Raw genomic sequence first — 72,089 nt, forward strand, 5'->3', positions numbered from 1 at the left:
GCTGAGATTTCCAGTCGTTGAACACTTGAACCATGTTGACTGCCCATGAAGTGTTACGGCGTGTGGTTTTCCTTTCTTGATTATTTCACTGGCCGACACATGTTTTCGGAATCTAGTATTTTCAGTCCATTCCGTAAACTTTTCCCGTTTCAATATTCCGGAAATGATTCCAAACACCAACTCGGTAAATCGAAATTCATCAAGTCCTGGCCATATGAGCCATTTAAATCCGATCGCCTGAGCTCATACATCTTAACTGCTTGACTCGATTGAAAATATCCTCGTCGTAGGCTTTCTGAAAAACGGCGATTCTTTACGCCAGACTCCTTTAGCCATTTTCGTCAAATCATAGAACAAATGAATTGATTATCTCAAGAAAATGATCACGTGGTACAGTACTAAGAAAATTACCAAATTTGTAAATACGTTACTTGGATACCAAAAACCCTTTGCGTTAAGACTATCACGTGGTTCTGTTTCAGAGTCTTTATTAATTAACACCTCCTCGCGTGCAATAACTCAACGATATTTTGTATGCATCATCTCGTGTCATCATGTAACTATTACAAAGCACACACACAAAAGTTGTCTTGCTTCTCGACTTTGTTCAGAGCCACTGAAAAATTTCGAATGGGTCCTCAATGTGGGAATTCTTGCTTAATTAATACCCATCTTGTCTCTTAGCTTAATGCAAGTGAAAAGGAAAAAAAATATTGTCAATTTGGGTTGAACTAAAACTAAAGGTTATGTGACCGACGATTAACATGATACAAGTTCTTTATTGAAGGATATTGAGATAATAAACAATATTCAAAATCAAAGTCAATAAAACAATACAAAATAGGAGCAGAGCAAAACATAGACCTCCAAAAAATCAGAGGTGGGATCAGGTGCCAAGGAGGAGTGAGCATCCCCTGGCAAACGGTCACACCCGCAGTGTGCTCCTGGTCATAATCGGAAAAATATATCCTTCGTCAATTCAGTGTATAAAAAATGGACTATCATTTAGTATGAAAAACGTCAGCCCTCAATTGACTCAATGATAACATGTATTTGCTGACGAGGTCGACCATAGAACTAACGAAATGATGACTTGAAACGAGACTGCTGATAGTCTTGTTTCATCATTCGACCATAGAACTTACGATATGATGACTTTAAACGAGACTGCTGAAAGTCTTGTTTCACCAACTTGTTTGTAAATAATTTACCTCGTTTTAGAAATTGTTCATACGTAGAGCATGCTCTAGCGTATCGAATCAACTGAGATATATAAATTCCGTATGCAGGTGATGAATGTATATTTCGGCATAGGTAAGGGAAGTTGACGATAGAAAAGTTAAAGTATATCATAGAGCTTGTTTGTTAGATTACCATTAGTGTCCCTTTCAAGTAAAATATCCAAGTATGGAACAGACGTGTTGGACTCTGTGGTATCATTTATCTCAAGCTCACCAGGATATATCGTTTCGACATAGAAATGGAAATCACCATTGCTAATTGACAATGCGTCGTCAATATATCTAAATGTCGAGCTGAAGGCCACAGCAAGTCTTTTCTTCTTTTCACGCATAAGATTTTGAACAAATTCTGCTTCATATGAAAACAAAAATAAATCTGCTAATAGCTCAAACTCGTCACCGCCCATCATAATATCTCGTGGTGCCCCAAGTAATTTTTCAGTAACTGTAACATATTCCATCATTTAGTATCGGATTGGCTGAACAGTGAAATACCGTTACCTGATTTATTTGTTCAATCGAGAGAGCATTTAAAAACACAAACGTCATTTAGGGGTCGTGATACAAGTCATTTAGAGTACTCTTTTTCTACTTTATCGGAGATATAGGACGGGGCCAGGCTCGAGCTGTCGCTCTCACTTTAAGCCCCGCGCTGTATATCTGAATCAGCAGAATTTGAGTACTCTAAATATAACTAGTATGCTTACGCTATATAAATCCTTAGAACACTTTGCAGAAATTGTTGGGTATTGATTATATAGAGAAAAACTGACGGAAGCATAATAAATACATTGTATATATACCAAGGAGACGAGAAAGATCACCCCACCCTTCCCCCCACATCCGCCACGAAATAGGATTTTCGAGTTTTTACAGCTCGTCTACTCTTTTGATCCGATTTTTAGAAACTGTTGCTATGGGTCTGCATGTATAACAATTTATACGTGAAAAAAGCAAACCTAATAGAATATTTTTATAAAATTTTCCATTTCTGAATGCAATATAAGTATAAATGACTTACATATGCATTGTGGTATTTCACCTCTCCACTTAGACCCATCACAATACAAAGTACTATTTCCAATTAACGTTAAGTCAGGCTTGCAGGAATACATCAAAAGTCCGTTATTTAGCTTTGAGGTTATCATCATATCTTTAGTTTTCTTTAAATTTGGGCATTTTTCACCTTCCGCTACAATAGATCAAGATGAAATAAAATTGTGCAATTATAGTGAAAAACGTAATTGAAGAGGTAAAAATTCATTCATTATCGAAAACATACCAACGCAGACAGGCGCGGGGTAAGTCCATTCTTCATTTTTACAGAGAGCAAATTTCGCCCCGTAAAGCATGAATCTTTTGTTACAGCGAAATCTAAGAAGACGACCCCTACTTCGTAATCTAGCTTCTCCATTTTCAAGATCTAGTTTTTTGCAATTATAACGTCCTGCTGTAAAACAAATACTTGTGCATGAGAGCTGGTCAGATATTTTTTAAACTTGTATGTAAGTAGTCCTTGATATTTTTTACGTTTTTCTAAAATAAGATAATGGAAAGCATACATATATCATGTTGTAAATTTTGAATTTACCTGCGACCGGGTAAACTCAAAATTTAGAACATGACACATTTATTTTATTTGTCCCAGCTTCTCAGAAAATTTACTCCACTCACTTGAATGTTAGAAATAAAAAAAAATAAAGAAAAAAGAAAAAAACAGAGATAATTAAGGTCGACCTGGAATAAAAAAACAAGTATATACTGACAAAACGTCAGAAATACTCAAGCTGTAGAAAGTAAATTCAGATGTTTCAATAATATCCTAAAATGCTTTAAGATGAAGGATATGGAGTTCAATCTTTTGTTGAATAATCTACATGTACACGAAACAAAATTCATACATTGAATTTAATTAGAAGAAATATAATGAATCGTACTACTTTTTAAGATGAAATTACGTCAGTGACACACTTGCAGGAACATTTTTATAGACCATAGTAACGTTGCCGTTTCTAATCTTAATTTCATGAAATATTTTTTTATGTAGACATTTAGTATACTTAAAACTATATACTTTTTTGTATTTTTTGCTTAATGACGTACATTACATTCAATATCAATCTAAATAGCTTGCTACGAGCAAGTTTTTCAAAATGGAAGAGGAGGGGGGGGGGGGTGCCGGGCTCCAAAATCCACGTGACTACAGATTTATCCATCGTTGCAATCCACGGCCGAAATGTACGATCCTCTCCTACTCCGGACTGTGGCTTGAGACGATGGGGTTTACCTAGCTGAGCGGCATGTCCAATACCTATTCCGTACGAATTCTAAAGAAGTTTTCATAATATAGGTTCCGTTACAAAAGCTTAAGATAATACGAGAATTTAACTATGATTTTGTGCTATTATTTTACTGTCACTCAAAGAACACAATATTTGCATTCCGTGGGGGAGGGGGTACAGCCATACATTTTCTGGCCATGCATTGTAGAATTTGTTGCGATGGGGGTAACCTGCGTCACCTTTCAGAGTCTGAAGTGGACTCGTCCAAGGATGCTATGTCGGCGACTGTAAAAAGTTACCTGAGATTCCTACGCAGAGGAAAGCGCGAACTCTCTGTAAAGAAACTGTTGCGGCTGAGGAGCGTCACTCATTGATCATTCGCCATAGAAAAGAATCCGATATTTAACACTTAATATCTTTGAATATACTGACGTTTTCAAGATAAGCTTCATTTTTGTTTCTAGAAATATTTTTATCTACGAAAATAATATATTTTTGTGTTTTTAAACCGAGTAATTCGATGACCTAGCATCGTTTTAGATAACTCAAAGCCCCTCTAGGGCTTGAGTAAATATAAGAAATACCCTGGTACCTATTTCAAGAAAAGTAAGCTGAAAGTCTAGAATAAAATTCCCAACTCAGTGAATTTTAAATTTTTGAAAAGTAAAAATGTCTTGACAAAAATAATATGACACCACTTTTCTGTAACCACCAGGGATTCTTTAGAAAAAAAAATCAATTCAGAACAATGTTTTTTTTTAAACTATCAAATTAAAGAAGGGTTAATATAAAACTTACCTCCGACGAAAATTTCGGTTACAAGAAATAAAGTTAGTATAATTCCAATATAAGGGATTTTCATATTTATACCGTAGTTTGCAACTTCAGTAAAAAAGATATCAAAGTACAGTAATATGTAAGTTCACAACCGGAAGTAGCAAATTAAAGAACGATGAGTTTTTAGATGGGGATTCAGCCTTTAAGTAGCAATTAAGCATTTTGACATCTCGCTTCTTTAGGACACAGTCTCGACAGGAAAGAGACCATAAAAAACAACAATTATAGGAATAATTCAGCTGCTTTCTGCTTTACCTTTTGACTAAGCAAGAGATAAACATAAGTGACATCCAATCATTCATTCATTCATCTTATATTTCCTCTATAAAGAGATGCAGAATTAAATTAATATGTACAATTCATATAATATTTTCAAATAAATCATAAGCATACAGTGAACGATTGTATACAAATGTCACATTTACTCTACGGAAGCTATATACATGAGAGCGCTGCACATAGCCGTTGGTATTGTGCGCATGCACAAACTAACAGTTTCGACTTCAGAATCCCGATGTTACTTACCTGAGATAATGATGAAAGCGTTTGAGGTTTGCGCCACAGAACAACTAGAAAAGGTCCGTCTCACAGAGACCACACAGTACTGCTCCAAGGCCAATATCAAATGAATTATCAATTTTTCAATTGAGTTAGTCATGTAAGAAGTCCAAATGTATCATATAAAACTTAGATGTATTGATTAAAACTATTTTAAAAATGTCTTGATTATATCAGGTAAATGCTTTCATTTAAAATAATAAAATTCCTCTGCAATATAATGTTTTCCAATTTTAATTATGGTGACAGTTTAATGTTTGTGAGGCGCTTATAGACTGCATTAGTGTGTGGTCACTTACATCAGGAGCTGTGTCTGCAACAGCCAGTGTATCTGTATCATCTAGCGATGGTGTTGGAAAATAGTCTGGTGTTTAAGTTGAGTGATGGAGATTGTCTAAGCAGAGTTACAAGAAGATGGCCCACTGGTATGAGCGAAAGGCTCGTCTGTGTATAGTACTGCTGAAAGAAAAGCCTCAACCAGGATCATGTTAGGATCTATTTTTATAAATCGGATCGGAAATATTTCCGTCGCTTTAAATTAAGACACTACGTACATTGGATTTCTTTTTAGATGCAGACCAAGCCTTTTCAAATACCTTTAGAAACTGGAAGTGTCCTTCAGCAACTCTGTTGTGCTGATAAATGAATTTACTTCTTTGCCCCATCCAGTTTTCAAAGTATTAAAGAAGGAACGGTCTAGCGGCTGTGTGCAGTTGCTGGTGTGGCTTGTTAGCTCTGTCAATGTTTGGCAAATACGTCTGCTGAAACCATAGACGGGCAATGCCATCCTTCGTTCAACCACTCTCAGATACTAGCAATTTTGCATCTTTTAGTACAGACTCCTTTGGAATATTTTCTATTCCATATCCTTGTAGAGTCCGATGTGTTTTCCATGGCATTACGAAATGAGTTGGAATTGTGGTTCCGCTGACGGATGGTTACACATAATTGCATCAAATTTTAACCCTACATTTTTTAAGTCAGAATTTTTAGCTATAGGTTTTCTCCCATATATTTATATGTCAAGCAGAATAGTGTTTGCTGCCACTTTCGCCCACTTCAATTCTTGAATATATTAATATGTAAACTTGTTTGAAAAATCACATATCTCAAAATCTTTGTGGGCGACGGTGGCAGAATATTTTTCTGAAAGAAAATATCAATGAAATTAGTGACTTCTGCAACTTTTTAAGAATATACGGGAAAATGCACAAGTAAATGACGTCACAATAAGAATTTAGGAGGTCATTCTCGAGAGGGACGTTAAACAATATACAATCAATCAATCAATCATTGTAAAACAAATGCCTGAAAATATATTTGTATTTAGTATAAGTTAATGTATACTTCATTCTGTAGTGATACACCTCTTCAGCACGAATAGGTGATATCACCTATTCATTTCCAACAGGCGATATCACCAATTCGAATAAAGTGATATCACCTTTTGGAAATGAATAGGTGATATCACCTATTTGAATAGGTGATATCGCTTTTTGCCAGTAAATATCAAAACGGTGTCTCATAATTTTTGATTTTCTTTCAGGCAAACTTTATTTTAGGTATATTAAATATGCAAGTTTCGAAATTGTCTCCCTTGGTGCGCTCTTGGGTGGGGCAGATATTCATACATTGAAGAGGGAAGAGATCCAAGAGATAATTATGGACCATCTGATCATTGCACATCGGCAATCTTAATAACACACTGATTTTTTCCCTTATTAACTAAAATTTAAGAAAAGGTTTGTACAATCAAGATTTTTTTTTTACTTTTCATAATTAAGACTACGACGGTTCTTTCGTTTTCAAGTATACTAACTGAAAGTAGATTTGTAAATATGCATAGTTGAGCTTGATAAAATTATCAAATGCATAATTGCTGAACATTATTATCTCTCTATAAGATGACATGATTTTTAAAGCAATAAGCTATAAGCTAATACTACCTATTCAAGTGTTATGACAAGGGTTAAAGTTTTTAAAAAGCAGGTCAAATTCTAAAGTCAAGAAAGAAAGGTCAAATTTGTTGATATCCGAAGAAAGCTTTTGTCACATGTAATACACCTATGAAATATGAAAGCTCTAGTTATGACCAAAATAAAAGTTTTTAAAACTATCATGTCAGTGTCAAAAACATTAAAACCATCATAAAAGTCTTGTCACAATGAATACATATATGAAACATGAAAGTTCAAGCACCAATAGATCAGAAGTTATGTCTAAGGTTAATTTTGGTAATTTTTCGTAAATGTGTGTCCAGGGTACTCGAAGAAATGGTATTGTCCAAAGAAATACATTATAAATATAAAAGACATAGCCCCATCTACTCAAAAGTTATGGGAAAATCAAGGTTAAAGTTTTAAATTAGACAGACCGCCGGACAGAGTAAAAAAGCATAAATACCCCGAATCCCATATTACTGGGGCTTAACCCACCTCGAGCTCCTTTTTTACATGCATAGTTCAAGTGCCAAACGTTAACTATACTTTATTCCTAAACGTTAGTAAAATCTTTAAATCGATGTAATATATGAGATGAATTAAAGAAAGAAAAAGCAATGACTAGTTTTCATTTAAAACATTTTTAATTACATATTAATTTTTTAATACCCAAAACACACACAAAACATGAACAGCTCTGCACTGTTCCATAATTCATTTATATGTCATAAACTTTATCCTATAACAGCACCGTGAAGAGCAGTTGGCGATAGGAGGTACCCAGAAAAGGTACAGTAAATATTATTATCACTGCCTCCATAAAGGTACGAGCCATGGTTTTGCATAGTTAGATACACGGTATCGCCGACATCCAGTTCAAGAACGGCGGAGTTACTCCCTGGTCCATAGCCTCCTGCAGCATGAGCATAAAGAGAATTGACGTACATTTTGTTATGATAGAGCTCCACCCACTCAGATAGTGCTCGTTGAGCCAGGGCGTGGTAGTGAAAGGCATAAATTCCAGCTACTGGGGCTGTAAATATCCCGGTGTTGGTGCTATAGCTGTTTTGTTGATTAAGGAAAACCACATTAAATACTATCTTGGAGGATGAATGCTCGTTATGGCTTAGGCCAACGGAGAAAGCTACTTCCGATTGTAAGTCATAACCTAGAGAATGGAATGATATTGCTTTATCGTTCTTTAATAATAGAAAAAGTATCAAAGTTAGAGTATATCATCAAGAGAGTGAGCAAAAGTCTCAGTTCATAAGTGCAAAAATGGTCCTGATCCTGAACTAAAACACATTATATTTATAAAAAAAAGGATGAGTACGATTTAATGTCAATGTTAAAACGAATACATTCTCTGTGATTAACAACAAAAATTAAAGATTAGGGAAAAAGAAATTACCACTTCCGTAAATTACTGGTGACAAAAGTGCTCCACAGAAGGTGGTATAGTATTCATCATCATCTCCATACAGTCTAGCATCCCTACCAGGTCTAGCTTTTATTTTGACGGTTTCTCCCTTTCTGAGGTGCAGAACAGCTGTGTTACCTGCGTCAGCATAATATCCACCCGTATACCCATACGATCCCAAAATATAATGGCTGTCGTGAAACAGCTCAAGCCAAAATTCCTGTTAAAAGGAGACAACAGAAAGGTCACATGATGGTGAAAATTTGAATTATTGAACAAAAATGTTAAGCTTTGCATTTCATACGCTTTTAGCAAAAAAGATCAATAAAATGCTAACACTGCTTTCATAAGACAAGGCATGGAAATGAAACAGGTAAGTTCCCTCGATGGGGGAGGTAAAAGTTCCCGTATTACTATTGTATCCACTACCAATATTTGTAATGACTTTGTTGTAATTTAAAACAGATCCACCACTTAGAGTAACATTCATGGTTAGAACTGCTGAAAATCCTACAGGTCCGCCGTCCAGTTCTATTAAAAAAAGGATATGTCTGAGAATTTTCCTATAATGCACATAAACACTTTTGATTGATTGATTAAAAAATTGTCACTGTCATTTCATTAAACAAATTAAACTTCGGAATTGATACATTTTGAAAAAAATTAGACAATGTTATATATGCAAAGGACATGCATTGATTTTCATTTTAAGTGTACACGGGGGTCACAACAGGGAAACAAAGTGAAACATATCACAGAATTTCCTCAAGACCGAAATAATTTATGAAATTTGAAATATTTTGTGTCGCCAAAACATAGAGTACAGACTTGCCAATCTTAGAATTTCATACACAAGATATATGTCATAACCACTGCATAATATATCTATTCATTTATAGATAGGCAATCCTTGTGTTCTGTATTTTCTAAAACAAAATGTGCGTTACAGGTAATGAAAATTAGAATAAATATGAAAAAAAAGTTATTTGACCAATTTTGTGACCTTACCGTGACCTTCGTGTAAGCTATTACTTACAATCAAACAACAGGTTTTTTCCCTGATCTATAATTGTACCGATTTGAGAGATATCCCAAATCTAGGTTCAGAAAAGGTCATAGCCTATCTTTTCCTTAAATGACGAAGCACCTAACATGTATTCTCAGTATGCACCAAATATGTAGTTCTTGGAAACAGGACAACTTAATTAAATTTGCACCATAGGTGCACCTTGGTACAAAATAACAAATATAGTATTAGAAGACTCACACTGGCACGCTGTTGCTATTGAGACAGATCCATGAAATTTGGCCACTTTGCCATTTTGGCCAGAGAAATTACATGAATATTAATATTATTTTATTAGAGATGTTACATACAATCATAACGATAAAAATAAAAGTTCATACATACCTAGGTTGTCGGCAAACAGAAGTTCCCCGGTAAACGTGTTGTAAATCTGATTGGTACGTCCATACAGTGTATGCACGGAATTATTGTGGGCTTTCACGTATACTTTGTCACCGATGTTCAAATGTACTATGACGGCGTTTCCAGCGTCTGCATAATCGGCAACGTTGTAGGCAAAAACTTAGAAAAAGAAACAGGAATATCAAACTCAAATCAATTCTTATACTTATTATATAAAATTTTGATTTGCCTAAAACGGATAGAACTTACTCGATGCAATTAGATGATCATTTTTCATCATTTCGAGCCAAAGTTTAGAATTTTGTTCAGTGAGTCCATAAAATGAAAACGCATAAATCCCAGGTGTCTTGCATATAAAAGACCCTTCAGAATCAAAGCTGGCTCCAATATCAGTTATTCTTTTATTGAAGGAAATTTTTTCGCCACCAATTGTCGAATGGAGGTTTAATGTTAGCCCTTTTGTGAAAGCTGTTGGATCTTGGTTGTTTCCATGTTGGCTTTGTACCATTACAGCTAAAAATAGAGTTTTGATATTTTTTTTTCTAAAAAATAAACACATCGATGTTTGCATTGATAAATGGTTTCTGCATGCAAGCCATATTTAATCGATTAGATATTAAACCTGTTGTTACAAGAGTTGATATCCAAATCCACATTGCATACATCTATCTTGATACCTAGAAAAAAAAAACCCACACGTTTATAATTCTTAAGAATTTTTAAGAAATTGTACTGTTAAAAAACCAATAAATGATTGAAATAATGATGAGCGTATAAAACACAATTAAACCTGAATATATAGCATTCAAATGCGTTAAATACTTTTTATTTACAAAGAAAGCATTTAGCATATTGAGGTTAATATAAAACGAATATGGAAATAGCATGTCTTAGTGTGACTGACATGTTTTATTTACTGCTGTAACAAATAAATATTTTATTCCGATGGTTTTAAGATTGAACAAATCAATTTTTGATCTTACTTTAGTAAATAACCCTATATTAAATTTTCATAGTTTTGAAATATAAAACCCTTGAATATTGAAAGTGTGTATATATAGAAACTACACATTAAAAATTTTAATGACTTATGAAGACTGAAATAGAAGTTTTCAAAATCAAAAATTGAGAGTGTTTACACTTACAAATCTTTAAATTCTGTCGTCAAAGAAGTGTGCCTCGTGATAGTTGATAAGAGCTAAGGACAGGAACTAGGGTTATTCACGTAATTAAAACAACTGCTTCCTATATTTACCAGAGATATGAAAAAAATTTGTAAAGGAGTAGAATTTGGTTTGTTTTGACCTTAATTAATGCAATGCAATCACGGTAAGCAATACAGAGTGCTAATAATTTATGCAGTTCTCACAACGAATAATTTTTCTTCCGATATGAACATAATTTTATTTTTCTTATAATCACAATTCCCTTTCTAAGGAAGGTATTCTTCAGAAACATTTGTTAGTTTTGAATATTTTTAACATCCCAAAACGCGATAATGAATTATCATATCTACATTTGATTCCGAATCTTCATAAAAATCCTTACAAACAAGGATACATTGCGGGTTCCAGTAAATATTCAACCAGGTCTCTTTCTTTACTTCTCACTAAGATATTAACAGTAGTGAAGTAGAAACTTCAAAGTACTATAATGCAACAATATATTAAAAAGCTGTAAATCAGATTTGGATACTTAAAAATTGCAAGGAAGGCTTGGAAAATTTGAGTCAACACGTTGCCGTTAGACCCTGGCATATTCCATTCAATATCCGTTGGCTGACTGTAGTGACGTCTTTACGGAAATTTGAAAAACCTTATGTTTAAAAATCTCTCAACCAATCACATTCAGTCATTTTATGATAAACAATTTGTAATACGTGCATTTGAGGTGGCAACTCCATCCGGATCCGTATCTGATAGTTTTTAAAAGTTTTAATTTGATTAGTGCTTCTCAATGAGAGAAGCAATCTCACAGACATTGTTTGAAATTAAGAAATGTTTTATTTACAAAGACAATTTCACAAAACAAAAGTATTTCTTTGTTTAAAATGCTGTTAAAGGCAAGGGTGATTTTTTAATTATGTACTTTTCGTACAATTTAACAATTTTTCAACATTTTCGATCGTAAAATGAGAAAATTAATATTTTTAATTGGCAGTCGTTGATTCTAAATAGCAAGTTTTTTTTAAACTGCAACAACATCAACAATTTATATATTTTCATTGTAATAACATTGATCTTTATAGCATACAAGCTTTACAGGTTGTCTATCTATTTTTTCCCTTTATTGTTTTAAGAAGGTAACGAAATCAACCGAGGTTTGTCGCATGATTTCGGCGGCAGAATTGAAGTTTATGGGACAGTCGAGTGTCAGGTTAATTAACCCTTCAGTTTGTAGGATGTATTCTAGTAAAGAACTAATGCATTAATACAAAGTTAAGAAATTCTCAAGAAAAATTGAGAGCCACTCTCTGTAATGACTTGAAATTTTATATGGGAGCTGTGTCACTCATAGTCTCAGAATTTCTCCAAACTCTCTATGGGAAAAGTATTTGATACCCTAAACTAATTTCGGGCAAAATTTAGTTGCTATGTGTTATAGTTACCATGACAAAATGTCTAACTTTAAAAAATGGCAATTTTTAAACATGTTTAGAGTCCCATAGTTAAAATTTGCGGCAAATCAAACAACTGGAAATGACTGTTTCCAACCGCTCGAGTCCCTATGCCTTAAATGCATGATAAACATGTTTGGTAGATCAATTATTACACACGTTACTATGGTAACAAAGTATTCAAAAGTTAAAAACAATTATTCATTGAATTTGATAAAGTCATACACGTAAAGATAAAAAGCAATAATAGGATGAAATGTGTCCAAATAAAAGAGAAAAGAGCCTTAAAGCATATATCAAGAACAAAATTATGATATTTCATTTTGATTGGCAATGGTAACCAAGGTTTTTATACCATAGAAACCCTTAAAAGTTACACTCTATGTTTAAATCTGACCCTTTCTTTTATAAAAGCACATTTCCTTATAACTGATGATCATTTTTAAAGGTGTTGATGTGGTCCTAATAAACCCATTGTAAAAAATTCAATTCAGAATCTTTAAATAGGTCGTTAATATTGAAATAAGAAGAAAAAAATATGCTTAAAAATCTAAAAAAATATTTTGTTTCTTTAGATACGTACCAATATATGTAGATTCCCAAAACTTTTATATTTGATATTTATTAACGGCAAACCGGACTTTTAATTTTGATTATCATTCAATCTAACAGGATGCAAGAAGCTGGCAAGCGCGATTTTAATTTGATTAAAAATTTACAGAATCAAACATTTTCCCTTCCTGGTTACCATAGCAACAATGTTGTTTTCTTCACCAAATTTTAATTTATCATATGATATTCAACTTTAGCTCTACTAGATAGGTACTATTCAAGGTGGGTCATATAATATGTTTCTTGATTTAAGTGCAAGTGCATTCTTAATGCAGCCAAAAAATTCACTTTTAACAACCTGGTATGTTGTTTCCTTGGTAACACAGCAAAGTAGCAATTAATCCCAATTTTTTTATGGTGTTGTGATTGCAAGGACCTAAGGATGCATATTTGCCAGTCTTCTATTTTCATGTTTTTCTTCAAGACAGTAGCATTAACCCAGTCTTAGTTACTGAGTATGCTTGGTTACACTGTGTTACCGTGACAACCATAACGTTACATACACAATTATATTGCTTATACCTATATACTTAAGGTAAAATATTTTTATTGTTTTTCTTAAGTTGTTGATTGAGTTTAAGCATGTTACATCTACCATTAGTAAATACTGAGCGTTTTACAGCATAATTCACCAAATGTACCCTTGGTACATGTAACCACTTATTTAGAGATATGTTCCAAACAGTTCCTTTACAGTATAAGTGGCAACAAGGTGTCAAAATCTTAGTGAAAATGGGTCGTTTGCTTTTCCTTGCCTTTATCAAGACTCAGTAAAGTTTTAAAGAAGCTGAAAATCTTAATTTTTAAATCTTTTACGGCCGTTACCATGGCAACAAAGTCAAAATTGTATATTTGATGTATGTTTCAGGTGTCAAGTACTAATAATGGGCGAAGTTTCATCAAAATCGGTGACCATGCGTGGCATCGAAGTTTTAAGTGTTCCAGAGAATGGCTCTCATACGTTCTGATAGGCGTAGGTCAGTTTACTGTTTTAATTTGTTGCTTAAGACGGTAAGCGTTTTTAAAAGCTATACTTTTATCCTCATGAAACTAAAAGTCGGCAAGTGATTTTTTACTGTGTATTTAATCGTATTAAATTTATTAAACGCAGTGATCAGGGAAAAGCACGTGTCCAACAAACCCATGACTGTCATTTATTATATATCCATACATCACAAGCCCAAACGGCAGCCTTTCTACAGAATTTGTGGCCAGCACTCCAGGTTTGAAATCCATCACACCAACAACTGTACACGTTCCTTTGCAGACCAACAGTTCAATCCAAAACTTTGTAAAGTTTGTTAATTTTCGTACAATTGATTTCAAGATTCTTAGATGAATAACTTGGAATAATTATTATGCAATCTTTTGTCGAAACCTTCGGGAACAACAACTGGATAACTGCCCAGATACTGATGTTTTCCAGATACAGTGACCATACATTTTTGTAAGTATACTCTTTATTGTAACAATTCGGTATAGCAAAACTAGTCACAAGCTAAGAAGTTGATTCTGAAACTCAATTACATCAATTTCGTTACCTTTAACAAGAAAGCCATGACAGCTTTCTCTGATGTAGTCGTTGACGTATTTCCTATAATACTCGGTGCATTATTTAACCAGGAAAAGAAAAACCATGCGGATGTGTGCCCCTTATTTTCCAACATTTGGAAGTACAATGTCGTAATTGTCAAATCCTTTTACAGAAGGAATCTGCTTTATTAGCTTGCTACAAGTTTCTAAATATCCCAATCGATTGCAAAAAATTGCCCTGAGATTTAACGTGGCTGATAAGGCATACAACAACAAAAAATTATTTCTAACAAAAATTCTCCAGAGCCTTTATTTATGGATTATAAAGGTTTTAACATGTTACAAAATATATTCCTTTGATTGCTTAATGTCCCTATAGAACTTCTTTCACTCATATTGAGACATGGCCACTTGGCGGTGAACAGCTGCAATTATTCAGCTAGTGATGAGTGAAAGATTTTGTTTTGCGCCAACACTTCGATTTAATTGCTGAAAATTAAATCGCGTTATTAGAGAGACCCATATTCGGGGTTATCGGGTCATTAGCATTTCCCCGTTTTTTTCAACTTTTGGTATTAGTCAAATCCTCAGGACTTCCTTTTCCGTTAGAGAATGAAGAGGAGCAGACATATCCTGCATCTCAAAATAAAAAATTGTTTATTTATTTTATATTGTGTTAAAAAATTCATGTTATGCATGAAATTTAAGGAGAATGTTTCTAGCAAATTTTATTTTCGTGTGTATTTGCATCATTGTGTACATGACGTTTCGGATGTTTTTATGATTTTGAAAAAACCACATGTATGCGAAATATAAAACAGAAAAGTCGTAACGCTTAGTCAATATTTAAGCAAAATATAATAATAATGATTTTATTAACAAAATTGTCTAACTCGTAACGATGAGTCAATATTAAAAAAAATAATAATAATAAAAATAAATAATAACTTTATTATTAGGCCTATTTCTATATTGCATTTCTTATTCCAAAGTTGGTAGTTTCAGAAAATGCCTAGAGTTAAACCCGCTGCCAAGCCGGCGAAGCGGAAATCAGCACCTACGAGTGGGTCTAAACCAAAAAGTGGGATCAGTCGAATTTACAGAAGTTTAGTCAGAGGAAAACATCCCTATACAGACATTATTGTTACCATGGTTACTACAAGTGTGGTTACTTTTTCCACTAGTCCCAGCAAGGAATCTGATGCCAATCATGTTGATACAACAGGTAATGAGATCGATGATATGCGATCTATATAGTTTGTGGGCAAATGCTACAGAATAAATCAAACAAAAATGTTAAGGGCGAATACATTGATTTACATGTAGGACAAGCTTCTATTCAATCCGGTCCCGATGGTTGATAAGCAAACACTAACAGTCTCTAATGGTCAAGTAGTAATTGAACCGAAATGGGTTACAGTTAAAATTACAAATGTACAGCAGTGGACTGATGCATTTTTGATTTCTCTTCAGTATAATTATGCCACAGTACACCCTACAGAGTTTCTTTTTTGGTTTGTTTAAATACATCCACACTGTTTGTCTAGGGGCTAGCAGGTAGGCTGTCAGATATAAGGTGGAAGTTATATAATGAGCAATTTCAAATGAGAATTGCAAAAATCTTCAGGGGGGGGGGGGTTAAATGCTATGACTATTATCGGGTTTGTGTAAAACAGCAGTGCCATTATTTACATAAATGTTTGAACTGTAGCGGGCCTGATCCATGTAAAAAAGCCAGTCTGCTTAATATCAATATGCTTCTAGAGATTTTTCAGGTCAAAGATACCCATTATAATACAGGAACCAGGGACATTCATCAAGACCACCCCAGCCTTGATCATGATTCCCAAGTGCACCACAATTTGCAGGACCTAGGTTATTCCCCAGTTAAAGTAGAAGTTCTGGTAGCTTATTTACAAAACTCTGATTATAATAGTAAGAGTTCAGGAATTTTGCCAAAGGGGTTTTATGAAGGTGTCTAAATTACAATGGTCCAAAGGGTAGCTACTATTGTTTTAATTTAAAGTCAGCTAGAGAGAATGAGCTTGGAATTCTAAAAATAAGTTTTAAGAGGCCGTGTCAGTAACCATTGAGTATTGTATATAAAGTGAGTGGAATGTGAAAAAAAATATTTTGCTTTAACATTTGGGTGCATGGAAGTATAGATGAATGTCCTTTCAAACATGAGTTATTTGGGTCACATCTTCCTTGTTACCATAGCAACGGTGATTTTAATGCTTGAAAAGTGTGAAATTTGATTATTGATAACCCTGTCAAAATTAATTACAGAATCAAACTACGTTTTTCTTAATTTCAATATACATGGGAGATTTAATTTTTCCCATGTTTATTTTAAAGCATTTGGGGCCTACTTTGCTTTGTTTCTACCAAATGCTGTAAAATCAAAATGATTTTTATAAATATTTTACACGAAAACGCAACCAAACTCTATCATAACCATACATGCAATAGAAACTACGAGCTTTGAAGTTATAAATCCAATAATAAAAAATGGTAGTTGGGTACTCTATAGCAAATAATTTGATTTAGAATGTACTACAAATATGAAAACGCGTGAACGATTACCTCCCTTTTGTGGAACTCTCCTGCTGATAAAGAACCGAAAGTTGCTGTTGCAGCAGAAGTCGGAGAAGGAAAACACCATGTAAAGATGTATAAAGCAGGTCTTGTGCGGTTACAGAGGACATGACAGCATCAAGAGTTTGTAGGTGACTGAAAAGTACTATTTATAGTCCGAAATATCTGACGTTTTCCTGGCTTTTTAACTATTTCTATATTTTACGTGCGAGGAAAACGCCAGAACCGGCGCCTTTACGAAAACTGGGAATTCCAAGCAGCGGCATTCTCGGGTGTATTTTCGATACTTGCAATTACTTGTCAAACTCACAATTTATCAACAGTACAATGCCTCTAGTACTTACCAATATAGTTTTTATGGTTTGTTTGTAAATATATGATCCGATGGAAACATTTTCTCTGACTGTCGAGATTTGTTTTCATTTCGTGCGTTTACAAATTTAAAAAAAATATACAAGTCCTGTATCGAAATCAAATGATGAGTGATTATTTTCTTTTCATTAATATTGTCAAGTACTAAAAGCATTGTGCCATTGATAAATTGTGACAACGGCATTTAATGCGGTTCCCAAGTATGGGAAATCAACTCTGACTGGAAATGGCGAAATTTCCAGTTTTCGTAATGGCACTGGTTCTGACGTTTTCCTGGCACAGAAAATATAAAAAAAAAAAAACTGGATAATGCCAGATATTTCAGACTTTATTATTTAGAGCATATTCATCAATCACTGATAAGGTCAAATTGGTAGATTTCCACTCATGTATGTCTGCGTATTAGTGTTCTTTTGATAAGTAATATTTCAAACAATATTTCTTAAAATTCATAGCCATACCCGCTATACCTCATTATCTCAGGTCTATCAATATATATTTTTTCGGAGAGCTACAGTTCTGCAGCTACACTAAAACAAGATGATAAAACTTGAGGTTGCTAATATTGATTTGAAAAGGGGAAGGGAAACTAGGATAACAGACTCAACTCTGGTTTCAAAATTTGCTCCTGACCCTTAAAGTGGAGGGGAGGGGAACCAGGATTTATAAATTTTAACTACAGGAAATTTTGACTTCCCAAATAAGTAAGGAGTGGGTGGGGTGCTATTCCTCCTAAGCCCTTGATCAGGTTGGGCACAATTTCCGAATACGATAATTCTGAAAATGTGAGACTAAATATGTAATATCGCGATTACCTCGCAGTTATCTAACTTACTACCACTCTTTTGGGGGGGAGTCGAGAAAGCTCGAATCTCACGAGATTACAGGGGCACAATGGCATTGTTTACAGTAGTGACAATCGAATGATTTGAACAATTTTATGCCGAAAGTACAATGTATTGCCAAGAATTGAATTCCAAATAGTAAATTGTCAAATAAGGAAAGTTTAGATTATTTTATCAGCTTTAAAATGCCATGATTTTCAATGAAAATTTAATGAGAAGAGCCCCCTTAGTTAAAAATATCGTAAAAAATGTAACATTGAAGGATTAGCTCCTCTCAAAAATTAATTAGGCTGGTTCAGCGATTGTTAAGGACGGTATTCCACCAGGATTTTTTTACTTATCTGTCCTCAAAAATTCTACAATGATCGATCGCATTGTATTCAATAGCACATTTGTCCCAAGCCAACAGACGTTCCCTACCTCCATCGCGAATTAGTTCCACTAAGTTAAGTAATCGCGATATCAAGTATTGGAGTATCCCCTTTGTCCAGTTTAATGTCTTAATATATCATATCCCAGTCACTATATATGCTATAGGCTCAAGTAAGTTTGTAAACAGGTCTAAAATATTTTCAGGAGAATCATGATGATGATCAGTTGCAATGTGAACTACCAAATAACCATGAAGTACAAGCAGATCCAATTAATGTGGAACAAATAAAGGTTTGTATTGAAATTTTTACATGTACTGAATTATTATGCCCAAAAAGCATGAACATATTTTTGTTTGTCCTTTCTGTCTATCTGTTGTCAGCTTTAACCTTTACCATGACTTTTGAACTGTGAGATCATATTTGGTATACATAATCCACTAATTAAGTTCTTTTAGATTACACCAACATCAGTAACCTTTAGACCTTGATCTTTTTGCTAAAACTAGCTTTTCTATATTTGTTGACGCTGGGGGCATACTGTTTCACAAACTTATCTTGCTTTAAATTACTTTAAGCATCAGCTTGTTTATTATAAAGAATCAGCAACTATATGCAGTAGGGTCATGTAAATTTGTAAACAGATATGAAATACTTTCAGGAGAATCATGATGATGATGAGCTGCTATGTGAACTACCAAATAACCATGAAGTACAACCAGATTCAAAGCATATGGAACAAATAGAGGTTTGTACTGAATTTTTTACATGTACTGAATTGTTTGGAACTACTTTGAGCATCAGCTTGTTCTTAAGAGCCCAGCCTCAAAGAGTACCGGTAATCACTTTGTTCATCCATTTCTTTGTTGAGAGATAACTCAAATGCTATATGTCCTGGAAACTTCAAACTTGAAAGGATTGTGACTCAATAACTTAAATCCATTTGACCTATGAACTTCATATTTTAAACCCAGACAAGAAGCCTAAAATGGGCCCATATTGCTCACCTGGTCTTCTGTCAAAGGTTGTTAAAGACTGATATCACGAGGCACATTTGTGTCATGTAAACTGTGCTTTTGAGGCAGGTATGAAATGCATTTCAGATAAGACAATTTCATTGAAGTCTACTGTGACCTTAGCATTGAAGTTTGACATTGAGTTAGGGTCATGGCACACCACCTTATCATTAGGAGCATTGTATGCCAAGTATGAAGCTGTTCCATGAGGCATATAGAAATACAGACCTGAAAACTCCATCAAATTTTACCTTGACCTTGACATTGAAGGTGTGACTTTGGCTCAGGGCTGTGAAACACTGTCTCAGCATGAGTATTATTTGTGTCAAAATGAACTTGTTAGGTCTTTCCACCTTTCTGTGGAAAGACCTATTGAAATGCTTATGTTTTTTATTCTTTTTCTGCCGGACTTTTGAAACCGCAAGACTTATCCGAAAACCTTATAGTTCATGATATTGGATATTTAAAGTTATTCCGAAAAATGACCCAAGAAGTTTGAACTTTGACCCCTTTCAAAGATATCGCCCTTTACGCAAGAAATGCTTGTTATCGCTACTCCTCCGAAACCGTAAACCTTATAGGTATGAAACCTTCAACAATGTCTTTGACTACTTGAGAGGATCTTTCAATCTATTCATTGCGAAAGGATCCATAGACCCCTTATATGAGTTATTGCCCCTGAAACTTTTTGAATTTTACAAATAATTGAAAATTTTAAAAACAAGAAGTCGTTAAGACATGGGACCAACTGCATATGACTCATTGACCTTTGACCTTAAAATTTATGTAAAGGTCAAAGGTCAAGGTCATTCCAAAAATGAGAAATTAAGCTATTTAATCTCTTTCAAATTATATTATCTGTCTGTGCATCATTAAAATGCACTCTTAAAACTATTTCAAAGATTTCATTCTTGTCCCCTAAGAATAACCCTTTTAAAAGTTATATCCTTTTGTGTGAAAAGCCTTGTTATCGCTACTCCTCCGAAACTGTAAACCGTAGAGACATCAAACCTTCACTAATGTCTTAAGGGACTTTAGGCCTAACTTCACTGTATAAGTGCAAAAGGATCTGATGACCCTTATGTGAGTTACTGCCCTTTAACTTCTTTGTACTTACTATTAGACCTTATAACTTGAAAACTATAAGTCATAGAAGCATTGGGTCAATTGCATTATTACCCTTGACCTTTGACCTTGAATATTTTTCAAGGTCATATGTCAAGGTCATTTCAATTTTTTTTAATTTTAATTTTTTTATGCTTAAAGACAATTCTGGTTTCTTAGTCATGGAAATTAATTTTAAGGAGTCAAATATAAAAATTTGAAATTCAAAGAAGGTGGAAAGACCTCTTATTGTTCTGTGAACAATAAGTCTCCTAGTTTTAAATGAAGTTGTTAGTTGGATTGATTTTGTATCTTTCTTTTGTAGGTGGAATCAACTTCAGACGACAAATTTTCCAAACACCTTGTGAAAGTCATCTGAATGCCAGGATTCTCAAGAGCATGAAGATAGTCCATTACATAGGAGGAAGACCTTGATTATGTATCTTGATGCCATTGGTGAAAAGGCAGAAGTCTAACACTGACTGTGAAGAAAATGACTTGACAGCTGAAGGGAACATGAACAATTTAAATCAGATTTCTGATATGGCTCTTAAAGCAGTGAACTAAAAAACATTTTCTTACTAAGTTTAAGATTTTGATATCAAAGTTTTTGGAAGGGGGATATAGGAATCACCCTGTTTGTTTGTCCATCTGTCTGTGGACAACACTTGGATTATACTGCTCTAGCTCTAGTTGGTTAAAATAGATAATATCTAAAATCAAATGTGTCATACTTCTTGTTTATTGTGCATAAATGTACTCTGAAGAACATACTGTATAAGTAGAATTTTTAGCGAGGATTTAATTTTGGCATTATTAGAGATGGTGCTGACATCGCTAAAATTGAATATTGCTAAAAATCAATGTCTTATTATTAGGTCTTTCCACCTTTCTGTGGAAAGACCTATTGATTTGCTTATGTTTATTATTATTCCTATTATTTTTCTTCCGCTGATTTTTTGTTTCGACATTTATCGAAAAGACTTTTTGTTCATCGTAAAGGTCATTAAAAGTTAGGAACAAATTTGACCCAACGCGTATGAACTATGACCACTTTCGAAGTTATTGCCCCTTTCGCAAGAAATGCTTGTTATCGCTACTCCTCCAAAACCGTAAACCGTAAAGGTATGAAACCTTCACTAAAGTCTTCGACTAATTGAGAGGACTCTGGAATCTATTCATTGCGAAAGTATTCGGTGACCCCTTCAATGAGTTATTGCCCCTGATACTTTTTGAATTTTAAAAATAATTAAAAATTTTCAAAACGAGAAGTGATAGAGACATGGACCAACTGCATAAGATTCATTGAGCTTTGAGCTTAAAATTCATGTAAAGGTCAAAGGTCAAGGTCATTCCAAAATTGAGAAATTAAGCTCTTTTTATATCATTTTTGTCTCTTAACGTATACAAACTGTCTTAGCATCATTAGTATGTACTCTTAAAACTATTTAAAAGATTCAATTCGTATTCCGTAAGATTGACCCTATTAAAAGTTATTGCCCTTTGTGCGGAAAACCTTGTTATCGCTACTACTGCGAAACCATAAACCGTACAAATATGAAACCTTCACTAAAGTCTTCGACTAATTGAGAGGATTCTGGAATCTATTCATCGCGAAAGTCTTTGGTGACTTCTTCAATGAGTTATTGCCCCTGAAAGTCTTTGAATTTTAGAAATAATTAAAAATTTTCAATACAAGAAGTGATAGAGACATGGGACCAACTGCATAAGATTCATTTACCTATGAGGTTAAAATGCATGTAAAGGTCAAAGGTCAAGGTCATTCCAAAATTGAGAAATTAAGCTCTTTTTATATCCATTTTGTCTCTAAACATATACAAACTGTCTAAGCATCATTAATATGTACTCTTAAAACTATTTAAAAGATTCAAATAGTATTCCGTAAGATTGACTCTATTAAAAGTTATCGCCCTTTGTGCGGTAAACCTTGTTATCGCTACTACTTCGGTACCGTAAACCCTACAAATATGAAACCTTCACTAAAGTCTTCGACTAATTGAGAAGGTTCTGGAATTTATTCTTTGTGAAAGTATTTGGTGACTCCTTCAATGAGTTATTGCCCTTGCAAGTCTCTTAATTTTAGAAATAATTAAAAATTTTCAAAACGAGAAGGTATAGAGACATGAGCCCAACTGCATAAGATTCATTGACCTTTCAGCTTAAAATTCATGTGAAGGTCAAAGGTCAAGGTCATTTAGCTCTTTTTATATCTCTTTTGTCTTTCAACATATGCTTAATGTCTATGCATCATTAATATGTACTTTTAAAACTGTGTCTTAGATTTCATTCTCGTCACTTAAGATTGACTCTATTAAAAATTATTGCCCCTTGTACGAAAAGCATTTTAATTGCTATTGCTCCAAAACCGTAAACCGCAAAGACACGAAACCTTCTCTAATGTCTTATGGGACTTTAGGCAAAACTTTTATGTTCAAGTGCAAAAGGATCTGGTGACTCCTTGAATGAGTTACTGCCCTTAAATGCTTTTGTGCTTAATATTAAACCATATAACTTTTAAACTATAAGTCATAGAGACATGGGGTTAATTACAATGTGAACCTTGACCTTTGACCTTGAATATGACTTGAAGGTCAAAGGTCAAGGTCACCAAAAAAAAAAATTCATTTTCATTTTTTTTCTTCTTTTAAGCCATTCCTGGTTTCTTTTTTATGAAATTTAATTTTAAATAGATAAATATTAAATGAAATTGAAATTCAAAAGGTGGAAAGACCTCTTATTGTTCTGTGAACAATAAGTCTCCTAGTTATTATTATTTTTCTTCCCGGACTTTTGAAACCGCAAGACTTATCAAAAAACTTTATAGTTCATGACATTGGATATTAAAAGTTATTCTGAAAAACGACCCCCCATGTTTGATCTTTGACCCCTTTCAAAGTTATTGCCCCTTTCACAAGAAATGCTTGTTATCGCTACTCCTTCGAAACCGTAAACCGTAGAAATATGAAACCTTCACTAAAGTCTTCGACTAATTGAGAGGACTCTGGAATCTATTCATTGCGAAAGTATTCGGTGACTCCTTCAATGAGTTATTGCCCCTGAAACTTTTTGAATTTTAGAAATTATTAAAAATTTTCAAAACGAGAAGTGATAGAGACATAGGACCAACTGCATAAGATTCATTGAGCTTTGAGCTTAAAATTCATGTAAAGGTCAAAGGTCAAGGTCATTCCAAAATTGAGAAATTAAGCTCTTTTTATATCTTTTTTGTCTCTTAACATATACAAACTGTCTTAGCATCATTAATATGTACTCTTAAAACTATTTTAAAGATTCAATTCGTATTCCGTAAGATTGACTCTATTAAAAGTTATCGCCCTTTGTGCGGAAAACCTTGTTATCGCTACTACTGCGAAACCATAAACCGTACAAATATGAAACCTTCACTAAAGTCTTTGACTAATTGAGAGGATTCTGGAATCTATTCATTGCGAAAGTCTTCGTTGACTTCTTCAATGAGTTATTGCCCCTGAAACTTTTTGAATTTTAGAAATAATTAAAAATTTTCAAAACGAGAAGTGATAGAGACATGGGACAAACTGCATAAGAATTATTAACCTTTGAGGTTAAAATTCATGTAAAGGTCAAAGGTCAAGGTCATTCCAAAATTGAGAAATTAAGCTCTTTTTATATCTTTTTTGTCTCTTAACATATACAAACTGTCTTAGCATCATTAATATGTACTCTTAAAACTATTTAAAAGATTCAATTCGTATTCCGTAAGATTGACCCTATTAAAAGTTATCGCCCTTTGTGCGGAAAACCTTGTTATCGCTACTACTTCGAAACCATAAACAGTAAAAATATGAAACCTTCACTAAAGTCTTTGACTAATTGAGAGGATTCTGGAATCTATTCATTGTGAAAGTATTCATTGACTTCTTCAATGAGTTATTGCCCCTGAAAGTCTTTTAATTTTACAAATGATTTAAAATTTTATAAATGAGAAAGTGTAGAGACATGAGACCAACTGCATAAGATTCATTGAGCTTTGAGCTTAAAATTCATGTAAAGGTCAAAGGTCAAGGTCATTCCAAAATTGAGAAATTAAGCTCTTTTTATATCTTTTTTGTCTCTTAACATATACAAACTGTCTGAGCATCATTAATATGTACTCTTACAACTATTTAAAAGATTCAATTCGTATTCCGTAAGATTGACCCTATTAAAAGTTATCGCCCTTTGTGCGGAAAACCTTGTTATCGCTACTACTTTGAAACCATAAACGGTACAAATATGAAACCTTCACTAAAGTCTTCGACTAATTGAGAGGGTTCTGGAATCTATTCATTGTGAATGTATTTGGTGACTCCTTCAATGAGCTATTGCCCTTGAAAGTCTCTGAATTTTAAAAATAATTAAAAATTTTCAAAACGAGAAGGTATAGAGACATGAGCCCAACTGCATAAGATTCATTGGCCTTTGAGCTTAAAATTCATGTAAAGGTCAAAGGTCAAGGTCATTCCAAAACTGAGAAATTAAGCTCTTTTTATATCTCTTTTGTCTTTCAACATATGCTTAATGTCTATGCATCATTAATATGTACTTTTAAAACTGTGTCTTAGATTTCATTCTCGTCCCTTAAGATTGACCCTATAAAAAATTATTGCCCTTTGTACGAAAAGCATTTTTATTGCTATTGCTCCAAAACTGTAAACCGCAAAGACATGAAACCTTCGCTAATGTCTTATATGACTTTAGGCAAAACTTTTATGTTCAAGTGCAAAAGGATCTGGTGACTTCTTGAATGAGTTACCGCCCTTAAATGCTTTTGTGCTTACTATTAAACCTTATAACTTTAAAACTATAAGTCATAGAGACATGGGGTTAATTACAATGTGACCCTTGACCTTTGACCTTGAATATGACTTGAAGGTCAAAGGTCAAGGTCACCTAAAAGAATTTTCATTTTCATTTTTTTTTCTTCTTTCAAACCATTCCTTGTTTCTCTTTTATGAAATTTAATTTTAAATAGATAAATCTTAAATGAAATTGAAATTCAAAAGGTGGAAAGACCTCTTATTGTTCTGTGAACAATAAGTATCCTAGTTTGTAATAGCTTCTTTAGTAAACATTTTAAAATCGCTAAAATTACTTCTGGCTAAAAATAAAATACCAGACTTTGGTAGAAATCGCTAAATTTGCATCTCGCTAAAATTTCCACTTATACGATATATTATTATTTCTAGCAAAGTATATCTGTAAGATAATTGACAGTACACTTAAGAAAAAATTCAGTCTCAGAATCAGGTACAAGATATGCTGTAATGGTGCCTAGTTGTGTCGCCTGCATAGCAAGGGGACTCCTAGGGATCACTTCTCCATTGTCTGTCAGTCTGACTAGCTGACCATCAGTCTATCTGTCTGTCACAATTTGATATGTCATTCCTGACTCCTGAGACACACATTTTCAATGGAAAACTCTTGTTTTACGTTTATATCTGTGATACTTTTAGTGAGCATTGATATTTGACCAGTTGATTGGTCTTTGATAGTAAAATAAGATAAAACTTGAAATATAAAGTTGCTGTAAACTACATTTTCACAAGCCTTGCTGATGTTAAGGTTTATTTTCATTTGAATAAGTATAAGGTTGTCTTGTGTTTAACAGGCACGACTTCTCATTATACCCCCTGTAAACGAAGTTTGTGGGGGGGGTGTATATAGGAATCAGCTTGTCTGTCTATCTGTCTATCCGTCCGTCCCTCTGTCTAGCTGTGCAAACATGTACGGTCCATATCTTTCTTACGGAGGAACATTAGAATCTACTACTCCATACAAAGATTGCTCATGACCTAAGAGTGTGTCATGACCTTGACTCAAGGTCATTTGGGGAAGTTCAAGGTCACTGGAAGAAAAATTTCATTATTTGTGTCCGTTCCATATCTTTCTTATGGATTAACTTGGTAAGTTCCCATTTTACAAAAAGATTCCTCATGACCTAAGGGTGTGTCATGACCTTGACCCAAGGTCATCTGTGCATGTTCAAGGTCACTAAAAGAAAAATTGTAAAATTCATGTTTGGCACATATCTTGATTTTGGATTAACTTGAATCTACTACTTCACACAAAGAGGGTTTATGACCTGGTGTGTTATGACCTTCAGCAAAGTTTATTTAAGTTCAAGGTCACTGAAAGGAAAATTTCTTAATATGTGTATGGTCCATATATTGCTTATCGGTAAACTGGTTAGTTCCTATTTCACATAAAGATTCCTTATAACCTAAGGGTGTATCATTACGTTGATGCAATGTTATCTATGCAAGTTCAAGGTTATAAAAGCAACAAGTTCATAATTCATGTTTTGTACATATCTGTCTTATGGAAAAACTTGGTAAGTTCCTGTTTTACACAAAAGTCGCTTATTGTATTGAGGATGTGTCATGACCTTGACCCAAGGTTCTTTGTGTAAGTTTAATGTCACTGAAAGGAAAAACTTCATAATTTGTGCCTGGTCCATATCATTCTTATTGATAAACTTGGATACTTTCTTGTTTACACAAAGATTACTTATGACATAAGGGTGTGTCATGACTTTGACCCAAGGTCATTTGTCCAAGTTCAAGGGCACAGACAGTAAAAAAATTATAATTCATGTCTGGTCCATATCTTTCTTATGGATAAACTTAGAAGGTTCCCATTTTACACAAACATTGCTTTGACCTGAGAACTTGTCATGACTTTAAACCAAGGTCATTTATGCAAGTTCAAGGTCACTGACAAAAAAAATTCATAATTCATGTGTGATCCATACATTTAGTCTATTTTTAGGCTGCACCTTCGTTTCATTCATAAAAAAAATAAAAAAAATTAATGAGCAATTACATTTGCACGAAAATGTTTTAGCTTTTCTCTCTTCTCTTCGATCCATAAAATATTCATGATTTAGAACTTCTGAAAAACCCAGCGGGGGGGTATTTTGTCCCATTTGGACAGTTCTAGTTGTTTTTAGGTTTATAACTTGAATAATAAACATGGTACAGCAATGTAAATTAGCCAGTAGACAGCATTGGAGTCCCTTTGGGTTGAACATTGCGTCATTTTGACATATAACTTCAGCTTTTGTTATGTCATATATGGTCAAGTTTTTGCGTATTTGGTCCACATTCTGACTATATTGTATAACTATTAGACATTGTAGAGCAATGGTACTTATTATTACTTATATGATGGGGTAAGTACAACAGGGTTGACAGTTGATCAGGATGCCATGACCCAAATATTCCACTTGAGAGGCTTTAATTTCCTGGGTGTATGTTTCATGTTTTGCCGATCCTAGTCAAGTCAGTTGCTAGGGTATAAATTCCGTTGCTATGGAGATTACTTTTCCTATTGTTTTGAAAAAAAGTCGTACATTTTATGGAGTTTTTTCTAAAGTACTATGTTTCTGTAGATATGGCATCTAACTATTAAATATCTGTTGTAATATTTAAAAAAAATTGCCAAAACTTGCGAAAATCCATTGAAAGTGTTTTGAAAAAATGCAAATTTTGATTTCTGAAAAAAAAAATTGGGACATCCGACTACCAATTTTTATTTTATTATTTCATAGTATTGGGAAATATCTTTAACTTTGTATGACATACAATATCTACGGTTGTTGCGTTTTTAAGTATTCAACTTTTGAAAAAACTTAATTTTCCATGGATATTCCCATCATGAAAACCTTGTCATTTTTCGGTTGCCATAGCAACCATATCAAAATTTTTGAAAATACTTACAGACATGAAGATATTTTCTTCTGATGCATCTTTCATTATTTCAGTATAAGAAAACAAATTTAGACCTTCCAATTGTTCCCTCCTCTGCATTTAAATATGTCTAAATTTGTATTATTTTACAATGTTTCATTGAGAATTTACTATGCAAATCACATTTGTTGCCATGGAAACCAATGATGATGAATAAATTTGTAAAATTTGTCTTAAATGTGTTTTTTGTTGTTGTTCAAATATTTTAGGGTGGTTTTTGCCCAATTCAAAATTTTTGACTTTCCATGTAAATCTCAATGGTTACTGACACGGCCTCTTAAAAATTAATGCTGGAAGAGTTACTGGCCCATTTCATTCAAGATCCTTTTCCAGTCTTAGGCTTTAATTCACCTGTAGGTTTAGTACCGAAAAAAGATGGATCATTTAAGTTGATTCATCATTTATCTTAACTGGAAAACTCGAGTGTTAATTCCTTTATTGAGCCATCTTTCTCCTCAGTCAATTACTCCTCATTAGATGATGCGGTTAGGTAACTAAGTTTGTAGGGTAATGGGGCCTTGATGGGCAAAATGGACCTCAAGTCTGTATTTGGGTTGCTTCCTGTTCACCCGGCAGATCTTTGAGCTTTTAGGTTTTAAATAAATATTTTGTGGTGTCTTGTAGTCTTTTGAGGAATTTTCATCATATTTGGAATGGATATTGAAGCAACAGTCTGGGCAGAAATCTGTTGTGCATTATTTAGATGATTTTTGTTTCCTGGTAGGGCAGGTAGGAATACATGTGATGAACTCATGTCGTTCTTTGTGGGGCTATGCGAGCAGTTAGGTGTCCCCTCAATAGTTGATGATAAAACAGTGTGGCCTTCTACTTTCCTGACCTTTTTGGGTTTTGAGTTAGATTCGGTTGAAATGATTTCTAAGAATCCCAGTTGATAAGTAGAATAGTTTAGAGATTTGATCAACAGTTTTATGTCAAGAAAGAAGGCTACTCTAGAGGAATTTAAGGCTCTTGCAGGTTTGTTGAATTTTGTTTGTGTGTCACTCTGTCAGGCCGGGCATTCACTAGGCATAATTCATGGCATCGTGCAAGAGGTCTGTAAATCACACCACTTTATCAGGGTTTCTGTTGTGGTTAAGGAGGACTTGGAAGTGTGGCTTACTTTTTTAGATTTGTTTAAGGGGGATGTACAAGCCATATTGGATCTAGTCTGGTGTGAAATAAGAAATACCAGTAATGCGCTTAATACTCGTCTAAACTAGCCCAAAGTTACTCAAAGTGCTAATGCACTAGTTACCTACTGTTAGAGACCAAAATTAGTAAATAAATAAGTTTATTTTGTTTTAATTAGGAGGAAATTACACTGCATGAAAAGTCGCGTTTAATATAATTTAATAAATTCGTTTACTCCAGTGAATTTCTTGTATTGAATTTAATTTATGTATAATGGTACATTTTATATGAGATATATTGTGATATAATTAAGTACAGTTTTCAAATAAGTATAATCATATTTAATGCAAAATACGTCGAGAATAATATTGTTTAATTGAGAAAATTAAACGTTTCGTTTAAGGATATCGACATGTAAAAGTAAATATGCTTATACTTGAAGTTTAAGTACATTTTTGGTATTTTGAATATGTCATAAATAATTCTTTATACCTAATATAAACTTATGTTGAAACATTTTTGAAAAAAAAAAGATTTAGGCACCCTATTTATTTTAATTTATTCATTCCTCATTTTTATTTATTTAACCCTTATGTAGATTTTTCAAAACTGTGGAATATGACTTAGTTTTTTCTCTATCGACTACTTTTGTAGTACAATTACATCGGGATCGAAGTCGGGCTCGAAAAGCAATTAATTTAAAAACAACACACCGCGCCGAAATTCAATTTTTTGGAGGGTTCCACGCAGCCATGTTGAACTTGATCATGATATTGTACGGGAGGAAGGGGCGAAAGAGAGTGACGCGAAAAGGAGAAGCATGATTAACTTTGGATGGAATTTATGTATTAACAGAAGATGAAGACATTTACATGTACGACCCTGCATTATTAGCGGTAGGAACAATGTACAAAATTTTATCACGTGTCCTTGAATGAACAATTGCCTCTGCTACGGATAATGTTACTGTTCCTTAGTCTGGGCTCTACACATAAAATGCCTGGCAGTAAAAAAGTTTGGGCAAGCGCTATCTAAATTTTGTAATAATTATTTAACACTTTTAATCATCTCTCTTAAAGATGGATTTTAACCAGAATTTTCTCGTTTGGGATTGGTTTCAGAATTTTAGTTACTAAAGTGTTCCTCTGTTCAGCATTTACAGAGTGTGTTGTACAATGTAATAAAATATTTATTTATTTCTTAATGCATACTCAAGAATATATTCAGCACTCATTTTGATTATGTAAATAGGTGCAGTGTGGACTGTGCCTGAGACGATTCCCCACAGCGCCGGCTATGTAGACAGCTTGTGAAAATGGTGAGAACCATGCAGCTCAAATTTTCAATTAATACAAATAAACTAACAATATTTTTATTAACTTGTATATTTTAGCATAGCGAAGACTATGAAAAATATTGCAAAAACTTGAAATGCTATATACCAAGTAAACAAGATGAGGTTTATATTCTTAGTTTCCTTATCCTAAAAATACAATAGCAATGGATTCTGAGCTATGCATAAATTTTTTACGTTAAATACTTAAGCATGAATTATTAAAAATAGCTATCATATTCTATGATGCACAATTATGCTTGCATTATTTACAGGAATCCAAATGCTCACAAGAAATGACAAAAGCAGCATGAAGATAAACACAAAAGGTAAGATTTCTTGAATTTTCTGATAAGATCAATAAAATCACATGAATTGATTTTTTTTTTTAGCTCACCTGAGCCATTTTAAGACCCAAGCGAGTTTTCTGATCTGTGTCTGGTATCCGTCTGTCATCTATAAACTTTTCAAATTTTTACATTCATGATAATTATTCCTAGTTTGAACAAAAAATCTGCAAGATACATCTTTTCTTTCATAAATTGTGCCAGAAAAGTTTGAAGTAGCTATGAGAATGATCAACATTGAACTTGCTGAGCCTTCCTTCTGAAAGTGACTTGACCAGATATTTGGCTACCTAGTATGAGGTACGAACTAATCATTTGTTGTACAACTTATTGTGTATGAGATTGCTACCATTTACTGGAACTTTGCATTTTCTGTCCACTTTAAAAACCTGCTATCTACAGTGTAAGTTGTTAATATATTTTACTTTATGTTAAATCACTTACTCACCATCCCAATAACTTGCATGTTAAATGCTGTAGATGCTAACCTTAGCATTTTTGTTTACTCTTAAATTCCATGTGTTCCGAGTATGTACATCCATTTCATATCATGTTTTGTCTTCTCTAAATTTAATCTAATACATATCATAATATGTACTAGATCACAAAGTTTAAGGATTTTATTATTGTATGAATGTTATCTACTTGCTCTAATCATAAATACAGCTGTTTGTATATTTTTTTTACAAGATGCCATACCTGCTTTTAATTTTTCATAATTTTTTTTTTATCCATAGTATCATTCTGCTTCATTAAATAAAATATCGTGGAGGAATACGAAGAAAAGGGCTGCGCATCTCAGCATATTCAAGGTCAAGCAGGTAAATACATTGGTAAATTGCTCAAAAAAAAAAGATTGCAAAAAGTCACCAGTCCCCAATTTACATGTACTTCCACAAAATCTGTAGCTTGCTGCTGTGAAACTATATTTACGTGTGTCTTAATATGTTAAATGCTGTAAATGCTATTCTTTGCATTTTCGTAAACTTTGTAAATCTTCAAATTCCATGTGCTCGGACTACGGTACCATTATGTATGTTTCATATCATATTTTGTCATCTATAGATTTGATCTATACATATAATTATATGTTTTTTTAATGCAATTTACTTAACAATGATGACACAGAGAATTTTTTTCATTGTGTAAAATGTTATCTTTTTGCTTTAGTCATGTTAGTCATAAGTATACCCTGTTTGTATATTTTTTCTCCTTTTTTGTATATTCTTTCTACGGAGAGCCATACCTGTTATTAATTTTTCATATTTTGTTTGTGACAGCTTTTTACCATATCCTTAGTATCTTGCTGCTAAATGAAAGAATTATTGTGGAGGAGCAGAGAAAAGGGCACCTCAACATGTTCAAGGTCAAGCAGGTAATCGTAGTGGTAAAATGCTTAAAAAAAAAGATGGTGAAAAAATCATTAGTCCCCAATTTACATGTATAACAACATTAGCTTCAAAATCTGTAGCTCGCTGGCCTGAAATTATAGATAATTATCTGTCTTTATTACCCAGACTTGAAAAAATGGCCTATCTTTTGTGGTCTTCTGTAAATATTTTAATTAAGCAAAATTGAGCTGTGTTTCCTCAAGGTCAATTGATAATTTTACAATCAACTCAGATTTTGTGAACTATTTAATATATGCAATTGCATAAATCAGGAAGCACACATATAATATGTATATATAGGCAAATGGGTATTTATTTTTATGTTTGTTGTAGAAATTAGGAGCTAGATGTGCTTCTCCAGAGCTGAAAACTTCTTGGCATGAAGAGAAGAAAAAGCAAGAAGAAGCAGTTTTAAATATTGATTACGTCTTCATAGTACAAAAAATGATTCTAAAGATAAAACTATCTATGAAATTAGAAAACTGAAGTTGCGTTCTGATGAATGTGAGAAATAAAGTCTTCAAAGAACAGGACACCAAAAGTGCCACTCTCAAATCAAAGCACTCCAAAAGGCAGAGCATAAGAAGAACTAGGACAAATAAAGAATCTAAAAGAGTCAAACCTTTGGATGTAGTAATTGAACAGAGATAGGCTATTAGAGATGAAATATCTGAATTGCTACTGTTTTGCACAAATGTGATGCTTTTTTTACTTATCTTTAGTTGACACATTCAATGTTAGATAAGAAAAATATACCTAGTGTTGTATTTTTGAAAGTGAAAGTTTTTTCTGATGCTTGATTACAGATTAAAACTGTTAAGTTTTTTATTGTTTAAACATTTATTGGTTTGTTGTGTAATCTGCAATCACATACATTTTAATCTTGATTTATATATTACATATATGTACAAGTCTAACTTAAATAATAAGTGCATGGATATTATTGTGGGAAAAAATAAGACAATCAAGGGTAGTCTGAAAGAGCTTTGCTGGCAGTAAGTTGCAGATCTTGATACCCAAGTAAGAGATAGGTGGTGTCTCTGACCGATCCTTTTGCTGTTGCTTGTGGGCGAGTGAGGCTTCTCTGTCAGTGGCTTAGTGAGTCATAGATGTAAAAAATAGAATAGGCAAATGAGGTAGAGACATTTCTTAGTAAAAAAGGGGTGAATTGTGATTTTAATAAATATTACAATTGATATTGCAAGAGTAATGAGAATTGCAAGAGTAAAATATTTATTTGTTTCCTTCCATTTGAAGTAAGAGAGTTTATGAATTATGAGTTATGGAATTGTAATTAAGGCTTAAAAAAATTTGTTAAATATACTTGTACATATGTTTATACAGGACTTTTATATGTGCATGTTTCAGAGCTCATTCTTGATATTTTAAGGCAAAGTTAAAAATATCACTATTGAAATGTCTTGCATTCCAATGTAAAGTTGATTTAATGAGGATATGTTAAATTACAGTCATCAAGCAATAAACCTAGCAGTTGGAGCAGAAATGAGCTACATGTATTGTAAACAAATTTAAGCTGCTATTGTTTTGTGTAATTGTGATACTTTTTCCTTAATTTGAATTGACATAACCAAATGATATAAAAGATTTTTTTGGGTGTTGTATTTTTCACAGTCAACATTAAGTATTTTACAAGTTGAACTTGAATAATTAGTGCATTGACATCTATTGTGGAAATACTTGGGAAACAATATAAGGGTGGTCTGAAAGAGGTTTGCTGGCAGTAAGTTGCAGATCTTGATACCCAAGTAAGAGAAAGGTGGTGTCTCTGACCGATCCTTTTGCTGTTGCTTGTGGGCGAGTGAGGCTTCTCTGTCAGTGGCTTAGTGAGTCATAGATGTAAAAAATAGAATAGGCAAATGAGGTAGAGACATTTCTTAGTAAAAAAGGGGTGAATTGTGATTTTAATAAATATTACAATTGATATTGCAAGAGTAATGAGAATTGCAAGAGTAAAATATTTATTTGTTTCCTTCCATTTGAAGTAAGAGAGTTTATGAATTATGAGTTATGGAATTGTAATTAAGGCTTAAAAAAATTTGTTAAATATACTTGTACATATGTTTATACAGGACTTTTATATGTGCATGTTTCAGAGCTCATTCTTGATATTTTAAGGCAAAGTTAAAAATATCACTATTGAAATGTCTTGCATTCCAATGTAAAGTTGATTTAATGAGGATATGTTAAATTACAGTCATCAAGCAATAAACCTAGCAGTTGGAGCAGAAATGAGCTACATGTATTGTAAACAAATTTAAGCTGCTATTGTTTTGTGTAATTGTGATACTTTTTCCTTAATTTGAATTGACATAACCAAATGATATAAAAGATTTTTTTGGGTGTTGTATTTTTCACAGTCAACATTAAGTATTTTACAAGTTGAACTTGAATAATTAGTGCATGGACATCTATTGTGGAAATACTTGGGAAACAATATAAGGGTGGTCTGAAAGAGGTTTGCTGGCAGTAAGTTGCAGATCTTGATACCCAAGTAAGAGAAAGGTGGTGTCTCTGACCGATCCTTTTGCTGTTGCTTGTGGGCAAGTGAGGCTTCTCTGTCAGTGGCTTAGTGTGTCTTATTAAATGTACATGTAAAAAGAATGGACAACTTTTATTGGCAACTTTTATTCTTTTTATGCAAAGTATGATATAATTTATTGTGGGAAATTGAAAAGCCATTTACAACTCATGCAGCAGTTTTATTAGGGGCAGTTTCAGTCAGATTTTGCAGTATTTTGGAGTCCAGAATGACTACATTTTTGACCTGTTGTGTTCTGATTTATTGCGGATTTGAATTTTACATACAATTCTAGTCTTATATTAAATTATTTTTAATTACTTCAGTATATTACTTACTACTAGTATGTAAAATTTACTCTATTATAATAGAGCTACAATCATGATTGTAATTTTTTTAATTCTGACTTTTAGGCATAAATTTGAAATATCTTGTACTTTGTTAGAACTCATTGTTTGTACACTATTGAGATAACATCTAATAAAATTGAATGAGAAATGGATTTGTGTATGATTGTAAAATACTTGCCAAAAAACCCACAATTGTAAACCATACAAATTATTGATGGAATAAGTATAAAAATAAAAATATTGTGCAGTAATATAATAATATTAAATTTCATCAAATACAACCTTAAATCTTAATGATATGGGAAGGTTTAATCCGTACATTTTCATCACATATACAAGAGATTTAATATTAGTTTATGAAAGATTAAAATTTGAACGTATTAGTAAGTTTACAATTTTCCGTATATAACTTAATTTTTGGAAGTATTATAAAGTAAAGTGTGAATTTAACAAAAAATAATGAGGTAAAGATCTACGTTAAATTTTATTAAACGAACAAATTTAATATGACCCTAAAACTTAATTTTATGGCCATGTTTAATAATAATTATACGTTTTGTATATTAGAGGTATAATATTTGTTTAAGGCAGACTTAAATCCGAACGTATTAGTAAGTTTACAATTTTCCAAACTTTATTAAATTTGTTCTTTTAATTTTTCATTAAACTCGTATTAAATGCTAATTATTTTCTAACATTTACGATCCCACAATATGTTATATTATGCATTTAAACATTAAATAATCGCAGCATTTAAATCGCATTTAAGGTAAAATTAAACCCGACTTTTCATGCAGTGTTAATCATGGTAGAACTGCGCAGCTACAGCATTCACGAGATGAAAAATGCATTGAAAATGGTGTAAGTTTGATTCATTGATAATATGGCTACAACCATTTGTTTCGCTTTTTTCTTGTCATTATCCATAATTCTTGAAAATTTGATTTTTCATATGTGTGTCTTCCTGAGGCCATGTGTTTATTTCGTCCGCCATTCCTCTGACACACAGAGTTCGAATAACAATGGTTTTAGAATATATGCGACCACAATAACATCAAGACAAGAAATTACTAAGTTATAATCATTAGGTAATATTACTTACTACTTTTATTTGTTGCATCGCTTCGTCTGATTAATGAAAAAACGCGATTTTAACCCCTCTCCAGCAAATCGGGAAAAACTGTTCTGTATACAGCTCGAGTTTCCTCGTTAATATTATTACACTGAGCACGTGGTTGGCATGTGCATATATCTGCTGTGGATAGATGCGTTTATCACCATGATTATATTTAATTTTTCATGAAACAAATCTTGATAATTTGTTGGTTTCTTTAAAACTCAAGAAAAAAGATAAAAAATGTCCTAAACATATGTGTTTACGTCGGGTCTTTTTTTCTGTGGCGATTGAAGTTATTTTGAAATGGGGCACTGCAAGGAAGATGCTTAGCATTTAATTTGAAAATGTTAAACAATATGCGGTGCATGAAAAACAAATTTTAATTACATGTCTTACATTCGAAAAGTTGGTACATATGTCTATTTTGTTTAGCAGTTAGATAGAAAAATTAGGCAGTTATAGGTTTTCCTTCAGGCACCTCACATAAATAGCTTGATTGTTTGCAATCACCAACTCATTGTATGGAGTAATGTTTGGACATAAAAACGCATCATGTCTCATTATGTTGACAACGTTGTAAGCTCTCGCTCATTGAACATACGAAGCTTGATAAAATATATTGAGTTGTTTCTTTGAAATTTAGAAGCAAGCACAATGTTTGCAAAGAAAGTTCCATTGCATATGCTATGTCTATCATCGCAAAAAAATGAGAGACTACCCCCCCCCCCCCCTCCCCCGAAAATCCTATGTTCTTTTTTCAAAATAGTGCCGAAGATTCAAATATTTTGCATTATTAAGTATGTGATGGAACATGTACTAGCCTTATAAGACCATTTTTTATAAAAAAAATATTTGGTTGCCCTCTCTCCCGATCTACTGCCTAGAAATGGCCCGACTCAACTTTATTTTACATCCCAATTACAGGATTTTTTTTCTTCCGTCAACAAATATGTTTAAATTTTAAGGAAATTTTTTTCTCACCTATAAATACGGACTCAATAATTTTTCTCAGAGTTGTGAGGACCACCAAACGTCATTTTAAAGATGGTATAAAATATTTAAATATGTTGATTTTTTTTCTTTACTCTGTAAAATTGTAATTTTGACAAAATGGGCAAATAGAAAAAAGTTATTCATTAAATCTCCTAACCCACTCTGAATGATTTTATTCCTTTTCAAATGTTGCTCCGCTGTAATGAAAATTGTAAATGCTTATTTGACAGAGTATACGGGGGGGGGGGGGGTGATCAAAAGTAAACGATATCTTAGGTATTTGATAGTTATTATTGTTGAAATATTCAAGTATTTTTCAAAGTGTAAATTGGAGATCTTTGATACCATATTGCTTAATTAAAAACAAACCCCTTTTCAAACTTGCTGTCACCGGGCAACATAACAAGTATCATATTCAACCATCTGCCTTCCTTCACTAAACGATCTATCCAATCATTGATTGAATTATTAGGAAGTCATTTGTCTTAATAAACTATGAACAAATTCTTATACGCTACTTCAAAGGTATTTTTAAGCATAAATATTTTAGTCGTTTGTTGAATGAGTTCCACTGAGACAACCATTTTTCGTCACAAGTACCTGCATAATGACTTCATTTTCACATTGTGAGCAAAACTTTATTCAGCATATGCTATTTATAGAACTTGTGTGTGCACCAATTTTGTTTCTAATCTAAATTGTGGTTTTGAAATTATAGAGATAGTTCGAGAACTTTTTGATCACCCCTCGCACTAGTAGGTACTAACACAAGGTTTTTCATATCGATTTTATGTCTTTAATTTCTTTGTGTTTCATTGGTGATAATTAAACTTTTGATAGATATTATAAGTTATCTGTGGCAAACTTACAATCTTTTAATTTTTTACTTTGATGGTGCTCATTTTTCCTTACTTGGAATCAAAAAGTTTATATCAATCCGTACACTATTTAACAACTGTTCGATAATAATACTAAATAAATTACTTCAAGCCACACTATAACACATTTCCTCTTTTAAAAGTGTTCATATTATTTGAAATATTTTGCAACAGTAATTCTCTTCTACATTAAAAGATTGTTATGTCCCTCCATATAAAGAAGAGGTCTGGAAAACAAAATTTTGTGCTAAAAATAGACCACGTGCTGCTATCGATGAACTACTTTCAGGGTTCTTTACTCTTTTTGAAGACAACGATACCTTGTTTTGAACCTAAAATTATCATTTAAAAGTGCAAACTTTAGACATTCTCTCAACAAATGGTTGTAGAGAGAACATTAATGCACAGTTTGCGTATTTTTTTGGATTTTTTAAGGCTCTGCTGAATTCTGTAGCTGCGCAGGTCTAAGGAGCATATCAAAAGCATTTTTCTGCAAAAGTATAGATTATATATGCACAACATGCATTCAGTTATACATATTTATTGTATCTTTATCATAAAGACTTAAAATTTGATCAAAATATAATATACTTTAGCCATTTGAAGAAATGTTTACATTTTGTTCTCACTGCACTAAAGGTGGCCGTACATCCCCCTTAATGGCTGCTGTTACTTTCCACAAATTGGCTGAGTAGATGATGATCAACTCCCATTATTTACTGACAGTGCATGGAATTCAGAATTAGTTTGTGGTGCTTTCTTTAAGAATCGTTTGTTGTTTTTCAAGAGGCAAAGTGAATGGGTTGGTAATGAAGTAATCAGGGACATCACATTTTTTAGCTTGTTCCAGTTTAAACAATATACAGTTCAAGGCTTGTCTTATTATCTTGTGTTTGGCATCCTGATGAAAAATAGATTTTATGGCTAGTTGTTCATTAAAGTATTTATTTATTTTATACAGAATTTTATTCACTTAAATTCATTAAAGTATCTGTCATCTGCTAGGGTAAGAACATATCTGTCAGGTACAAGCTTTAAATGTAAACTTGATGGTACTTGAGACTTTGTTATGAAAAAGATGGTGGTAGGCATGTCAAGACTGCAAAGTTCTGTAGATGCTAGATTGCCAATAATAGCAAGAATTGGGTCGTTGGGGATCAAAAGCTTAGAAGAGATAAATAAGAATACCAAACTCAAATTCATTGATGGCTAAAGACTCAATCGGTTGTATTACTTCTTAAGCACCTCAAGCATTATAGCTTGATAGGTTTTCTAATACCTTTATGCAAAATCTTATTTTAAATATAATCATTTTTGTTTACAAATATTTCAGAGGGTGTAAGAATATGTATTTCTGGATCTTCAATAATATGACATGATTGTGGGATTTCGATGAATGATGCTGCCATGGTTACTAAAAATAGAAATTTCTGTGAAATTCTTTCAAAATGCCACTCCTCATACAGTTTTGGTCCGATTTCAAAACTTGGCACACAAGTAGACTATACTAAGATACATAATTCTGTGCATCGGTTTTTTATATTGATGAGTGGCAAGGATCATTTTTCTATTTATTGCTGTTTTAAAGTTTCAAGTCCCAACTGCTACTTTTCTTTCCCTTTGTTTTAAGTATAAAAAGTAGAGCTACAGTCTCGACAGAGACTTCTGGTTTTGGTTATGCTAAACAAAATGGGAAGGTCCAGTTTTGGGTTATCTACATTGAAAGCTAATATCTGGTGGCAGGGAAAATGCAGCATGAGATGTGACATCTCCTCCCAAAAATCAAATTAATGTTAAGGTATGAAGATACCCCACAAGTATAATCTGGTTCTACATTGCGATGGCAACGTCAATGGTCAAATTCCATCTTGTGTTTTGCATTATAGCATTTAAATAATTCTTTTGATTCAATTTTAGTTCCGTTACCAAACACCAATTATTGAAAATTATTTGGTCTCAGATATTGCCTAGATTGATCTGGCATAATGCTAGGGACAACCATGCTCTTACTAAAGTAGGGTTTCGAGTTTATAGCTTTGTTGCAATGAAACTTCTGGCACATCAAGGGGGATATATTTGTTGCCCAGAGTCACTTTAGTTGATCATACTCTACTTTAAGAGGATGGGGTGCACTTGTCAGAGCAAGCCAATGAGATATTTGTTGAAACTTTGAGGAAAAGCATTGCATAATTTTATAATGTCAAGGGAGGCTTTAATGGCCATGGCACTCTATTTCACTGACTAAATAATGTAAAGCACACTTAAATAGACACAATATAGATGTAGCTAATGCGAGTGTTTTATACTCATTTGTCTTGGTATGCAATGTTAATTTATTTGCTTTGCTTTTCTTTAAAAGGAGGGGGTGGGGTGGGGTGGGGAGGCTAATCATAAGCGTTCAGCTTCCGCCATTGTGGTGGTGGACACATAGTGTCCATTGGCGCAATCTTTAGCTGAACTTAAATAGGGTTATATTAAGTGAGCATCTGTTCCCAGGGCTCGCTACAACTGTACATTATCATTTTCAATATGTGTGAAATTTCAATTTGCTTATTTGTGTCAGACTGGATGAAACATTTGCAATGTATTATTTGCCAGTAGGTTGCTTAACAGCTTCATTTGTATATTTGCCTATTTCATATTCATTTCTATATTTGCCTATTTCATGATGAATTTCATTTACATGTATTTGCCATTTGCCATTTGGGTTGTCAAATCGCCCAATGTATTTGCCCATTTCATGATGATTTTCATTTACATGTATTTGCCATTTGCCATTTGGGTTGCCAAAATCGCCCAATGTATTTGGGTCGGTAACCTTGGTTACGATTGTAACCAGTAACTAAATGTAATTTCCTGAAAATTGTAGTGCTGCCATGGCCATTATTCGCCATTAAACTTTAAGAAATTATATATGTGTGGTTTTCTCTAATAATTTGATTTAATTGCTGAAAATTAAATCGCGTTATTAGAGAGGCCCATATTCGGGGTTATCGGGTCATGAGTGTTTCCCCATTTTTTCAACTTTTGGTATTTTAGTCAAATCCTTGCGACTTCCTTTTTCCGTTAGAGAATGAAGAGGAGCAGACATATCCTGCATCTCAAGATAAAAATTTATTTATTATTAGCTCACCTGAGCCGAAGGCGAATGAGCTTTTCTGATCACATTTTGTCCGGCGTCCGTCTGTCCGTCTGTCTGTCCGTCTGTCTGTCTGTCCGTCTGTCTGTCTGTCTGTAAACTTTTCACATTTTCGACTTCTTCTCAAGAACCGCTGGGCCAATTTCAACCAAACTTGGTACAAAGTATCCTTGGGGGAAGGGGATTCAAGTTTGTTCAAATGAAGGGTCACGCCCTCATTCAAGGGGAGATAATTGGGAATTAATGAAAATTTGGTGGCATATTTTAAAAATCTTCTTCTCAAGAACCACTGTGCCAGGAAAGATGAAACTCATGTGGAATCATCCTCAGGTAGTGAAGATTCAAATTTGTTCAAATCATGACCCCCGGGGCAAAGGTGGGGCCAAAATGGCCGACCCAAGTTTTACATAGGAATATATAGGAAAAATCTTTAAAAATCTTCTTCTCTAGAACCACTGGGCCAGGAAAGATAAAACTCATCTGCACGGAATCATCCTCAGGTAGTGTAGATTCAAGTTTGTTCAAATCATGACCCCCGGGGCAAGGGTGGAGCCAAAATGGCCGACCCAAGTTTTACAAAGGAATATATAGGAAAAATCTTTAAAAACCTTCTCCTCCAGAACCACTGGGCCAGGAAAGATGAAACTCATGTGGAAGCATCCTCAGGTAGTGTAGATTTAAGTTTGTTCAAATCATGACCCCCGGGGCAAGGGTGGAGCCAAAATGGCCGACCCTAGTTTTACATAGGAATATATAGGAAAAAAATCTTTAAAAATCTTCTTCTCCAGAACCACTGGGCCAGGAAAGATGAAACTCATGTGGAATCATCCTTAGGTAGTGAAGATTCAAGTTTGTTCAAATCATGACCTCCGGGGCAAGGGTGGGGCCAAAATGGCCGACCCAAGTTTTACAAAGGAATATATAGGAAAAATCTTTAAAAATCTTCTTCTCCAGAACCACTGGGCCAGGAAAGATGAAACTCATGTGGAATCATCCTCAGGTAGTGTAGATTCAAATTTGTTCAAATCATGACCCCCGGGGCAAAGGTGGGGCCAAAATGGCCGACCCAAGTTTTACATAGGAATATATAGGAAAAATCTTTAAAAATCTTCTTCTCTAGAACCACTGGGCCAGGAAAGATAAAACTCATCTGCACGGAATCATCCTCAGGTAGTGTAGATTCAAGTTTGTTCAAATCATGACCCCCGGGGCAAGGGTGGAGCCAAAATGGCCGACCCAAGTTTTACAAAGGAATATATAGGAAAAATCTTTAAAAACCTTCTCCTCCAGAACCACTGGGCCAGGAAAGATGAAACTCATGTGGAAGCATCCTCAGGTAGTGTAGATTCAAGTTTGTTCAAATCATGACCCCCGGGGCAAGGGTGGAGCCAAAATGGCCGACCCAAGTTTTACATAGGAATATATAGGAAAAATCTTTAAAAATCTTCTTCTCCAGAACCACTGGGCCAGGAAAGATGAAAAGCATATGGAATCATCCTCAGGTAGTGTAGATTCAAGTTTGTTCAAATCATGACCCCCGGGGCAAAGGTGGGGCCAAAATGGCTTATATACCCAAGTTTTACATAGGAATATATAGGAAAAATCTTTAAAAATCTTCTTCTCTAGAACCACTGGGCCAGGAAAGATAAAACTCATCTGCACGGAATCATCCTCAGGTAGTGTAGATTCAAGTTTGTTCAAATCATGACCCCCGGGGCAAGGGTGGAGCCAAAATGGCCGACCCAAGTTTTACAAAGGAATATATAGGAAAAATCTTTAAAAATCTTCTTCTCAAGAACCACTGGGCCAGGAAAGATGAAACTCATGTGGAAGCATCCTCAGGTAGTGTAGATTCAAGTTTGTTCAAATCATGACCCCCGGGGCAAGGGTGGAGCCAAAATGGCCGACCCAAGTTTTACATAGGAATATATAGGAAAAATCTTTAAAAATCTTCTTCTCCAGAACCACTGGGCCAGGAAATATGAAACTCATGTGGAATCATCCTCAGGTAGTGAAGATTCAAGTTTGTTCAAATCATGACCCCCGGGGCAAGGGTGGGGCCAAAATGGCCGACCCAAGTTTTACAAAGGAATATATAGGAAAAATCTTTAAAAATCTTCTTCTCCAGAACCACTGGGCCAGGAAAGATGAAACTCATGTGGAATCATCCTCAGGTAGTGTAGATTCAAGTTTGTTCAAATCATGACCCCCGGGGCAAAGGTGGGGCCAAAATGGCCGACCCAAGTTTTACATAGGAATATATAGGAAATATCTTTAAATCTTCTTCTCAAGAACCACTGGGCCAGGAAAGATGAAACTCACGTGGAATCATCCTCAGGTAGTGTAGATTCAAGGACGGGGCCAAAATGGCCGACCCAAGTTTTACATAGAGATATATATGGGGAAACCTTTTAAAATCTTCTTTTCAAGTACTTCAAAGCTATGATTAGTGATATTTATATGGAATCATCCTCAGGTAGTGTAGATTCTAATTTGTTCAAATGATGAATGCCTGGAGGGGGGGGGGGTAAATTCAAGCCCGATGTGCTCAGGTGAGCGCTGTGGCCCCTGGGCCTCTTGTTTAATATTGTGTTAAAAAATTCCAACCCACCAACACCCTATGTGTAATGTATGAATATATAAAATAAATTGTCTGTTTTGTGTCAATTTTCTGCTGCTTGATTTTTCTATTTTCAGCCTTGTACATCTCTTTGTTCAACGCCGAACTTCGTCATGGCGCACTGCATGGCTGTAACCTCCGATGGCTGTTGATGTAACCAACTGTTATTGTACCCGCATAATGAAGTTACAACTCTCTAGATGCGTTCCACAATCTGTCGTCGGACTTGAATAGTGATTTATATGTGTACCTTGTACATCTCTTAGTTCAACACCGAACTTCGTCATGGCACACTGCATGGCTGTAACCTTCGATGGCTGTTGATGTAACCAACTGTTATTGTACCCGCACCAATGAAGTTACAATTCTCTAGATGCGTTCCACAATCTGTCGTTGGACTTGAATAGTGATTTATATGTGTAGTGAGTATCTTGCCCCAGGGCTCACTATTGTCTTATATGTGACTGATTTTCGTACGATTTCCGATGTGTATGTTTAACGGATGGAATAAGACTATGCAATCTTTAGCTGAACTTAAATAGGGTTATATTTTGTGAGCATCTGTTCCCAGGGCTCGCTACAACTGTACATTATTATTTTCAATATGTGTGAAATTTCAATTTGCTTATTTGTGTCAGACTGGATGAAACATTTGCAATGTATTATTTGCCAGTAGGTTGCTTAACAGCTTCATTTGTATATTTGCCTATTTCATATTCATTTCTATATTTGCCTATTTCATGATGATTTTCATTTACATGTATTTGCCATTTGCCATTTGGGTTGTCAAATCGCCCAATGTATTTGCCCATTTCATGATGATTTTCATTTACATGTATTTGCCATTTGCCATTTGGGTTGCCAAAATCGCCCAATGTATTTGGGTCGGTAACCTTGGTTACGATTGTAACCAGTAACTAAATGTAATTTCCTGAAAATTGTAGTGCTGCCATGGCCATTATTCGCCATTAAACTTTAAGAAATTATATATGTGTGGTTTTCTCTAATAACTACAGCGACACAAGTTTGTACGTTTATACGGTCTCATGCGAGAGAACGGTCTCTACGTCCAACTGTAAAATTTGAATCCGCGAGGTAAAGATCAATTCCTTACTTCGCGACTTTAAAGCAAAAGCTCTTACCACTTCGCCAAAATTTTACTTGATTTTCAAAGGGAATCTCGAGGTCACCAGTATTTATAATTAGTTCCTTTACGTGTCAATGCATAGATGTCTTGATGATATTTTAAAATTATTATAGACTACTAACTACCATTCTACAAAAGCATAATTCTTGAATATGAAATTAGTTAATATACATGGTATTTTTTTTATTTTAGAAGTGAATAAAACATTTAATGATTTTAAAAACAGATATCATATCAGTTCGAAACGAACGACAGGAATCTTATTACATTACACTGGACCTTCAGCTATCCGAACGCTTCAGTATCTGGATGATTTTTCATTGGAACGGAATTTTCAAACGTTATTTTGTCTTGTTATGTTCCCCAAACGAAGTTGGGGAACATATTGTTTTTACTCTGTTTCTTCTTCTTCTTATTAAGGTCTTCCGTCTTCACGGAAGACCTTATAGTGATTCTACTGTTTCTTATTATTAAGGTCTTCCGTCTTCACGGAAGACCTTATAGTGATTCTACTGTTTCTTATTAAGGTCTTCCGTCTTCAGCGGAAGACCTTATAGTGATTCTACTGTTTCTTATTATTATTATTAAGGTCTTCCGTCTTCAGCGGAAGACCTTCTAGTGATTCTACTGTTTATTATTATTATTATTATTATTATTATTATTATTCTTATTTTTTTCCCCAAAATTTTGTGCAGGCGGTTTCTCGAAAACTGTTCGGTGGTTTTCAATGAAACTTTCAGGAATCATGCGTCATTATATGAACTTTGTTCATCAGAAGGAAAATTTGGAATACTCACCTTCAGTTCCAAGTTATTGACAGTTTTCTGATTTTAAAATGGATTTTTGTCCCCCCTTTTTTACGAAAATGGTCTAAGATATTAACTGGAGACTTGTTAGAGATGGTAGATGATGACTTTAAGATATGTGAAATCACCGTTTTGTGTGTCGTCAGTACTTCCGGTCGCTAGCGGAAGCGAATTTAAAAAGTCCGTATTTTCTAACTTTTTTGTTTTTCAATATTTTTCATTTATTTTTGGAATGTTAATAGAAACCGTTCTTATAATGCTTACTATATAATTTGTTTGAACATTGATAAATCCAAACTCTAGATATTAACATTTGAAAATCTGAAGCGGGTCCAATATGGCGGCTGTCTATGTCAATTCCGACATTTCGCAATAGGGGTCTTCAGAGGCAGCCAAGCGTTTGCTTGAACGAAAGTAAATAAGGATAAATGAAATGTAAAGGAATACGGGGATTGTCACGAAGTAGTTACGTTGTTATGTGTCAAACTATGTTTAAATCCCTGGTCGTCTCAAACGTCTTCTATAATTGGTTTTGGCTGGTTCTCAAAGTAGAAAAAGAAAAGACTAAATGTGCAAATGAAATACTTACCTACTATCATTTGTTTTGCGGAAAAACAGATCTTAAATCTTAGTTACAAATAATAGTTTTAAGAAACAATATCGATGTATGTAGTAAGTATCAAACGTATCCTCTGTTTTGCTCATGCACCCTAGAGTCATATTAAACTACATTTGTAATAGGAGAGACAAACATAAGAAAATCATTTTTTAGAAGAATTGAGTTCTTGTGTCAAAGATATGATTTAAGTTATTGAACATAAATGGTATCTGATTCCTTGACCGTCTTAGGGCGTTACATGTTTTTCTACGAAACATTTCAACCTTTTCATGAAAGTTTAACTAATCGGGATAGTTCAGTATTGGGATAAACAGGAAATTTTAAAAAGTAAAAAGTTATTGCAGTTTCACTGATTTAGTGTTACTTATCTATTTACGTCATAGAATTTGTAAATGTGTTAAAAACAATTATTTCTTTACCTTGAAATTTTAGCTATGAAAACGTTCTTTTTTTATTTCCATTGAAGCTATCACACCTATTTAATGGGACATTCCAAAGAAAAGGCGCGAAGATTTACTCGTGGCGTTTGACGCAAAATTATGAATAGTGACCGTCTTTCATTATTCTAAGACAGATGTACTGTTTCAGAAGTATATACAAGTAGATTTAGAGATGTGGTCCCAATAGCGTAACAGTAAGAGCTTTGGATTTTCATGCTGGCGACCCGGGTTTAACCCCTTTTGTTTCCATAAAAAGTTTTTTCACTTTTCAGCTCGATTTTTTTTTTTCAGAATCGGACGGAAGACCTCTCGTTGCTCGCAACGAGTTTCTTTTCTAGTTATTATTATTATTATTCTTATTTTTTTCCCCAAAATTTTGTGCAGGCGATTTCTCCTAAACTATTCGGTGGATTTCAATGAAACTTTCAGGAATCATGCATCATTATATGATCTTTGTTCATCAGAAGGAAAATTTGGAATACTCACCTTCGGTTCCAAGATATTGACAGTTTTCTGATTTTAAAATGAATTTTTGTCGCCCCTTTTTTTCAAAAATGGTTAAAGGTATTAACTGGAGACTTATAAGAGATGATAGAGGATGACTCTTAGATATGTGAAATCACCTTTTTGTGCGTCGTCAGTACTTCCGGTTGCTACCGGAAGTGTATTTAAAAAATGCAATTTTTCAACTTTTTTGTTTTTCAATATTTTTCTTTGATATTAATAATCTAAATAGAGACTCCTTTAAGAATGCATGATATGTAATTTGATTTAGAATCCATCAAGGCAATCTCGAGATATTTACATTTAAAAGTTTGAAGCGGTGTTTTCAATGGCCGAATGGTTGGCGCGTTGGATTGTCACGCGGGCGACCCGGGTTCGCTCCCCCGAATATCCGAATATTTTTTTTTTTTTTTACTTTTCTAGCTCGATTTTTCTTCTTTTTATTTCTGAATCGGACGGAAGACCTCTCGTTGCTCGCAACGAGTATCGTTTCTAGTTATTATTATTATTCTTATTTTTTAGACAAATTTTGTGCACGCAATATCTCGAGAACTATTCATCGGTTTTTCATGAAACTTTCAGGGATTATGCGCTCTTATATGCCATTGTTAATTTTGGAAGAATTTTTGAACAACTTGCTTTTGGTGCCAAGTTATGGCCATTTTCCTGATTTTAAAATGAAATTTTGTCAGTTCGAGATCTAAAGAACTACTAAAGATATGAACTGGAGACTTGTTGGAGAACATACGGCAGGACCTCTAGATATGCGGAATGTCCTTTTCGTGTGTCGTCAGTACTTCCGGTCGCTACAGGAAGCGAATTAAAAAAATCAAAATTTTCAACTTTTTTTGTTTTTCATTATTTTTCTTTGATTTTTATATGGTTAATAGAGACTCTTTACACAATGCGAAATGTGTAATTTGTTTTAGAATTTAAAAAGCCAATCTCGAGATATTCGCATTTAAAAATTTGAAGCGGGTCCAAAATGGCGGCTCTCTCTGTCAACTCCGACATTTCGCAATAGGAGTTTACGGAGGCAGCTTAGTGTTTGCTTGAACGAAGGTTACATAAGAATAAATGAAATGTAAAGGAATACTTGGATTGTTACGTCGTAATTACGTTGCAATTCTGTGTCAAACTAACGTCTTCTATAATTGGATTTGGCTGGTTCTCAAAGTAGAAAAAGAAAAGACTAAATGCGCAAATGAAATTCGATATCTAATATCTTTTGTGCACCACGGAATAACAGGTCTAAATGATAGTTATAAGCAATACTTTCTCAAGAAAGAATATCAATGAATGTTGGAAGTATAAAACTTAACCACGGATTTTTCCTGACACACTTGTGTCATATTTAACTAGTAGAAAAGACAAAAGTAAGAGACCTAATTTTTGAAAGATCGCTTAATGGAGTTTATTTTAACGTTTTTTTCTCAATGATGTGATTAAAGTTATTGAGTATAAATGGTAAATTTTGAATACTGACCTGTCTTTCATAATTCTAAGTCAGAAGCACTTTTTCGGAAATATATGTAAAGTAGATTTGCAGCAGAGGTCCCAAAAGCGTACTATTAAACGTATTGGATTTTCATGTTGACGAGTAGTGTTCAATGTTCTTCGTGTGCAAATTATTTTTACTTTTCAGCTCCATTTTACGTTTCTTTCCTGAATCTGACGGAAGACCTCTCGTTGCTCGCAACGAGTTTCAAATCTAGTTATTATTCTTATTTTTTAGACAAATTTTGTGCACGCGATATCTCGAGAACTATTCATCGGTTTTTCATCAAACTTTCAGGGATGATGCGCTCTTATATGGCATTGTTACATTTGGAAGAATTTTTGAACATCTCGCTTTCGGTGCCAAGTTATGGCCATTTTCCTGATTTTAAAATGAAATTTTGTCAGTTCGAGATCTAAAGAACTACTAAAGATATAAACTGGAGACTTGTTGGAGAACATAGGGCATGACTTCTAGATATGCGGAATGTCCTTTTCGTGAGTCGTCAGTACTTCCGGTCGCTAACGGAAGCGAATTAAAAAATCAAAATTTTCAACTTTTTTGTTTTTCATTATTTTTCTTTGATTTTTATATAGATAATAGAGACTCTTTAAGGAATGTGAAATGTGCAATTTGTTTTAGAATTGAAAAATCCCATCTCGAGATTTTCGCATTTAAAAATTTGAAGCGGGTTCAAAATGGCGGCTCTCTCTGTCAACGTCAACATTTCGCAATAGGGGTTTACGGAGGCAGCTTAGCGTTTGCTTGAACGAAGGTAACATAAGGATAAATGAAATGTAAAGGAATACTTGGATTGTCACGTCGTAATTACGTTGCAATTCTGTCTCAAACTAACGTCTTCTATAATTGTAATTGGTTGGTTCTCAAAGTAGAAAAAGAAAAGACTAAATGTGCAAATGAAATTCGATATGTAATATCTTTTGTGCACCACGGAATAACAGATCTAAATGATAGTTATAAGTAATTCTTTCTCAAGGAAGAATATCAATGAATGTTTGAAGTATAAAACTTAACCACGGATTTTTCCTTGCAAACTTGTGTCATATTTAGATTATTGGAAAAGACAAAAGTAAGAAACCTATTATTTGAAAGTTCGCTTAATGGAGTTTATATCAACGTTTTTTTTTTCCTTCTCAAAGATGTGATTCAAGTTATTGAGCATAAATGGTAAATTTTGAATACTGACCTGTCTTACATAATTCTAAGTCATAAACACGTTTTCAGAAGTATAATTATGTAAAAGTAGATTTGCAGCAGAGGTCCCAATAGCGTACTTTTAAGCGTATTGGATTTTCATGCTGACGACTAGTGTTAAATCCTCTTCTTGTGCAAATTATTTTTTTCTTTTCAGCTCGATTTTACATTTTCTTTCCGGAATCGGACGGAAGACCTCTCGTTGCTCGCAACGAGTTTCATATCTAGTTATTTTTCTTCTTCTTCTTCCTGGAACTTTTTTGTCCGGGAATGATCTTGTAAACTGTTCGTCCGATGTAGGTAAAACCTTTTTAGGGTTAGTAGACATGTTATGTAGATTTGCGGAATCAAGGTCATTTTGCGCGCATGTGCTTGCAAGAGCGTGCACGTGCAACACGTGAAATGACCAATATAATAGATATAGCCACAACTGTTCTATTTTTGGATGAAATGCTTTGAAACTCATAATGTGAGGATATATAAGTAGTATAGACATGACGACATGGTGAAAATAGCAAGATCTCACGCGCATGCACGTGCACTTCGCTCTGATTGGCTGCAACTAAAGTCTCAATATCTTTCTTGTTTTTTGACGAAATCCTTTGAAATTTTGAACATAGCCATGCATTAGGATATCCTATAACATGAAATAAAACAATTATCATGAAAAACACGTGCATGCACGTGCGCTGCAATCTGATAGGCTGAAACTTTCAACAGCTATAACTCCCTTGGTTTTCAACCAAACAGGATGGGATTTGGAACATAGATAGATATAATGGACTTCTACAAGTAGGTATGGTCACCATGCACATGCATACACGTGCGTGTACATGTGCTGCAATCTGATTGGCTGAAACTTTAAACAGCTATAACCCCCTTAGTTTTCACCCAAACAGGATGGAATTTAGAACATAGATAGATGTAATGGACTTCTACAAGAAGGTATAGTCATCATGCTCATATATGCACGTGCGTGCACGTGAAATGAGTAAAATCAAACATACACTTGAATGAGCGTATTTTTTAAATAATTTTGGATTAATTACTTTAATATTCAGTGTATTAAAAATATAGATTGTGTAGACAAGATGATATGGTCATGACGCGAATGCATTCACATGTGCACGCGTGCAATGCTAAAGTTTAAATGATTTTTGTACACTTCTTTGTAAATGTTGTTAAAATCTCAGATGCACAGAGTTTGTCTTATTTAATGAAGCTTACAGGGAATATGGCACCAAAAGGGAGTTGGGGAGCGTTTGGGGAACATCTGTAACGGTCCCCGTTACAATTAGCACTAGTTTATTAAACAAGATATTAATAACTGGTAAATCACGTATCCGGACGCTTCACATATCCGGAGAAATTTACTAGTTTCAATCATGGGTGTACGGAGATATACCCCGGGTTTAATTCCATAAACCTCTACACCTGTGATTGATCCTGGATAACTAGAAGTGTATGCTATCCTTCATTATATGATAGGCAAAAAAAATTGCTGATTGATATCATCTGAGATATTTGCAATTAAGAACCCTTAGAAGCACCACAAACAATCAAAACATTGCTTTCATTTACTTTTTGAGATATTAAGAAAAAAATAACCCAGGTAAGATAATTTGATTGATCGGTTAGGAGAATCATGCGTAAGAAACTCTCTCTCCCGCTTCAACATAAGTTACTCGAATTTTCGTATGTAATGGTTAAGGGCGTTTAAATAAACGCACAGAAGAACCCAAAATAATGAAATGACCTGACTACCCTGGAATAGACCATTTCAAGGGTATGTAAAGCGAGGCATTGGGGAAATCAGCAATTCAGAAGGTTACGGCTGAAATAAGAAGACTGTAAAGGAAAGTCAAGAAGTTTAGGGTAAACACAGAATAAGCACCTGTGGCAGGTAATCTAGAGAATTGATTTTAAGTTCTGGTTGCAGTAAATCTGAAGAAGATTGTGACATCCAAGTGAAAAGTGCTGCAAACCTATATAGATTCCCTTTTCTAATTGCTAAAATTTAATTTGTTGAATAGGTTGAATATTTTGCTGGTCAACTACATTATATAAAATTATAATTAATTTATTTGCAAAATTTCATGAGGTCCGCCGCACTTTTCGAATATCTTCCAGATTTTATATGTGTAAAAAACTTGACAAGATACATTGAGGTTATGCCCTTGCAATAAATCGATTTATTAGGGCCCTTCCATTACTTTTTCAATTAATCTGCATACAAACGTACGACAGCATCACTTTTCTGGAGAATGTACGGACAGTTTATAATAAAATACTAAAAAAGACATCGCATCCAAGTTAACGCCCTTTAATTTAATTGCAAATAATATTGAGAACAAAAGATATTTTTCATTGTACAAAATGTACCTTAATCATCCTCTTTGTTTATACTAAATGCGTCATTTTTGCGAGATGACGTCACATTGACAAGTGCATTGCGATCGATGCATCGTTTCTATACTGTTGTGTGGGAATTAACAAACGACAAAATTGCATGTAAAAGTAAGTTTGTATGTAGTTTACAGCTATCCAGCTGTTTGAAATAGCAAAAAATTTCATTTTGTGGTATTTTGAAGACCTTATATTATGCGTGACGTCTTAGTAAACATTTCCCGTACAAATTAGGCCCTCCAACCTTACATTAACCTTAACTGTGCTGCGTATCCTTTCCAAAGAGCATGGCGACCAACAAAACTCAAATCTTCTGTCTCGGGAGAGACGTTTGTTCAAGGTGGATAGAGAATGGGTGTCTCCTTTTTATTGTATCTGATATGTTTAAAATTTAAAGAAAAAGATATCTAAGTTATTTATATTTATTATATTATTGTTAAGATATTCAACTATTTTCCAAACTGTAAATTGGAGGTCTTTGTTAACAAATTGCCTCATTAGATACATCTCTTTTCAAGCTTGATATCACTGGGCAAGATAAGAAATATCAGTTTTTTCCATCTGCCTTCCTTCACTAAAACGATCGATCCAATCATCAATTGAATTTATATTAAGCCTTTTGTTTTAATCAACTGTGTACAAATTATAATACGCTACTGCGAAGGAGTTTCAAAGGTATACCAGAAAATTTTACAGTCGTTCATTGACCGAGCATGACTGAGACAACCATTTTTTATTACAAGTGATCTATATAGTGACGTCATTTTCACATTGTGAAGTCACAAACAAGGAGCAAAACTTTATTCAACATATGTTTTTTATAGAAATGGTGTATGGCCATGTGTGTACGAACTCTTTTTCTTATCTGAATCGTGGTTTTGTAGATATAGAGATAGTTCTCAAATTTTTTGATCACCCCTTGTATACCTTCATCACCTGCATATAGAGTATATATATCTCAGTTGATTCAATACGCAAGAGCATGCTCTATGCATAAACAATTTCTAAAACGAGGTAAATTATTGACAAACAAGCTGATGAAACAAGAATATCAGCATTCTCGTTTAAAGTTATCGTTTCGTTCTATGGTCGATACAATGACCTTGTCGGCAAATACAATTTATCATTGAGTCAAATGCTGACTGACGTTTTTCATAATAATTTTAAGGTCATAATTTACACACTGAATTGACGACGATTTTTTTTTGTTTTTTCCCGATCATGAAAAAAAGCACACGGCGGATGTGATCGGTCAGCAGGGGATGCTCACTCCTCCATGGCACGTGATTCCACCTCTGATGTTTCGGAGGTCTGTGTGCTCTGCTCCTATTTTGTAATGTTTTATGGACTTAATATTGAAAACTGTTTTTTATCTCCATATCCTTCCTTTCATTCGTTCGCGTTCAACAGTGACGGACCCGATGTTACATCACGGAAGACAGTAAATAAATGTATCTCAAAAAGAAACAAAAAACAAAAACAAACAAAAACAAGAGGCCCAGGGGCCACAGCGCTCACCTGAGCACATCAGGCTTGAATTTACTCCACCCCCCACCCCCTCCAGGCGTTCATCTTTTGAACAAACTAGAATCTACACTACCTGAGGATGATTCCATATAAATATCACAAATCATAGCTTTGAAGTACTGGAAAAGAAGATTTTAAAAGGTTTCCCTAGATATCCCTATGTAAAACTTGGGTCGGCCATTTTGGCCCCATCCTAGCCCCGGGGGTCATGATTTGAACAAAGTTGAATCTACACTACCTGAGGATGATTCCACATGAGTTTCATCTTTCCTGGCCCAGTGGTTCTTGAGAAGAAGATTTTTAAAGATTTTTCCTATATATTCCTAAGTAAAACTAGGGTCGGCCATTTTGGCCCCACCCTAGCCCCGGGGGTCATGATTTGAACAAACTTGAATCTGCACTACCTGAGAATGATTCCACATGAGTTTCATTTCACCTGGCCCAGTGGTTCTGGAGAAGAAGATTTTTAAAGATTTTTCCTATATATTCCTATGTAAAACTTGGGTCGGCCATTTTGGCCCCACCCTTGCCCCGGGGGTCATGATTTGAACAAACTTGAATCCACACTACCTGAGGATGATTCCACATAAGTTTCATCTTTCCTGGTCCAGTAGTTCTGGAGAAGAAGATTTTTAAAGATTTTTCCTATATATTCCTATGTAAAACTTGGGTCGGCCATTTTGGCCCCACCTTTGCCCCGGGGGGCCATGATTTGAACAAACTTAAATCTGCTCTACCTGAGGATGATTCCACATGAGTTTCATCTTTCCTGGCCCAGTGGTTCTGGAGAAAAAGATTTTTAAAGATTTGTCCTATATATTCCTATGTAAAACTTGGGTCGGCTATTTTGGCCCCACCCTTGCCCCGGGTTCATGATTTGAACAAACTTGAATCTACACTACCTGAGGATGCTTCCACATGAGTTTCATCTTTCCTGGCCCAGCGGTTCTGGAGAAGAAGATTTTTTAAAAATGCCATAAATTTTTCACAAATTCATAATTATCTCCCCTTGGAAGGGGGCGTGGCCCTTCATTTGAACAAACTTGATTCCTCTTTACCCAAGTATACTTTGTGCCAAGTTTGGTTGAAATTGGCCCAGTGGTTCTTGAGAAGAAGGTGAAAATGTGAAAAGTTTACGCCGACGCCGACAACGACAACAACGACAACGACAGACAACGGACAAATTTTGATCAGAAAAGCTCACTTGAGCCTTCGGCTCAGGTGAGCTAAAAATGAAAGTTATAATAAAACGTTTATTGACTGAGATCGAGGGTAAAATGCGTTTTGTCGGACCCTAGAACCAAACTTCTGCACTTGGCCTAACGGCCTCACGCAGGCGGTTAATTTGGTTCTTTGGTTCGACAAAACGCATGTTGCCCTCGAACTCAGTCAATTAATGTATATTATTGACATTTGTAATAACTGTAAAAATACTATGAGAAACTGTAGTAAAAATCATTTATTTACACTATATTACCGGTAGTAAATACTGCATCTTTTCATAGTTGTTTTCTTTTTTATTTTTTGAGTGTGAGATAATACAAATTTAATTAATGCCATTTATGTGTGGAACTTCGTGTCGTAAAATATAAGTTAAAAATGAATTAAGCTTGAGAAATTTAACTTTATAGTAACAGACATACATATACGAGGGTCATTCAAAAAGTTCGTAGACTTTTGTCGTAACTTTGTTATTTAACGTCATATTACGTATATCCAAATTTGGTACACATATTTGACCAACAAATTCAAATAATTTGAGTAAAAAAAAATGGAATATATCTTCATATTTATAAAAAAAATTTCAAAGATTTAGAACAGCAAAAATGGGGTCACGGAGCAACGTCAAAATTGAGTATTTTACTAATTTTCACTTTGTAGTTTCTATAGCCAGTAATCGAATAAATGGAGTCGTAACAAAATGAAATTTACATGTTTACATTCAGTTTGGCTGTATTACTTCGGATGCTATCGGGTACTGTAATATATCGTTTCGTTTAAAACGTATCAGTCTTTAAACATATATGGACTTGATTAAAAAATACAAAAAACCATGACGTTGTAGGAGGTCACGGAGCAGCGAGTAGTAATAAGATTGGTTTTCCATTCGGGAAACTTCTTTAACAAACTTAAAAAAAAATCTGTGTAAACCAGAAAATGTATGAAAAATTAGCCATGTATTTATATAAGATGGAAAATTCAATTTTTGAGTGGTAGTGAGTTTAAATCAAACGATGGATGGTCTGGAAAGAAAGAGGTTATAGTTGAAAATCTTGTAAAAAGAGTTAAGAACGTCATGAAACGTGATGTGCGTTTCACTGCTTCGGAAGTAATAGGGTTCCGCAGTAGGCCTAAGGAATTTGAAAACAATGACAATCTAGTTCAAACTATTTGCACAATTGATGGCAAACAAAGTGTTTAGTATTATGGATACGTTTTTATGAATGGAGAAGACGCTACAAACTGTATATGAAATAAAAAAGCAGACTAATTTTGAGAAACTTTCTCGACGTTGTTTTGACGTTACAAAGTTGGTTAATCCTGCTCCGTGGTAACAAAACATGTTGCTTTAAAAATTGGCTAGCATGAGTTCAATTGAATCAAATGGAATGAAACTTCACAGATCGACAAATTGAATGTTTTTATTTACGAAAATGTGTTGATCTATAATCTTGTAATAATAATGTGACGATGAGGAACATTGTCTACGTATTTTTTGAATGACCCTCGTATATCAAAGCTTGGTGTTCGAATCTTGGTATCTGTTCCTCCTTGAATCTATCTACATGCTAAAGTTAGTCTCTTCCAGTGAATGAGGTGCCCCAGATTTCTTTCCACCACCTGCAAATTCATATAATCAGTAAAATGCATCCTGATTGGCAATAAGTGATAAATAAGATAAAATGAAATAATAAGTTAAAGTAATGCAACTTATGATACTATGTTGATTAGATAGTATCCCACTAACTGAAAACATAGCATGTCTATATAATATATTCTTACTTTTTAGCATTCGAGCGTCTCACTACGTCTGGTAGTTCATGCTGGTCTTTATTCACTGTAAATATATTTTTAGAATTGCAATACAGGCAAATATTAAATCATTTTGTTTCCATGTTTTAACGCGTTGTTACTATTTACTTTGATTCTTAGACTGAAATAAAAAATTGAAAGGGGGCAAAAATTGTTTCATTTCATAAGACTGTCTTATTGTGCTAAATAAATATAAAAACAACTTTTCAAATTTAAAATTGGCAAAGCTAAATCTCACCTATTTTTATAAACTAGAGAAAGAAAGATAGAAAGCAAAAGGGAGAGAGATGCTTTCAAATGATATTTACCCCGCCTATCCAGCCGCTTCCTACGTCCCTGATTGGTCCTTAAATATGCACTCCATGCCGTTGAGAGTGACACATACAGTTGCAGATAGATCTAAAGATATAAACATACACACAAAGATCTAAAGACATAAACATACACACATAGATCTAAAGATATAAACATACACACATAGATCTAAAGATATAAACATACACACATAGATCTAAAGATATAAACATACACACATAGATCTAAAGATAAAAACATACACACAAAGATCTAAAGACATAAACATACACACATAGATCTAAAGATATAAACATACACACATAGATATAAAGACATAAACATACACACATAGATCTAAATACATAAACATACACATATAGATCTAAAGATATAAACATACACACAAAGATCTAAAGATATAAACATACACATATAGATCTAAAGATATAAACATACACACAAAGATCTAAAGATATAAACATACACATATAGATCTAAAGACACAAACATACACACAAAGATCTAAAGACATAAACATACACACAAAGATCTAAAGATATAAACATACACACATAGATCAAAAGATAAAAACATACACACATAGATCTAAAGACATAAACATACACACAAAGATCTAAAGATATAAACATACACACAAAGATCTAGAGATATAAACATACACACATAGATCTAAAGACATAAACATACACACAAAGATCTAAAGATATAAACATACACATATAGATATAAAGACATAAACATACACACATAGATCTAAATACATAAACATACACATATAGATCTAAAGATATAAACATACACACAAAGATCTAAAGATATAAACATACACATATAGATCTAAATACATAAACATACACACAAAGATCTAAAGATATAAACATACACATATAGATCTAAAGACACAAACATACACACAAAGATCTAAAGACATAAACATACACACAAAGATCTAAAGATATAAACATACACACATAGATCTAAAGATAAAAACATACACACATAGATCTAAAGACATAAACATACACACAAAGATCTAAAGACATAAACATACACACAAAGATCTAGAGATATAAACATACACACATAGATCTAAAGACATAAACATACACACAAAGATCTAAAGATATAAACATACACATATAGATCTAAAGATATAAACATACACATATAGATCTAAAGATATAAACATACACATATAGATCTAAAGATATAAACATACACACAAAGATCTAAAGATATAAACATACACATATAGATCTAAAGATATAAACATACACACAAAGATCTAAAGATATAAACATACACACAAAGATCTAAAGATATAAACATACACACAAAGATCTAGAGATATAAACATACACACATAGATCTAAAGATATAAACATACACACAAAGATCTAGAGATATAAACATACACACATAGCTCTAAAGATATAAACATACACACATAGATCTAAAGACATAAACATACACACAAAGATCTAAAGATATAAACATACACACAAAGATCTAAAGATATAAACATACACACAAAGATCTAGAGATATAAACATACACACATAGATCTAAAGATATAAACATACACACAAAGATCTAGAGATATAAACATACACACATAGATCTGAAGACATAAACATACACATATAGATCTAAAGATATAAACATACGCATGTAGATATAAAGATATGAAAATTCACATATAGATCTAAAGATATAAATTTAAACATACACATATAGATCTAAAGATATAGACATACACGAATAGATCTAAAGATATAAACATACAAACATAGAATTAAAGATATAAACATTCACAAATAGATCTAAAGATAAAAACATACGATTATAGATCTAAAGATATAAACATACACTTCAGCAAAATATTTACATTCATTGTATTTTTCATTATGAAATCCATTAGAAATCTATGACGTTCAAATCTCTATAAAACACGCGAAACCTTGTCACCGCGCGTTAGAATACACAGTAGGAACTTTGTGCATTTTCAATACTTTGTGAACACCAAAATGTACATTGTTTGACACAATTTAATTTTAAAAAATTAACCCTGTTGAATTAACGTAAAAATACAACAAATGTGCATTTAAAATTAATTTGTCACTTTTTTCCTCGCAATGTTCGTTTGCGTTATTTAATTATACGACGTCACAAAATACACAAACGGCTCTTAGGTCGATGAAGCACACCAGTTTTAAAGGGCGCTAAATTCACCTCAAAGACTACCGAAATAAACAGTTATGAAGAGGAAAAATTAAAGTATGTAAATATAAGTATTGAATTCATATTTTGGGATGTCTACGGTCCTATAACACACCTGGACGTGCCGAAAAATTATCATATCGCGCTAACGCGCGGTATTCAATTTGTCGGCACGGCCAGGTGTGTTATAGGACCAAAGATTTCCCAGAATATGAGTTCAATGCTTAATTAAGGACATATGATACAAACAAACTTTTGTCAAAAAAAAAAAAAAAAAACCTTGAGTCATGTTTTATTGAAGGTCTATGTGATTTAAATTTTTAATATTAATTCGACCATAGAATATATTGATAAATGTTTTGAAGACCATATCTCAATTGAAGTACAATCAAGTTTGTTTCATTTATTCGTGTTTATAAGATTCGATAATAACTTTATCCTCAAGTATAGGAATCAAAGTTCTAAAGGTACTTAAAGCTGGGCTTTATCCTCATCTCAAGTAAAAAAAAAAAAACGAATTTCAATCTAATGTGTTACGTAATATAAATACGTACAGAAAACTCAAGCTTAAGGACAGATGATCAGGGTTCTCCACAAGGGGTTTTACCATGGCGGCGCGCCATGGTTAAATTTTTGTGCGCCATGGTTAAACGAGCTGCGCCATGGTTAATATTGGCATCCGCCATGATTAAATTTTATTGCATTTTTAGTCCTTACACCTACTTTTTTAATGACTTGAGTAGTTAATTGTGTTTATACAACGACTGTCATGCACCTCGCAAGCCTCGAAGGAAAGCGGACTGTGCTAAACAAACACGGACTATGCTTTGAAGTGTGACAATTAATGGAGAGTCAATCAGCTGATTAATATATTGAGAGTTTATTATCCAGTATACATGTAAATAATTTTGGGAAACTTCAACATGTTCGCTACATGATAAGATATATAACGGACTTATAAAAGATGGCAATTACGAGCTGAGCATGATGATCGTCATGCATGCTGTGTCAGAAAAAAAAAACTTTGTAAAAATGTCATATTCCTCTGTAGTTAATCAATTTCCCATGCTCTTTTTTTAAACATTAACTTTATTATCTTTTTGATAAAATGTGCATAGGGTCTTCGTCTCATTATCGCCATCTTAGCATGCTTAGCTTTAATCGCCGGTATAGTCGTAGTTTTAGAGTTACTTCCCGTTGTTATGAAACGTCGCATGGCGCTATTTTTAGCACTGGGCACGTGGAGAAGTAAACAACTTGGTGAAAATGCAATATCTAGAAAAATAAAACGTTTAGAAAAAAAGGGACACTGGTCCAAATGTTCCTTTGTGTGTTAACTTAAAAAAAATACTGCCCATTCATCAGTTTTAGTTATAGTGAAACAGAACATTTCATACAACAGGCTACTAAATTATTTTAGATTCTGAAAAATATTCAATTGCCATGGTTACTGACTTACTGTATCGACAATTTTTCTTTAAATTTCATTCAGAAGGTTACTACAGTTTTGGGCACATTTTAGTACATTTGTGAAGTAAGATATAGAATAAATTCCTTTTAATTTAATCATTATTTTCTTAATTTTGAAAAAAAGTGTTAGTTACCGGTATTACATTGTTTTGTGGTGCAGTGGTTAAGTTTAAAAATTGTAAAACCAATCATTGATTAATGAAGATAAGGAAGTCTAACACTCATTTGTGTTTGGATGACATTTCGCCTTTACGCAGCTTCCTCCATGCTTAATTAAATTTTCAAATGTGGAGAACCCTGGATGATACAAACAAAAAATGAATGCCTGGATTAGTATATATTTTTTGACCTAATTTCATTTCAAATGATGCAAAAAATAAATTTCTAGAATAAAAAGAAATTGTAAACCTTCTGTGATGTTAAAATTCTTCCCTTCTGACACCATCCTTATTATTCTATACAAATATTTTTTTCACTTCAAATTCCATTTTTGTGCAACTTTCCATAAAAATGTAAAACTTCGCGGTGATATCTATTCATTTTATTCAATAAAACATGACTCAAGTTGTTATTTTTAAAATTTTTGACAAAAGTTTATTTGTATCATCTGTCCTTAATTGTTTTTATTTATCTAGATTTGTTTAAAAGCTCATTCGGTACATAAGAGCATGCTTCTCATCTAAACAACTTGATGAAAAAATGATGATATCAAACGTTGGGTTTTAAGGCATTATTTCGCAAAGCAGCACTGTTAGGGCTTCATACATGTGTAGGTCTAATTTATACACTTAATGTTATCTATGAAACAAAAAAGTGCAGATTATCAGTAAACAGATTCTAAGGATGCCATCTTTAATCAGCACTCAGACAATCATAGTCGTAAATAAGCTAGGTGTAACAGAGGTAATTAACTTGTACATGGAGTTTTTTTTTAATCTAAAATTCTAAAACGGCTTTACCTACATACGATACGCGAAGAGAAATAGACATGATTTGAAAGAAAAAGTGAATCAAATTATTACTCACAATCAAGTAAATGCAGAGATATCGCATCTTGTCCCTCAGCTTGAGAATTGTTGATGGACAGCGTACTCCTAGTACCTACATATTTATCCCTTAGCTGTAAAAAAGTGAATGTTTACATCATTTTGAATAAGAACTTCTGTAATTAGCTTGCTTGACGTTAAATGTTTAAAAATGGTCTGCACGTTTTGTCAATAAGTAGTCTTAAGTTTCCATTGTAAACAATCTGTTTCTTAGCGTCTTCCTAAAATATTTTACCAAAAAAAAAAAAAAAAAAAAAAAAAAAAAAAAAATCGAAAAATGTCCTTGGGACGAATGCTACTGAATAAAATTGGTCCAGCTTAAAGCATTAGTGAACAGAAGAATGATTCAGCGCTTTCGATTCGAAAGTGGACATTAACCAAATTTTAAGTCTGTATAGTATTTTATTTGCAATATTTTCCCATCTTCTTTTCAATCCAATCCTGTATATCAAGAAAGGGTTTCATTATATCAACGTAATCACTTAATCCTAAATCTTAAAGGAAGAGAAAAAATAGAGAAAATACAGACAACATGCTTTAACTTTTATCAAACTTTGTATTTTAAAAAAAAAAGTTTTTTTTCTTAAATTGAATATAACTACTTGGTTATAGAACAGAATGTGCAATGTTAAGTCCATGTTATGTTCATTACATAATGTTATTTACACATGTATACACAGAAAACCTCAAAGAAGGTACCGCTGTTATAGCTTATAGTTTGACATTGTTACAATCATTTGATAACTCGGATTTGAAAAAAAAACTTATACTCTATTGTGAATTTTTACACCGTGTCAACGTATACATTTTACATTTAGTAACTAAGCACTAATTGTCGGTATTTGTGCATCAGTATTATCAATCTTAAGAATAGTCTGCTTTAAATTAAATCCCGTTTCTATGATATTAAACAGGGAATACAATTGTTTGGTGGATGTTCTTTGTACGTTATTTATAATAAGCAGATTCTTATTTGAGAACAATTTCCCCCTCTCTGGGACAATGTTGTCATTTTTTTTAACTTTAAAGAAAATAATATTATTGACTTAATTGTTTTAGTAATGTCATCGTTAACACAATTGATTTATTTCATCGAGCTGCTTATTTAAAATTGATGAAATGTTTTCAAAATTGAGAGTTAAGCATACCTCGTATATATTGAAAAATGACTGATTTAAGTAAAAAAAAAAAGAGATTGGAACATGAATTAGTCAAGACTTCATTCTTCATTAACCTTTCAATGACAAAAAATTAAAATAATGTTAAATCTTCTTTTCAATCTTTGTGTTTTATCAAAGATTGAAGTTTGAACCCATCTATTTAAAAAATCGAAAATTACTGAAATCACGAAAGTCACACTATGTTCAGATTGACAAATAAAACCGCTTGGTGCCTAATTGTATATTTCACCGTAGGCAGATTGTACATCAGGTTAGAATCACTAGAGGGCTATCTTGTCGTCTTAATTTGCTATTTATGAAATAATTAAAGCAGTACCTATGGAACATATAGTTGATAGTTTAAAAATGGGACTAAACATTATAAATTCAGTGTTTATATTAAAAGATATAATGTTACTTCACATAATTTATATTATAAGTTGAATTGTAGAGCATATCATATTTGTTGGAAAGAATTTAAGCAGCTTTTTAAGTTTTAATATTCAGAGATGCATCGGAATATTTACATTTTCATGTTATCACTATGGTTTCTCATCATTTTTTTTCTTAAGGAATGAAGCTTATTTCAACTTATTTTATACGATATAACATAACTTGGGGCAGTTTCCGCTTTATTAAAAAGCGTAAACTGCCCAAAGTTTTTGTTTTATCGTATTAAATAAGTTGAGGTAAGCTTCATTCCTTATAATTTAATTTCAGTGCAGACAATGAGACAATCCCCCACCCCCCGAATTTTAAAAGTAACGGCAAGCGGAGTAATGCGTTTTTTGACGTAACTCATTATGATGTAGGCAAGTTATGTTATACAAAATGGATAAAATCTTTTATCCAATCAAATGACGTGTTACAAGTTAAATTAAATTATAAGAAAATAAACCCAAGAAACACATTTGGAGTGAATTGTGCACAGAGAATACCCACTTCTCCAAGGCACCTGATCCCATCTCTGATGTTTTTGAGGTCCGTTGTTGCTCTTCTCCTGAAATGTATACTTTTAATGGACGTTTTAGTAATCAGGCAATTAGATATCGAAATTTCTCGTTCAAGTCAGATAACACAGTCTTGAAGTCTGTTTAGGATTAAACTTTGACATCAAGAATGTTACATGATATTTTAGAATTTACTTAGTTATATTCAAATAAATCTGTTCCTGGGACGAACTTTCTTAACTCCTTCAAAGCAGAATTTGATCATCTTCAAATCCTAATTTAAGTCTTGTTTAACACTTTGAAACAGTCTTATTACATCTAAACCTTTGCATTGCTTTTTATCACATAATCACCAGTGGACTGATAATGAGATGCCAGGAAAAATAATTGATAATCTTCAATGACGCATATCAGAAATACAAATATTTGTCTTAAATTATTTTAGTAATATGAATTATTAAAAAACTAATACTTTAAAATAAAATCAACTTTGTTTCAAAACAAAAACAGTTTAACTTAATCCCCTTCCGCTGAAGAGGAAATTTATAAAAATATAAAGAACTAACTCTTTGTTGATAAAACAGTCAAAATTTGATAAATTGAAAAAAGTATTAAATTTGTTTATTTCAAAGTTTTCTTTAGAAGGAAGATAAATCTAATGAAGATTATAAACACATTTAAATAACTTCGTTTTGAACATGTACCACCGGTAGTTGTTTTCTTAAGGAGTGTTTTAGAAATACTTTCGATTTTTACAAATATAATGTTCAAATTCAAAAATATATATTTATACATCACTAAAGTCACGTTATGTCCAGAATGAAAAATAAAACCGCTTGCTTCTTGAGTGTATATTTCAAGTTCGGCATATTGTACATTTGGTTAGAGCGACTAGAAAGCTATTTTTTGTCTTAAATGGTTATTTATGAAACCATTGAAACCGTACCCAAGAACATATGGTAGAAGAATATGCATTTTAAATACAGTTTTTCCCTTTTTTTAAAATGTAATAGACCTTGTGTTACTTTACGTCATTTCTATTGTCAATCCATAGAATAAAGATGGAGGTCTCGAGGAAAAGCTTTTTATCATTTATTTAGTTCTTGAGAGGAAAGGAATCATGAGAAACCTATACGCCTTCTTGATTGTAAGTAAACTTCATAATTCATGCATGTCCACCTTTATCAATTTGTCTAGTTTTGGGATATATATTATTCTAACATAGGTATCCGATATATTTATTAACCAATCCCTGTACATAAATCTGGATTGAATCATACTGATTTGTGACTGAAAACTTACTAAAGATTCATGAATATGTGTAAGGCAAACTTCTTAACTAAGAATCAAACAAATTTGCTTATGATTAACTATTATGATTAATATTTTTGGGCATACAGAAACTCTTATGATCAGATTTCATTTAAAATTTCTACCAAAGAGTATTTCCATCCAGAAATATGATCAAACCTTAAGCCATCTAGGTTCCCAGCTTATACCTACAATGCAGTTAGATTAAGGATTCCCATAAATACACCAGCCAGAGATTCGAGAGAACGACTATGCTGCCACGTTAAAATTATACATATCGAATCTCGGCAAAACATGCAAATTTTCCTTTTTCTATACACACTTAGAACATTTCTTTCTTTTAAACAAGGAAAACATACAGTGATGTATTGCTTATTTTTTTATATAAACTTATTTGAATGTAGAATGAAGCATCCTTGATTTTGCTGCACATGACAGTGAGACGCCAAGGAATAGTTTGACACGCATTTTCTCTGCATTTGAATTTCAAGTCAAGCTATTATTTCAGCCTATAAAATATGAAAATCGAAATAAAACAAGTGTGATACGACTGAAGTGGACACATTTTTAAAATATAATTTAACATGTCATATTTTATAATCCTATTAAACTGCAAAAGCGAAGCCCTAGTATAAAGGTGAAGTTGGGCCTACTTACACAGTTAAGTACTAGAATAAAAGGCACGGTTATTATAAAATCTCAAACGTTTAAAAAATCCGCTTCATTATAAATAGGAGTATGAGTTTCTAGCCCACCTGAGCCGAAGGCTCAAGTGAACTTTTCTGATCAAAATTTTTCCGTTGTCTGTCGTTTTTAGCTCACCTGAGCCGAAGGCTCAAGAGAGCTTTTGTGATCAAAATTTGTCCGTTGTCTGTCGTTGTCGTTGTTGTCGTCGTTGTCGTCGTCGTATACTTTTCACATTTTCATCTTTTCAAGAACTACTGGGCTAATTTCAACAAAACTTGCCACAAAGTATCCATAAGTGAAATCATGACCCCTAGGGGGTAGGGTGAGACCACAATGGCCGATCAAATTTTTTTCATAGGAGTATATAGGGAAAATCTTTAAAAATCCTCTCAACAACCACTGGGCCAGGAAAATGACACTCTTGTGGAAGCATCCTCAGGTAGTGTAAATTCAAATTTGTTCAAATCATGACCCCCGGAGTTAGGGTTGGACCACAATTGCCGATCAAATTTTTACATAGGAGTATATAGGGAAAATCTTTAAAAATCTTCTGCTCAAGAACCGCTGGGCCTGGAAAGATGGAACTCATTGGGAATCATCTTCAGGTATTGTTGATTCATGTTTGTTCAAATCATGACCCCTGGGGGTAGGGTGGGTCCATAATGGCCGATCAAAGTTTTATATTGAAATAAATAGGAAAAATCTTTAAAAATCTTCTTCTGAAGAACCACTGGGTCAGGAAAAGTGAAACGTATGTGAATTCATCCTCAGGTAGTGAAGATTCAAATTTGTTAAAATTATGACCATCAGGGGTAAGGTAGGGTCAAAATGGCTGATCAAAGTTTTACATCGTACTAGATAGGGAAATCTTTTAAAATCATCTTCTCAAGTACATGTTCTTCAAAGCCATGATTAGTGATATTTATATGGAATTATACTAACGTACCGCAATGGGGGATTCATTTTACATTAAAATATATTTTAAAAAATCTTCTTCTCAAGAATAACAAAGCCATGATTAGTGATACCAGTATTTATATGGAAAAATTCTCGGGAAGTGTAAAATTAAATTTATTTAAATCATAACCCCCTAGGGTGGGTGGGGCCACTATGATAGATCAAAGTGTTACATAGAAAAATAAAGGGTAAGATCCCAAGAACAGATAAAGTAATGTTTAGTCATACTGACATGTAAGCATCCTCATGCATTGAAGATTTAAATTTATTAAAATCATGGCCCTTTGGAGTAGGGAGGGAAACATTGGGGAATCAAATTATAATTATTATGAAGTTGTTACATGTATATAGGAAGAAAATGTTGTTTTTTTAAAATCTTTTCATTAAGAACAGCAATGTCAAAGGCTGTATTAATATGAAGGCATTCTCAAGTGGTATTAAAATTAAAGCCCCTCCCCAGCCTTCAGTAAACTTTTCAGTTCTGATTTGATTTGTGTTTTTTCTAGCCGATTTGCTTAGGTGAGCGATGTGGCCCCTGGACCTCTTGTTTTTGTTGTAGTCGTTGTCGTTGGCGTCGTTGCCGTCGTAAACTTTTCACATTTCTACCTTCTTCTCAAGAGCCACTGGGCCAATGTTAACCGAACGTGCCACAAAGTATCATTGGATGAAGGGAATTAAGTTTGTTCAAACGAAGGGCAAAGCCGTCTTCTAAGGGGAGATATTTATGAATTAATGAAAAATCAATGGCAATCTTTTAAAAATCTTCTTCTAAAAAAACCACTGGGCCAGAAAAGATGAAACTTATGTGGAACCATCTTCAGGTAGAGCAGTTTCAAGTTTGTTCAAATAATTACCCCCGGGATAAGGGTGGGGCCAAAATAGCAGATCAAAGTTTTACATAGGAGTATATAGAAGTATATAGGAAATCTTTAAAAATCTTCTCAATAACCACTGGGCCAGCAAAATGAAACTCTTGTTGATCATTGTTTTACATAGGAATACGAGTGGGTATCAAACAGTTCGTGGACTGGCGCAAAAAAATTAAAACCGCTTTAGGTTTATCGATGAATTTTAAAATATCTGATTATCATCATCTTTTCTATCTATAGAATAAACCGCAAATCATTAATTTTTTAAAATAAATTAGTAATGTTTTTTAAACTATGGTATGTCCAGGCGGCGCAACCTCGAATACGACGTTTTTTTCGACCGAAATGTAACTGAGAAAAACTCTTTTGATATGAACATTTGACATCCAAAAATCTCGTTAATTCAGGTATACGTTGGGACACTATTGCTTCATTAAATATGAATGTTCACCTCATTCTGAAATTTCTATGAAAATTTATCGTAAATTTGACATGAAGTGTCCAAACAAATAAGTCCTAGAAAAGGACGTCAAAAGGGGGGAGGGGTTTCATTTTCCAAGATTCTATAAAGTTTTGGCCTCGACAAAAAATGGTATAGACCTAGGAGATGTTTAAACTATCTATGGAGAAATTAAATGCATCCAGAGTACTTGTTTTTTTTTTAATTCCAAAAGAGATTCAGAGAGAAAAGGGATGCACAATTAATGTCGATTTGTAGACAAGGTGTCAAAAATCAATCACGTCAAAAAATAACGTTGATCAAATGTTGTAGATATTAAACTCCCCAAAGCAAAATATGCTGATAAAATCGAGCGATGATCTCTCCCAATGTATAAATCCATTTGCAATATTATATGCATTTAAAACCGCTTTTCCTGACATTGTAAATTCACATAAACAAGACGGGTTTAAATCCTTATTCAACTCCAGGGAATCTCATAAAATTAAGTGTATGAGGTAGAAGAAGTGGACATTGAAAAACAATGACGTTGTCGGACGTCATGAAACTAAACGACGACGGCGCCGGGTAATTATAAAATGTCTTTTTTATTTTATCATATTTTAGCAAATAATCAAGCTAAACTTTTCAACATATCTTTATTTTTTGTTGTTTTATGTCCCTTAAAAATTTTGAAAGTACAGACTACATAGTACTATAATTTTGAAACCTCAGTCCACGAACTTTTGATAACCCCTCATATATAGGAAAAATCTTCTTTTCAAGTAGTTTAAAGCCATGACTAGTGATATTAATGTGGAATTATCCTTGGGTAGTGTAGTTGATTCAAATTTGTTCAAATCATGACCCCCGGGGGTAGGGTGTGGCCACAATGGCCGATCAAAGTTTTACATAGGAAAATTTAGGAAAATATTCTTTTCAAGAACCACTTGGCCAAGAGAGATGAAACTCATGTGGAATCATCCTCGGGTAGTATAGATTCAGGTTTGTTCAAATCATGACCCCCGGGGGTAGGGTGGGGCCACAATGGCCGATCAAAGTTTTCGTTTAGAATATATAGGAAAAATCCTAAAACACTTCTCAAGAACCACTGGGCCAGGAAAATCTTTAAAAATCTTTTTTCTCAAAAACAATTAAGACAGGAAAGTTTAAAGTCATGTGGAATTATCCTTGGGTAGCGTAGATTCAAGTTTGTTCAAATCATGACCCCTGGAGTTAGGGTGGGGCTAAAATGGCCGATCAAAGTTTTACGTAGGAATTTAAAAAATCTTTTAAAATCATCTTCTCAAGTACTTCAAAGCCATGATTAGAATTTAACATTGGAGTATATAGGGAAATATTTTAAAATCTTCTTTTAAATACTTTAAAGCCTTGATTAGTGATATTTATATTGAATCATCCTCGGGTAGTGTAGATTCAAGTTTGTGCAAATCATGACCCCCGGGATTAGGGTGGAGTAACAATGGATGTCCAAGTTGTACATACTAGGAATGTAAAGAAAAAATCTTTAAACATCTTTTTCTTAAGAACAATTGAAACAGGAAAGAAATAAGATGTATTTAAAAAGTCTTCTTTTCGAAAATAGCAAAGCCATGATTAGTGGTACTAGTATTAATATTACATTCTCAGGTAGTGTAGAATTAAATTTGTTCAAATCATAACTCCCAAGGGTAGGGTAAGGCCACTATGGTGGATCAAAGGTTTTATATGGAAAAATAGAGGGAAAAATTCCAAGAACAGAAAAGCTATGTTTTATCATATTGGCGTGAAAGCATCCTCGTGTGTTGTAAATTTAAATTTGTTCAAATCATGGCCCTTTAGGATAAGGAGGGAAACAATGGGAAATCAAATGCAAATTATTACAAAATAATATATAGGAACAAAATGTTTAAAACGAAATCTTTTTATCAAGAACAGCAAAGTCATATGCTGTGTTGTTATGAAGGCATTCTCGAAGAGTATGAAAATTGAAGCCCCCCACCTCAGTAAACTTTCAGTTCTGATCTGATATGTGCTTTTTCCTAGCTGATGTGCTCAGATGAGCGATGTGGCCCATGGGCCTCTTGTGAAACATGTGTAGTTATTGTTCTATATACATATGCAAAAAGTTTAATTTTTATTCGTCTTAACGTATGCCATTTAAAAATATTTAAATTGATATTAATTTTCTTAGAATATTTCAAGAGTATTTCCCATTGGTGTCCTTAACATAGCTTTGTAGTACATATCTTGTAAAATAAGATTTCACTTGGTGATTTACAGTACATCTTTATTAGTGAACTAACGATTAAGACCAGAAACCTATCTGGGTGAAAAAAATAGAATTATTTATTTTCTTTAAAATTGCTTACAAAGATTAAAACAATGTTCAAATCAATGTAAAATAAAAGTTATGAGCAGAATTAACTTTGGTCTTAGTTGTATGTTCTTTGTAAAACGGGTAGTTCTCTCTCTCTCTCTCTCTCTCTGACATAACATCTCACTTAAAACAAATCAAGAATCCCCTGTTTATAATGTCTTTATATGAAACCCATTGGATTGCAAATGGTTGGAAACAAGTAATTGGGCTTAAAAATGTTATATGTTCAAAACGTCAATTGATCTGGCTTATCTTGGATAACTTATCGTTGATATAAGTCCTTTAATTCTACACTTAATGATTTTTATTCACTGTTTTCCTTCGAGGTTTCTGCGCTGATGCAACTGTCGCTGTCACGAAGAGTTACTGCGAAAGACTTGGAGAATAACAATGACCCACAAAGTATACAGCAAACTCTCTCTCTCTCTCTCTCTCTCTCTCTCTATCTATCTATCTATCTATCTATCTATCTCTTTCTCTGTTTTGCACGACAAGTACGTTTTCGAGTAAATGATTCAGAAAAAGAATATATCATTATAAGTAAAAATACCTTTGAATTAAGAGATTTAATATTTTTATTTATTATTGTCTATTCAAGAAAGATCACTGGATGTCGGAAGACCACATAGAAAAGGGCGGTTGATTGCAAGAGGGACTTTGGATAGTACAAGGAATCACATTCCA

The 72,089-nt window shown here is 33.5% G+C and overlaps 1 protein-coding gene and 4 long non-coding RNA genes across 7 annotated transcripts; 3 read left to right on the top strand and 2 right to left on the bottom strand.

The window, feature by feature from the left end:
- Positions 1-2,238: 2,238 nt before the first annotated feature.
- On the bottom strand, positions 2,239-4,446 carry LOC134248756 (uncharacterized). 2 transcript variants are annotated; one of them, XR_009988123.1, is made up of 3 exons: positions 4,322-4,446; positions 2,524-2,688; positions 2,239-2,433 (listed from the first exon to the last, which is right to left on the bottom strand). It is a non-coding gene; the product is annotated as an uncharacterized LOC134248756 (long non-coding RNA). The 2 variants fall into 2 exon arrangements; XR_009988124.1 differs by having other exon boundaries at positions 2,524-2,691.
- A 3,118-nt stretch (positions 4,447-7,564) lies between these two features.
- Positions 7,565-10,360, bottom strand: LOC134248757 (uncharacterized). Its single transcript, XM_062731151.1, has 6 exons — positions 10,330-10,360; positions 9,957-10,220; positions 9,690-9,866; positions 8,616-8,809; positions 8,270-8,498; positions 7,565-8,026 (listed from the first exon to the last, which is right to left on the bottom strand). The coding sequence occupies exons 2-6, from the start codon at positions 10,213-10,215 to the stop codon at positions 7,593-7,595; spliced, it is 1,293 nt and encodes a 430-aa protein (XP_062587135.1). The 5' UTR covers positions 10,216-10,220; positions 10,330-10,360; the 3' UTR covers positions 7,565-7,592.
- Positions 10,361-17,097: 6,737 nt separating this feature from the next.
- LOC134248758 (uncharacterized) lies at positions 17,098-21,130 on the top strand. Of its 2 annotated transcripts, none has more exons than XR_009988125.1 (4): positions 17,098-17,198; positions 18,861-18,947; positions 19,317-19,403; positions 21,101-21,130. It is a non-coding gene; the product is annotated as an uncharacterized LOC134248758 (long non-coding RNA). The 2 variants fall into 2 exon arrangements; XR_009988126.1 differs by having other exon boundaries at positions 17,101-17,194.
- Positions 21,131-30,283: 9,153 nt separating this feature from the next.
- LOC134248759 (uncharacterized) lies at positions 30,284-31,356 on the top strand. The gene is made up of 3 exons (XR_009988127.1): positions 30,284-30,592; positions 30,948-31,014; positions 31,305-31,356. It is a non-coding gene; the product is annotated as an uncharacterized LOC134248759 (long non-coding RNA).
- A 220-nt stretch (positions 31,357-31,576) lies between these two features.
- LOC134248761 (uncharacterized) lies at positions 31,577-35,689 on the top strand. The gene is made up of 4 exons (XR_009988128.1): positions 31,577-31,676; positions 32,114-32,197; positions 32,657-32,751; positions 33,101-35,689. It is a non-coding gene; the product is annotated as an uncharacterized LOC134248761 (long non-coding RNA).
- Positions 35,690-72,089: the final 36,400 nt, after the last annotated feature.

Source organism: Saccostrea cucullata, unplaced genomic scaffold (assembly GCF_032062105.1).
Source record: "Saccostrea cucullata isolate Sc308-1 unplaced genomic scaffold, CSIRO_AGI_Scuc_v1 ctg1822, whole genome shotgun sequence".
NCBI lineage: Eukaryota > Metazoa > Mollusca > Bivalvia > Ostreida > Ostreidae > Saccostrea > Saccostrea cuccullata.

Coding starts and splice junctions, on each gene's coding strand:
- LOC134248757 (XM_062731151.1), bottom strand. CDS start 10,215: ATGGTACAAAGCCAACATGGAAACAACCAAGATCCAACAGCTTTCACA. Junction 8,499..8,615: donor CCTTGTCTTATGAAAGCAGT/GTTAGCATTTTA, acceptor TCCTTTTAACAG/GAATTTTGGCTTGAGCTGTT. Junction 8,027..8,269: donor ACCAGTAATTTACGGAAGTG/GTAATTTCTTTT, acceptor TCCATTCTCTAG/GTTATGACTTACAATCGGAA.